This window comes from Corylus avellana, chromosome ca2, assembly GCF_901000735.1.
Source record: "Corylus avellana chromosome ca2, CavTom2PMs-1.0".
In the NCBI taxonomy this organism is placed as follows: domain Eukaryota; kingdom Viridiplantae; phylum Streptophyta; class Magnoliopsida; order Fagales; family Betulaceae; genus Corylus; species Corylus avellana.
Genome location: NC_081542.1, coordinates 5830565 through 5899329, shown reverse-complemented (window position 1 = coordinate 5899329; position 68765 = coordinate 5830565). Strand labels below are relative to the sequence as shown.

The 68765-nt window shown below is 35.4% G+C and overlaps 11 protein-coding genes and 1 long non-coding RNA gene across 20 annotated transcripts in view; 5 read left to right on the top strand and 7 right to left on the bottom strand.

The window, feature by feature from the left end:
* Positions 1-365: 365 nt before the first annotated feature.
* Positions 366-6934, bottom strand: LOC132168407 (uncharacterized). Of its 2 annotated transcripts, XM_059579390.1 has the most exons (5): positions 6865-6928; positions 6314-6685; positions 3300-3522; positions 2520-2619; positions 366-793 (listed from the first exon to the last, which is right to left on the bottom strand). In XM_059579390.1, the coding sequence occupies exons 3-5, from the start codon at positions 3477-3479 to the stop codon at positions 537-539; spliced, it is 537 nt and encodes a 178-aa protein (XP_059435373.1). In that variant the 5' UTR covers positions 3480-3522; positions 6314-6685; positions 6865-6928; the 3' UTR covers positions 366-536. The 2 variants fall into 2 exon arrangements, with proteins under 2 accessions (XP_059435373.1, XP_059435372.1); XM_059579389.1 differs by having other exon boundaries at positions 6314-6934.
* An 8056-nt stretch (positions 6935-14990) lies between these two features.
* Positions 14991-17652, top strand: LOC132172792 (heavy metal-associated isoprenylated plant protein 34-like). The gene is made up of 3 exons (XM_059584363.1): positions 14991-15237; positions 15391-15471; positions 15546-17652. The coding sequence occupies exons 1-3, from the start codon at positions 15208-15210 to the stop codon at positions 17526-17528; spliced, it is 2094 nt and encodes a 697-aa protein (XP_059440346.1). The 5' UTR covers positions 14991-15207; the 3' UTR covers positions 17529-17652.
* Positions 17653-20735: 3083 nt separating this feature from the next.
* On the top strand, positions 20736-22017 carry LOC132168953 (gamma conglutin 1-like). Its single transcript, XM_059580050.1, is given in 2 exon segments — positions 20736-21895; positions 21897-22017. Coding segments are annotated over 2 exon segments (1281 nt in total).
* A 5095-nt stretch (positions 22018-27112) lies between these two features.
* LOC132171699 (piriformospora indica-insensitive protein 2-like) lies at positions 27113-29190 on the top strand. The gene is made up of 2 exons (XM_059583086.1): positions 27113-27527; positions 27917-29190. The coding sequence occupies exons 1-2, from the start codon at positions 27306-27308 to the stop codon at positions 29138-29140; spliced, it is 1446 nt and encodes a 481-aa protein (XP_059439069.1). The 5' UTR covers positions 27113-27305; the 3' UTR covers positions 29141-29190.
* Positions 29191-29493: 303 nt separating this feature from the next.
* On the bottom strand, positions 29494-30043 carry LOC132168746 (uncharacterized). The gene is made up of 3 exons (XR_009438924.1): positions 29968-30043; positions 29756-29881; positions 29494-29645 (listed from the first exon to the last, which is right to left on the bottom strand). It is a non-coding gene; the product is annotated as an uncharacterized LOC132168746 (long non-coding RNA).
* A 1981-nt stretch (positions 30044-32024) lies between these two features.
* On the bottom strand, positions 32025-35211 carry LOC132170672 (cation/calcium exchanger 5). Its single transcript, XM_059581737.1, has 2 exons — positions 34213-35211; positions 32025-33176 (listed from the first exon to the last, which is right to left on the bottom strand). Exons 1-2 carry the CDS (start codon positions 35053-35055, stop codon positions 32412-32414), a joined length of 1608 nt encoding a protein of 535 aa, XP_059437720.1. The 5' UTR covers positions 35056-35211; the 3' UTR covers positions 32025-32411.
* Positions 35212-35433: 222 nt separating this feature from the next.
* Positions 35434-42954, bottom strand: LOC132171114 (uncharacterized). Of its 5 annotated transcripts, none has more exons than XM_059582339.1 (13): positions 42809-42954; positions 41683-42023; positions 41454-41610; positions 40407-40747; positions 40184-40334; positions 39246-39586; positions 39020-39170; positions 38293-38627; positions 38086-38218; positions 37411-37736; positions 37187-37337; positions 36474-36817; positions 35434-36071 (listed from the first exon to the last, which is right to left on the bottom strand). In XM_059582339.1, the coding sequence occupies exons 2-13, from the start codon at positions 42013-42015 to the stop codon at positions 35559-35561; spliced, it is 3276 nt and encodes a 1091-aa protein (XP_059438322.1). In that variant the 5' UTR covers positions 42016-42023; positions 42809-42954; the 3' UTR covers positions 35434-35558. The 5 variants fall into 5 exon arrangements, with proteins under 5 accessions (XP_059438322.1, XP_059438326.1, XP_059438323.1 ...); XM_059582343.1 differs by having other exon boundaries at positions 38113-38218; XM_059582340.1 differs by having other exon boundaries at positions 38293-38624.
* A 1365-nt stretch (positions 42955-44319) lies between these two features.
* LOC132171098 (signal peptidase complex subunit 3B-like) lies at positions 44320-47993 on the bottom strand. The gene is made up of 6 exons (XM_059582323.1): positions 47723-47993; positions 47571-47618; positions 45499-45561; positions 45054-45107; positions 44747-44833; positions 44320-44629 (listed from the first exon to the last, which is right to left on the bottom strand). The coding sequence occupies exons 1-6, from the start codon at positions 47846-47848 to the stop codon at positions 44504-44506; spliced, it is 504 nt and encodes a 167-aa protein (XP_059438306.1). The 5' UTR covers positions 47849-47993; the 3' UTR covers positions 44320-44503.
* Positions 47994-50996: 3003 nt separating this feature from the next.
* LOC132172078 (nuclear transcription factor Y subunit C-3-like) lies at positions 50997-55000 on the top strand. 3 transcript variants are annotated; one of them, XM_059583514.1, is made up of 4 exons: positions 50997-51063; positions 51331-51373; positions 53053-53900; positions 54685-55000. In XM_059583514.1, the coding sequence occupies exon 3, from the start codon at positions 53088-53090 to the stop codon at positions 53874-53876; it is 789 nt and encodes a 262-aa protein (XP_059439497.1). In that variant the 5' UTR covers positions 50997-51063; positions 51331-51373; positions 53053-53087; the 3' UTR covers positions 53877-53900; positions 54685-55000. The 3 variants fall into 3 exon arrangements, with proteins under 3 accessions (XP_059439497.1, XP_059439496.1, XP_059439498.1); XM_059583513.1 differs by having other exon boundaries at positions 54680-55000; XM_059583515.1 differs by having other exon boundaries at positions 51011-51063; positions 53078-53900; positions 54680-55000.
* A 3529-nt stretch (positions 55001-58529) lies between these two features.
* Positions 58530-59513, bottom strand: LOC132168951 (F-box/LRR-repeat protein At4g14103-like). The gene has a single exon (XM_059580049.1). It carries the CDS (start codon positions 59511-59513, stop codon positions 58530-58532), a length of 984 nt encoding a protein of 327 aa, XP_059436032.1.
* Positions 59514-63778: 4265 nt separating this feature from the next.
* Positions 63779-67083, bottom strand: LOC132172046 (F-box/LRR-repeat protein At4g14103-like). 2 transcript variants are annotated; one of them, XM_059583477.1, is made up of 5 exons: positions 66868-67083; positions 65964-66492; positions 65470-65852; positions 64370-64528; positions 63779-64270 (listed from the first exon to the last, which is right to left on the bottom strand). In XM_059583477.1, the coding sequence occupies exons 2-5, from the start codon at positions 66442-66444 to the stop codon at positions 63995-63997; spliced, it is 1299 nt and encodes a 432-aa protein (XP_059439460.1). In that variant the 5' UTR covers positions 66445-66492; positions 66868-67083; the 3' UTR covers positions 63779-63994. The 2 variants fall into 2 exon arrangements, with proteins under 2 accessions (XP_059439460.1, XP_059439459.1); XM_059583476.1 differs by having other exon boundaries at positions 65470-66492.
* A 138-nt stretch (positions 67084-67221) lies between these two features.
* The window catches only part of LOC132172197 (putative pentatricopeptide repeat-containing protein At3g05240), a 1805-nt gene continuing 261 nt past the window's right edge, over positions 67222-68765 (top strand). The window contains exon 1 of the mRNA XM_059583650.1: positions 67222-68765. This exon is cut by the window's right edge and continues 261 nt beyond it. Within this exon, the coding sequence (XP_059439633.1) occupies positions 67239-68765 (1527 nt within the window). The 5' untranslated portion in view covers positions 67222-67238.

Below are 68765 nucleotides of genomic sequence, written 5' to 3'. Positions count from 1 at the left end.
ATCTTACACCAAAGATCCCTTCTTTTTCTGAGACACAAAAAATTGCTCATCTGTTATGTCACACAACTCATGTGGCCGATACCTTTTGGTCAAATTAATTAGTTGCTATTCGAGTACAAACAGGTATTGTAAGTGGGGTTGGGCCAAGCCCTAATTGAAAGCAAGAGAATAAAAAAAACTCATCCTTGTTAAGACCTCTCTTTCAGATAGGTACATGTGTCATCAAGGCAGCTATCACGTGAACTGTTATCTACACTCACCTAATCCCAATAGCCTTTTCTTTTGCATTGACCATATATTGATGGAAGCCTCAAACTTGATCACAAGACAGCTGTATTATCAAAAGATATCATGCTCTTTCAATCAATTTCACAATCTTCAAAAACTTTCCATGTAATTGACAACTTACACAAACTGTTCTGGGAAAAACCCAAGTACAAATTCAATTTCTATGCTCTTCATAAAAAAAAAAAAGAAAAAAAAAAAGATTTATACTGTAATTTATTCCATTGAAGAAGTAAAGATTTGCAGTTTCATCAATCATCTGGGAAACCTAGAAACGTATTAATAAGCTTAGCGACTGGCGAGGCATCACCTGGATGATATGGAAGGAGAGACTCCAAATTCATACTTGCTATGGTCTGATTAAGTGTTTGAGGACGAGCACAGTATAAATGCTTCCTCTCTGCTAGTTCTTCTGCTAACTCACTTTGATGATTGTCCATCAAATCTTCATTCACCACCACAATTAAAGGCCTACAAAGCCGCAGTGTCTCAAATATGCTTCCGGACCCTACATGACCGTCAAAATCAGTCATGAATGTAAATGTAAATTGGCACAGAAAATATGAAGCCTCCAATAATCCAAAACTTGACTTCAAACTTAAATAACTTAATTCTGCATTGTGTGCATTAAAGTTAGCACTGGATACATTCTGGGACACCCTCTAAGCTTAGCTCTATTACAAACTGCAGGCAGATTAAAGTTCTCAGACAGCAAACTATCTTAGCTGCTTTGAAATTGGTACAAGTTGCATGGACTTGGTATTTGCCCTATTTTTAATACTCCAGCCTCTTCTATGAAAATGTTCAAGTCAATTTTGATCATAACCAGAACAAGAGCTCATCTGATGTGTGGGAGGTTATAGGACAACAAAACATATCCTGATAAGATTTTGACCTTTCTTGAATGACAGGATAACATAAATCCAATCCAAAAGAAAACACAAATCAGGGGATTGCTCAGTGACAACTATAGGAACGACAATTGAAGGAAAACCACAAACATAGAAGTTGAGAGAAATGATAAGTTGGTGTCAATCGTACACTTCTTTTAATGCAAACAAAAAGGCATAAATTATTATTATTATTATAACATACCTGTTTAACTTCTCTGTTTCTTTTCTCAGGAAATTCACACAAGGACTAACATTCTACTCTCAAATCCTCAAAATACACACACACACACACACACACACACACATATATATATATCATAATGAACTAGCCTAGTATATTTAATCTTGAAAAAAATATACTTTAACCCTTGAACTACCACCACATTTTCATTTATGCCTCCAAACTTTAAAAAAGTGACCCACATACTACCACCATGTGTCAAATTAGACACTCCGTTAGTATTTGACATCAAAATAGATGGAAAAGAGGTCACATGAGTCACACATGACCTCTTTTGTGTTTTCTTTCCAAAATGCCCTTAAAATTATTAAAAATAAATTTAAGAAATAACCATTTCAAAAAATATATAATTTTTACAAAAAAACAAACAAACAAACAAAACAAAACCTAAAAAATAACAAACCTTTTTGATTTTTTGGGGGTGGCCCACGTCAACCACCCCCAAATTTTATTTTTTTTTTTGGTTGTTTTTGGGGTGTGGGGGTGTTTCCACCACCCCTTTTAGATGTTTTACCAATTTTTTATTATTTTTTAATAATATTAAGAACATTTTGGTAATAAGAATTGTACTTTTTATTCATTTGAACACCAATTTCTAACCGAGTGTCTAATTTGACACGCGGTAGTATGGGAGCCGCAATGTCACTTTTGAAAATTTAAAGGCATAAATGAAAATATAGTGGTAGTTCAGGGGGTTAAAATGCATTTTCTCCTTTAATCTTCTAGTAAAAAATGTTCACTAGAAGGCTAAAAGTGTGCTCTAAGAAATATGCCTCAAACATTGGCAACCGCATTAGGGATTGACATTTTAAAGTATCAAGGTAAGAAAAATTATAACATATCTCTTTATAACATATCTCCACCCCATCCTGATGATATTCTAGCTGTTTTAAAAGGCCAAGGAGATGAAATTGTCCAAATGACAGGTATCTTTCTTAAGAAAAATTTGAACTGGTGATCTTCCAAATGAAACCCAATTCCTTGGATAATACATCAAGCATGGTCAAAAACGAAAGTGGTATGCCAGTCTAGCCATTTTCCAGTGAGGGATAATAAATAAACAAGAGCATAGAATAAGTATCAACCTATCAGGTGCTTACCTGCATGACTGATCACTAGAGATGCTGATCTCAGATGATCCGCAATGCTTGATGAGAAAGTGAAGAAGTCTACAGCCAGGGACCCATCTTCACCTCCAGACTGCATAAAAGAAACATTTTTAAAATGGTTATCAAATGTGTATGGAAACTCATTGTAAAAAAATCAAGACAACTTGGCAAATACTTTAATAGAACTCCAACTCTAAGCATAATTTACAGATCCAACTTCAGTAAGAACTCAAAATACAGTTTTCTCTCTCTCTCTCTCTCTCTCTCTCTCTTGCTATTCTTCTTTTTCTCCTATTTTTTTCAAGTTTAAATCCAAAATTTAATTCTTTGATGGTTGAAAGCCACCAAACAGCATGCAAGAAATACAGTGTTCACTCCTTTTTATAATTACTTGCTTCTTCATCTCCTGTGATATTCTGGTTTGTGTTAGCTGCCTTTTTCCTGTTTCTATAGAACCCAATTCCAGGAGAGAGAGGATATGAGGTTCTATATAAAAATTGCCAAGATCGGCATCTTGAAATTAGACAAAAATATTCAAAATTTTGTTTAAAAAAGAAACAGAATTATAAGATTTTTGATACATGTAAAACTCAACCTGATTCACCATTACAAACCCAAGCTTCTATCTCAAAGTAGCATAACTCATTCAATCAGAATTAAAGCAGCAAACTCCCAATGGTACATTGGACTACTACAAATTTTATCAGAAACCAAAGCAATGAACCACAGCACAGGAAATGGCCAGATACTATGGTTAGAGCCCGAAATTACCTTCGTGGGCGTGTACGATCCCCGACCCATTTGAATGATAAGGTGGGTATACTCTCTTTTCAACAACTCATCCTTAACTTCCTGAGTATCAACTGCTCTAACAAGAGCATCAAAACTCGTTGTTCCTACTGTTACGAAAACTGTTCTCTTCGGCTTTACACCATCCTCAGTATCTCCCATCTATGATTGACTTATACTTCACCACAATCCACACCAGCTAACCCTTCAGCCACCAGAAAATATATAAAAGTAAACAAACTAAGGAACTAAGCACTTTAATTATAAGAAAATAACAGTAAAAAAATTATGATAGAAATTAAAAAGAAAAGTACCAAAACAAACAATATTACAATTTACAACATCCCCATTCATGTCAAAGCTCACGCATACACACACAATGTAACAACTCAGGGAAATCGCTAGTCACATCTTCAAAATGACTAGTTCATTTGGAACTTATCAAGAATAACTTATAAAGCTCAGTTTAAGTAATGTGGAACTTAGCACCCATGAGCGTCTTTATAAACCACTCACTCTATAAAGGCTAATCATCTTCCCAATGTGGGACTGAGGTGTTACAACCCCTCCTAAACCCCTGATGTTCTCGTTAGGGCCACGTCATGTAATACTCTAGTACCACATGGCGTTACTAAGTGGCTTCAATACCATTTGTAACGACTTAGGGAAAGCGATAACCACATATCACCCCAAAAGAGCTAGTGCTTTCCCTAGGTCATCATACACAAAAAAACAAACATAATCACATTAGAGAAATTAACAAAAAAGGAAAAGAAACAAAAAATATATATATAGATGGATAACAACAATCCAAAGAACCCAACATATAGTCTACAAGATTGATTGATTCCTTTATATAATTTTTTGATAAATAATTGAAATATAATTAAAACCGCAAAAGGCGCAACCCAAGTACATAGGATACAAGAGAAAGAGAAACATTTAGCTAAAAAGACCAAAAAAGAAAAAATAAAAATAAAAATAAAGAAAATCATGAAAACTAAGCAAATTAGGATAGCCAAACGCAACTATCCTAAGGCAAACAGGTCTACTACTCACCTAAACATAACCCAAGACAGTCCAACACGACTAAAGATAGCACTCCATAAAGCACTAGCAACCTCACAATGGAGAAGAAAATGATCCATAAACTCTCCGCTCTTCTTACACATACAGCACCAATCAACCATAATGACATGGCCTGTTTTTAGATTATCCATGGTAAGGATCTTCCTGAGAGTGGCCGACCAAGCAAAGAAAGCCGCTCTCAATGGGATCTTTATCCGCCACACACTCTTCCAATGGAAGGGAGTGCCATCATGTAGAAAAATCTAACGTCAAACAACCCTTTTTTGAAGAGAGCCCAACGAAGGATATCTACATCTCCTCGTCTCAATCTAAGGGAGTACAAGAGTTTAAAAAATGAAGCAAAAACATCAACCCCCCAATCATGAGCCACTCTAATAAACTTACATTTCACTGATGGAAGTTACTAGAAAGCTCCAAATGATATGCTACGAGCCTACAAAGACAGAGTCATCCCTAGCCAGAGAAATACTATTTAAATCTGGAAAGGCTTCTTCAAGGGCCTGATCTCCATGCCACATATCATGCCAGAATCTAATTTTGGAGCCATCTCACACCTCATATCTGATATGACTAAACACCTTCCCCTCCCTCCTAAACCCCTCTTGATATTCTTCTATAACCCACCCCATACAACCCATGAACCTCATTAGAATACCACCCACCCCATGAGCTGCCATAGTTAGAATCTACCACAACTCTCCACAAAGCCTCTTTCTCATGCATATAGCGCCATGGTCATTTTCCCAAAAGAGCACCATTGAACAACAAGAAGTTCTAGACCCCTAACCCTCTCTCAGAAATTGGAGAACAAACTTTGAACTAGCTTACCAAGTGAACTCTAAACTCTTCAAACTTTGAACTCTAGCTTACCAAACTTTGAACTAACTTTGAACTCTTCACCTAGCTCACCCTATAAGAAATCTCGTTGAACTTCTCAGTGTGGTTTGCAACACTACCATGGAGAAGAGAAACAGACATTTAATACGTAGGAAATTTGGAAATGGTGCTATAGATTAAGGTAATCCTACCACCTTTAGACAACTACATCATTTTCCAACCAACTAAACAACACCCTATCTTCTCAATAACACTATCCCAAATAGATTTGGCCTTAAAAGAGGCCCCAAACAGAAGACCAAGATATTTCAAAGGCAAAAAAGAAACCCCTCAGCCCAAAATACAGGCCAAACCATCCATATTATTGACATTACCCGCCGGAACCAATTCTGACTTAAGCAGATTAATTTTCAACCAAATACAGCTTCAAACCATAAAAATAAGGCATGCAGATAGTGTAGGTGATCAAGATTAGCCCCATAAAGAATCAAGGTGTCATCCACAAACAGAAGGTAGGATAATTTAACCACACCAGAGTTCCTAGACCCCACAAAAACAAGGGAAACAAGAAATAAATGGGAAAATCTTTAGAATGTAGTTAAAAGAATAAAAAAAGGTATATCAGACTTTGAGCTAAGATCTATTATAGGAAATGAACAAGATGAATATAAATCCTAAAAGATTAATACTTTTTGCTACTTAAGTGATAGGAACCCACGTTCCTATTTGTCTGAAACCAGAAAAAGTAAAAGGAAAATTAAGAGAACAACGGAAGAGATGACTGCTTCCAGGGCTTCAGCCTCCAGGAATTGATTGAGCAATTAGGATTTGTCTTTCTTGAATCGCCACACAATATCTACACTCTTTTATAGAGAGAATTCATAATTGTAACTTATTTTAGGAAGGTAAGTATTCCAATATACTGCTAGTACAATTATTATGGAAATTATAGAAGGCAACAAAATATTTAGAATCCTCAAGGGCGCTGTGCAGTGCCGTGTGACAGTGGGAGGATTGCGGTGCCGTGTGTGGTGCCGATGTGCGGCAGTGGGCTATTGCTCAGTCGTTACCTGTAGTGCTGCGTGTGGTGGTTGGTTTTCCCTTCCCGTGTATGGATCTCCGTCTACGTCTGCGGTGGGAGAGCGGCGCCACTCCGGTGGTTGAGTGGTGCGGTGTTGCAGTGTTGATCAGGAGGAGTGCTGGTGACGGGCTGAACGGCGTGCGGTGCTGCTCAAGTGGCGTTGTGGATGCTGTATCTCCGGTTACCGGCTCCGAGGTGAGGAGCGTGGCGGTGTGTAGCCGTGGGAAACTACCGTAGCTCAGCAATTTTGGGTTGTGAATTTGTGAGTCGTGCTTTCACTGCTTGGGGAGTTTTTTTTTTTTTTTTTTCCCAAGAAGAAGAGGGCTGTTTGGTTGCAGCCCTTGGTGGAGTTCCTATTCCACTACAAAATAGGTTTATTTCCATACAGGTATTCTTTTAATTCCTTACTAGACATGGCATAATTCTTCAAATTTCACCGCACACAATCATTGGAAAAGAAATCCTACCATAGTAAGGATATACTAATTATACGTTCCACACACTCCGAACTCGATTCCAAAGAAAAATCTCTGTGCGTACCTTCGTATTCAGCTAATCCATCTTCCATTGATCAACAATGGGTTTTGCTTTCTATGACGCGAGAGTAAGAGATTGGTAAGAAACGCACCGTTTGGAGTGGTAGTCTTGAGTCTTGACACTGGATCGCATGGTGTAATCTGCCGTTTAGTTGGGTCGCCATGGAATGAAATGTTGCATTGGGCCTAGCCCACTTTAAGAAGTACTCATCGGCTTTGATTCTTTTTGCATGGTTCGGGTGGGCCTAGCCCATAATCTGTACTTGTACTTTTATTTTTGGTGCAATGCTCAGTCATTTTCTTTTCTTGTCTCAATCTCTCTCAAATTCTCAATGCTTCTCTTGTTTTGGGTAAAATCAGTCCAATTCCTGATAGCATACTTTAATAGGTTTTTCCATTTATGTTACCCACTTTAGAATTGCAGAGTAATGCATGCTCGGGTTAATTGGTTAATTTTATGGATCTAGGAAGTAATGGTTTTAAGATGTTTCGTCGAAACTCTAACTATTTCGTGAAATAAAGGTCGGGGGCAGAACTACCTTAATAGTTGGGAGGTCTTTGAGAATTTCAAATTTTCAAAATTTTGTTATAAAAATATTATTTTCTATACTATACATCGTCAATGATGACTTTTTCACCCCTAAATGGCCAAATGATTTAACTTTCTAGTTTTTACTCTACCATTCTTTGTACATTTGCATTTACTTATTTACATATGTTCAAACCTCCACCTAAAAAATCATAGATCCACCCCAGAGATACTAGTGAGTATATAAAGGGATTTATGGAGAAATTATTATAACTAGCCAAAGATCCTAGGAAGCAATGAGTATTTCCTTCCTGAGACATGTTATCCTTTCATTTCTTATCAATTTCTTTTTTAAATTCACCGTTTGTAGGTTGTGAGGAGAAAATCCTTTCAACTCATGGTGAGGAGAAAATCTATTCATTCCGATGAAATCTGAATGAAAATGTGGTATTTAGCATTACTCCTTGTATAGAACAAATTGTTAACTACCAACTAAGTGTCCCTTGAGATGAAGTCTGGAATGGTTATGTTTTTAATGCCATAAGAAGGCTGTTGGTAATGGGAGTATCTCTTTTTTTTTATTGGTGACAACTTCATTGCAAACAAAACAAGTTAGAGCAGCAGAAATACTGGAAAAAGAAAAGACAAGGTAAAATATCATAACATAGAAACCAAAGCAAGATAGATTACAAACACATCAAAGCCTCGAAGAAGATCCAAGAAGGTAAAAGTCACTTGGAAATGCAACTTTTGATAGCCGTAGCCTATTACGATGGATAAAACCATCGGGAGTACAAAGACTCATATAAACTTAGATCTAATCCAACTTTTAAAGAAGACAAACAGATTAAGGAATGACAACTTAGAACTAATTCAGCTTCCAAGGAACCGAAAAGACTAAGAAGAGCAAGAATAACGCAAAGGGGATCTCCATCACAGACAAAGAGTCTGAAGCCCAATCGATTCGGGTTAACATGTGAAGGAACATTAATTGAAGTCTGGAAAAACATTGCAGAAATTATACAATATAGGTTTTTTGGTAATAAAGACAAGGAAGGCATATTCATGATTTGAAGAAAACTAGAGGTTAAACTCTGTATTCTTACGTCTGGGTCTCCCAGTAAAAACACCTGTAAAAAAAGAGGGTAGGGAATATTTGGTAAGCAAGTAAGCAAAAAAGGGAAAAAGTAGGTCGGAATGTTGAAAAGTTGTGGTGAATATTGTGACTGTAGTGAAAAGCGGGAACAAAAGCATCCTGAAGTAGTGTCTTAAAGTTGCAGGGAATCCATGACTGACCCTCCTTATTGCTGCTGAGGATTTGAATCTTCTTTTACTGCAGATGAAAAAAGTGATAAACCTCGATTTTTTCATCCTTTCTCAGCAGCATTTTACTGCCACAGTGATTAAACAAAACAAAACAAAACAGAGTAGCATGAGATAGATAGATGCAAGTAGCATCTGGGCAATGAGTCCTAACAAAACTGGACCATTTTTGTCGCCTAATGTTGCTGGGTCTTTTTTCTTGTTTTTGTACTTGTTTGTGGATTGGTCAGATTAGTCAAGGGGAGAGACGCGTGATTGGGGCTCAATAATTCACTTCAACCATCCCATCCCATCCAACATTAAGCGAACCTGTTTTCTGAGGCTCTTGTCTGTTGTTGGGGAGTGTACCTCTGACCTTGATTTTGGGCCTGCTCTTACGACCTTGCTTGTCGAACAGTCTAACTTCATATAACAAGCCTGGCCCTATGGATGGGGACCAAAATGGCTCTATACCAGCTGTGATTCTAAATACTTTATCCAATTTGTCAGAAAAATGTTATTCACGCTCTCGTTTTTACACTAAAATTTAGTAATAATTTATTTAAAATCTAATGATGACTCGGTGAGAATAATTGAAAAAATTTGTGAATCTAATTTATCTCATAGAATCGATTTTACAAGAGAGGATTGTCTATTTTTTATAATTAAACGTGCCTAAGGTCTTGTCTACATAAAATGTAAGATTATTTCTCAACACCCACCTTCACGTGTAGGCCCGTATTTTTTTTGGTCATCGTCATGGAGTAAGTAGTGCGGGTCACATTCATCATGTGGTAGGTTCTGATACCATGAAGAAATTCGTTGGCCTAACTTATCTCATAAAACCGGTTCTACAAAAGAAAGAGAAGATTGCTCATTTTTTATAATTAAACATGCCCAAAGTCTTGTCTACAGGCAATATAAAATTATTTCTCAACAAAAAAGAGGGTGTGTGTAATATTTCTCATTTTCCAATTTAAACCCTAAACCATAAACTAGTGTTGATACATTAATAAATTCTATCAATTTTTCTAAACGATAATAACTATTTTTTCTTTTTGCGCTAATTCAAAAAGGTAATTAATTAAATTTTAAAACTTACCAAAGCTATTCGTTAAAACTTCAAACTATATGGACCCAAATGCATTTATACCTTTCGATTAGGTATGTCCCTATAGCCTGAGAAAGAATTTTTGCTTTCCACCCCTCAATTTTTTTTTGGAGGACCTCTCTTTAATGTCATTGAAAGCCAGCCTTTTAGGACTTGGATGAAGATGGGAAGTCCTAAATTGGGAGTTCTGATTAAAAGAGTGTTGGATGTTTAAAGGAAACATACCTCATTATTGGCCAACCCCCAAAAATTCTTTGCTAAAATGGACCGCCAATTTGGTAGAACAAACAAGAGATTGAGCTGCTTAAAAGCTCTTGCGTTGCGTGTTAGAAAAAAACAGTGGACGAGTACCCTAGAGTGTGTGTACTTTTTTCAAGTAATATCCATTTATAATTTTAAATAGTACTTTTTGAAATCAATGGCATAAGTGATAATGGGCTTGCACATGCATGACAAGAATGTACGTGATGAGCATTTATTTGATTTTTGGGGTTGCACATGGCTGATCGATTGACAATCAAGAGGGGCGCTGTGCAAGCTGTGTTGCAGAGTACCACCAGATCATACTTCACATTCAACACATGACAGGAATACTGGCATACAAACAAACAAAAATAAATATCTTTGAAATTAGGAAGTGGATTAGATGGTAATTTTATCTGAATCTTGAGTTATGCTGGCCAATATGGTTCTCATGAGGGGTTTATGCATAAGTTTCTACAACTAATATGATCTCTTTGAGCTTAAAGTAAGCTCCTGAGGTGTTAAGTGAGCGAAGTCCTTACAAGCGAGTTTGAGCTTGACTCATATAAGTTTGGTTTGTACTCAATTTAATTATTAAATGAAGTATTTCATAAACATAAATATTGGCTCAAATATTAAACGAAACAAGCCCGATTTGACTCGATTAGGCTCATTAACAGCTCGTATAAAGCTCGAATTGATAGTTGTTCATATTAATATTATTTTATTTTATTTTTTTCTAATAGTGTCATTTTATAATAAAATGATGCATATCATTTCTCTTCGAAACCAAGTACCTTACTATATTGACTTAGGCTCCATACTCGGCTAGTCAAACTAAGCAAATGTTCATATGTAAGCTGACTTCTTAAACTGTTTAAGAGTACTTGAAGATTAAATTTATAATAAAAAAATTAAATATAAGTGGCTTGGCTCTATTAGACTTATTATGAGTTCAAGCTCGATTTTTGGCTCGTTGTTGAGCTCGAGTAAAATTTAAACGAGCCAAGCTCAAACAAGAAAAGCTCGTTCAAGCTCGATTAATTTACACCTCTAAATGCAACAACACACACACACACATATATAAATATGCTATAGAGCAATAAAAAGAGTATTTTTGACCCAGAAGAGTCTTAAGTGGTAAAAGGCCATAGGCTTATTAGTGGGTGGGGTCACAACAACTACGGATAGAGCCTATGATCTTTACCTAAGACTTTTATAAACAAAAAATAAATTTTTATTGCATTATAGCATTTCTCAATTATATATTTACCCCGTGATTTTTTATTTTATTTTATTATTATTATTTTTTTAAGTGTATACATCTACGGATCTACTTTAACCCTCACAGAATCTACCCTTCAAAATAGTGGTGCGGTGCGGTGCGGTGGTGCGTGATAGGTGGTCGCCACTTTCCTCCATTCCTCTGTTTCCAATCAATGCACTTAAAGCTTTGAATAGAAAGAATCTTTTATGATTATTTCAAATACCCAAAATAAATAATTTTAATTTATTTATTAAATAAAAAAATCTAACAGAGCTCTTGTGTTAATTAAGGAGCTCTACTAAGCAAGGCATGATTAGAATGAGCCAAAGCCAAACTTCATTTGGTCACTAGCTATATTACCATTCAAAAAGGCATATGTTTAAATGGTAGTCTTTCTCTGACAAAGGACATGAAAGCAAATCACACCACTAGATCTCCTTTAACGATTCGAATGTTCGATAATATAAACAAGTTTGCAAGAAAATTGGATTTTAGTCCAAAAGACGAAGCCACTAAAGGGAGAAAATGATAATAATAATAATAATTCATACAAATCCAAAGATATAAAGAAGGTGATCGAGAGTCCTGGGCAACAAAAGCCGATTTGTGAGCTACCCCATGCAAGATAAAGCGCACAAAGAGGCGCAGATATTTGTAGGGTTTGTGCCCTGTAGAGGTGGCCTTTTTTGTCAGCATTCAAACATCTTTTGACAGGCAAATCATGTTTTCAAGAGGAAGAAAAATGAAAAAATAATGATTTAAAGGACAGCATTTCCTTCCTGGGTTAGGCTTTTAAGGAGGACAAATGATGATTTTGGTTGCAAAAGAAGGGTTCAAAAACTTTTCTAAGCTGTGTCTTCTTTTGACTCTTAGCGCATCTAGTTGGGCTTCTTCTGAGATGCTTTCAATTGATGCTCCTTTCTCTACAATTTTGCTTTCCTTGATATCTTGTTTAGAAAAAATGTTTACAATTTGGGTTTGGGTTCGCATTTATGTCGTGTTAAGATATGTATATAAGAGTATGTTTGATGTGGTGTTAAAGAGTTTTAAAAAGTATTTTCAGTGCATAAAAAACTGTCAAACAAAAAATGAGTCGGTTTGAGAAAAGAATATAAAAAGCACTATTTTTTTTTTTCGGCTTTAAAAAAGCATAAAACACGTTCTAGGAAGCTTAAAAATGAAAAGCTCTTTAGAGGCCTTTTTTTTTTTTTTTATAGACAAAAATTGTATGTTTAATGCAATCCTAAATAGATTTTAAGATTATATAGGTTAACCATAATACAACTTATTTAATTAAATATATCAAGTCCTTTAATTCTAACCTACTAATTTCGTGTTGAGTTTGTCAATCATGTAAAAAATTATCAATCTAATATTACGTGTCAAGTTTGAATCGTGTCAATGGATGAATATAAACTATATAGTTTAAACATAATCAGGCAAATTAATTAAGCAAATTGGACCTTTTCAATCTTGATCCACTATTATTTTTGTGTCAATTTTGTATCTAAGTTCACAAATAATGTAAAAAATTGACACCGAGTAATGGTTAGTGTCTTCTTCTTCTTATAGCTCTCTTACTAGGTTTCTAACCCAGAAAATAAGGGTGCCCACAGCAATCTCCATTCTTGAAAAGAACTAAGAAAAAAAAGTAAATAATTGGTAAAGGGTAAGGGTCAAAATGTAAAGATAATGGAATGATCAAATTGGTTTCATTTTGTAATGCAATATTTTTCATCTCATCAATGTCCTTTCCTCCAATTCATATCTCTCCAGCCTGTAATTTCCCAGAAGAGTCAAATATGTATCCTCGAGACAAAGCAGTTCCACAGGAGAAGAGGCTTTGATCTTTAATAAAAGGGTCTACCTAATATTGATCGTGCATCTCTTCTTTCTTTACTTGTCCTACATATATATATTTTTTTAAATAATATTAAATATAAATCCAATCTCATGTCAGTCTGTCACATGATCACACACATTACTCGAGTGTAGTACAATCATAGCAGCTATGATGCAACACAAGTGCCATGAATTTCTTTTAATGACCAGTTTATGAATCCGGCTTACACGTAATAAAAACATATATAATATAATTTAATTAATTATTAAGATTAAATTTTAAAGTTAATTTACTTTTATAAATATTTAATAAGAAAAATAATAAAAAAAAAAATTAAAAAAAATTTAATCTTAACTATTGATTAAACTACAGCATCATATACCGAATTTTTTTTTTATATACTTTAATAAGGTAATAATAAAAATTAGTAATTAAATTAATATTTATAAAAAATAAAACTAATACAACTTGTGCACTAGATCTGAGTGGCCAGTGTGATTAGTATAATTGTTAGGGCTTTTAGGGTTAGTGGAGAGTCAAGGCAGTCCTCAAAACTAGAGACGGTGACCGAATTTCAATCTTTTTTAAATGTTCTGTCGGTCCAATGGTGGGCTAGACACAGTAAACTCCTCTTTCTTAAAACATGATCCTCATTTTTTTGTGATTGCTTCGAGGATGATGGGGAAAGATTCATCTCAACTCTGACAGTACTCACTAATCAATCAATATAAGTAAAATTAAGATTCTTAGGACTTCACTGAGAACTGCATAATAGTGACAGAATTGTAATTTTTAATATAAAATACTATTGAATTTTTTATGTCAACTAGTTAATAGACTGTGGAGGACAATACTCAATAGTACGTACTAATATGTCTCTTAAAAAAAATTGCATATATATTTATCATGTACTACCATGCTTATTTGAATCATTCTATTCATTTTTACTAGTTTTACTCTCTCCGTTAGGATTTAATCTAATTTAGGCATTGAAGTGTCTATGGTCTCCAGACCGACGATCTTCTAACGACACTTCTCTTATTTTGTAGGCAGAGTTCTTTCCTAAAAGTGGCTTGAGGTTAACACCTCTTTTTCAGATAAGAAAATTACAAAATTATTTCATGTGGTTTGAAGTTGTTATAGATAACTCCATGAGGTATTAAAAGTGACAAATAATTATTTGAGCTAAGCTTGTGTAATAAATAATTATTTTTGTAAAACAATTGATTATTATTTTTGACGAAGTCATTATGAAATTACAAAATTACTTTAAAATTGTTATAAAAATAAAAATATAAAAGAAAAGAAAAGAAAAGAAAGAAAAAGGTACGTAACTGACCGATCCATGGCAGTCAAAGGAGATGACCGAACCATCCTCAAAATTGACCATTGGGGTGGTTAAACCACTCATTTACCCACGATGGTGGTTGACCACCCAGCTTCAGCCCCATACCTTTTTTTTTGGGTTCTTTTTATTTTTTTCATAATGTTTTAGAGAAAATTTATAATTTTATAATCACTCCATATACAAAAGAAGTTATTTATTACACAAGCATATCACGTGAACTTTTTTGTCACTTTTGAAATCACAAGGAGATATTTATATAGAGTAATTTTACAATATTCCTTTCAAGGCCAGCCTAAAATATTGGACAGGGCCCAGACAAAATGGCCTAAGAACTGACTGAATGAGAAGCCCGGCCAGTGAACCTTTTTATTTAATTAATTAATTTAATGATAATATCTAATTATGTTAGGCTCTTAATCACTCTTAACCAAAAAGACATAAAGGCATGTGCGAGGGAGCCATTTCCAGTTGTTTATAAAGATATTTCTTGTAGTTTGAGCAACCGCCTTTTCTCTCTGTTAAAATTAAGTTCAAAAACTGCACACAACCCCTGAAACAGAGGGACAAAGCTTAAAGATAAGTTTAATGCTCACCAACCACCTTTGAACTCGATCCTCTCTCTCTCTCCCTTGTACCTCCTTACTCTCCTTTATTCGCAGCTCACAGGCTCAGACCCCATTTGCTTTCTCCCTCTCTCGGAAAGGATGAGTAAACAAGATTTCTCCAAGGCACAGGTACACCATTTTAACTGTTTTCGTGCTTCATCTTCTGAGATGAAACTATTTACAACACTTCTTCATTTTCTCTGCTGTTTCTCAATCGATGGGTTTTTTTTTTTCTTGGTTTGAACTCTTATTTAAGTTGTTTGTGTTTACTTTTCCTTGCAGTTGCAGACTTGTGTCCTTAGAGTGAATATACACTGCGATGGATGTAAGCAGAAAGTAAAGAATGATTTTTCTATAGTCTCTGTCTTTATGATTTCTCTGGGTGGATTTAGTTCATTTTTTTAGGCTCATTTTGTTTTCTTTCTTTTTGGGTAGAGATATACACTGTCAACATAGATGCAGAGCAAGGGAAGGTGACTGTGACAGGAGTTTCAGGAGTTCTTGATCCAGCCAAACTCATTAAGAAGCTGGAGAAGTCAGGGAAACATGCAGAGTTATGGGGGCCTCAAAAGGGTTCAAACCACAACCAAAACTTTGTCAATAACCAGTTCAAAAACATGCAAATTCAGAATGGCAAAGGGGGAAAAGACAACAAGTCTCAAAAGGGTGGTCCACAACAAGCACATCACCAAATGAAAGGGGCTAAGGATCTCAAGGTACCCTTTAAAGACCAGAAATCTGTCAAGTTCGATTTGCCTGAGGATGAATTTGATTTAAGTGATGGTGAGTTTGATGAATTTGATGATTGTGACGATGAATTTGATGATGAATTTGATGATTGTGACGATGAATTTGATGATGGTGATGATTATGAGTTTGGTCATGGTCATGGCCATGGCCATCAATTACCTAACAAGATGATGCCTATGAATATGATGGGTAAAGGGCATGGTGGTCCACATGGGCCTAATGTTGTAATGAATGGGCTTCCCATGACTGATAAAAGGGGTGGTGGGAATGCCAAGAAAGGTGGTGTTATTGATATTCCCTTACAAATGAAGGGTGGAAATAAGGATGGTAAGAATGGTGGTAATGCAGGAAAGAAAGGCAGTGGTGGTGGAAATAAGAAGGGAGGGAAACAAAACCAGGGTGGTGGTGGAGGAGGAGAAAAAAAGGGTGGCAAAAGTGGTGGTGGATTTCTAAGTGGATTGCTGGGGTTTGGTAGAAGTAATAGCAAAAAGGAGAAAGAGAGTGGTGAGTTTGTGGGGCTTGGAAAAAGTAACAGCAAGAAAGAGGGTGGTGCTAAGAGTAGCAATAATTATGGAGGCAAGGGTGGTGGTGGAAACAATAATAGCAATGGGGGTAAGAAAGGTGGAGCCAAGGGTGATGGGGTCTATGAAATTAACAAAAACAAAAATGGGTTCCATGATATTGATGTTACAGCTCCTAATCTTGGGAAAGGAAGCAAGGGTGGTGGTGGGGGTGGGGGAAATGGTAATGGTCAGATGAACCAGAGAGGGCAAATGGTCCAAATGGGCCCTAATGGTCCAATGGGTCCAATGGGACCAATGGGACAAAGAGGACAAATGGGCCATTTGGGTAACTATCCAATGGGGCAGATGGGAAGTATGCCTATTCCAGCAGTGCAAGGTCTACCTGCGCAAGCGGCGATGAGCGGTCTACATGCGCCGGCAGCGATGAACGGTGGATATTTTCAAGGAGTTGGGCCAGGCAATTACAACCAACAACAACAGCAACAATACATGGCGATGATGATGAATCAGCAAATGAACCAGCAGAGGCCCAATGGGAACGAAATGTACCAACAAATGATGATGAATCAACAACAAAGGGGAAATGGGCATGACATGTACCAGCCAATGATGTACGCGTGGCCGCCGGCTCAACAAAGGGAAAATGGGCATGACATGTACCAGCCAATGATGTACGCGCGGCCGCCGGCTCAACAAAGGGAAAATGGGCATGACATGTACCAGCCAATGATGTACGCGCGGCCGCCGGCTCAACAAAGGGAAAATGGGCATGACATGTACCAGCCAATAATGTACGCGCGGCCGCCGGCTCAACAAAGGGGAAATGGGCATGACATGTACCAGCCAATGATGTACGCGCGGCCGCCGGCTCAACAAAGGGAAAATGGGCATGACATGTACCAGCCAATGATGTACGCGCGGCCGCCGGCTCAACAAAGGGGAAATGGGCATGACATGTACCAGCCAATGATGTACGCGCGGCCGCCAGCTCAACAAAGGGGAAATGGGCATGACATGTACCAGCCAATGATGTACACGCTGCCGCCGGCTCACTACATGTCGCCGCAGCTGATGTTTGCTCTGATGCCGGATCCTTACACTCATATTTTCAGTGACGAGAATGCTAATAGTTGCAGTATCATGTAAATTTGGTAGACAAGTAGTTTTATGTTTTGGCTTGTTTTCATGGGTTGTGTAATTGTGGTGGTGCTACAAAGTTCAGGTGCCATTGCTTATGTTACTTGGAAATGGTTAGATTTTGGTCCATCAATCGCTCTTCATCTGCTGAGATATTATTCTTTCCCCATTGCCCGAACTTTTTTTTTAAATGTAATAAGGAGGTGATTGGGCTGTGTGTGCAAATAGCTTGGGGGATTTGGTCCCGTCGAAATTCAGTGCTGCATGGGGGCCTATTTACTCACCCAGTCCAGGTTGTCCATACTGCAGAAAGGCGCTTGCAGGAATACAAAACAGCCCAGGCTAAGGAAAGAGGAACAAATATTGTTGTTGAGGAGAGACGGGAGATCAAGTGGCAGAGTCCTCCTGTGGGAATTTTTAAAGCAAATTGGGATGTGGCCCTGGATAATACGAGCAAGTGTATGGGGATAGGCGTGCTGGTTCGTGATCATTTGGGCAAGATCACTGCCGCCCTGTGCAAAACTGTGGAGGCTTACCCAGAACCGGTTATAGCAGAGGCAATGGGAGCACTTAGGGCCATTGAACTTAGCCGTGAAATGGGGATTCAAGAAGTCATTTTTGAAGGAGATTGCAAAACGGTTGTCCAAGCAATAAACTGTAAGGAATACCAGTGGAGCCGTTATGGACAAGTGGTTGAGGACTCAAAGACACTTCTGGGGGATATAAGAAGATGGGAGGTGAGGCACGTCAATAGGGAGGCAAACGCAGCGGCTCATGGATTGGCGAAATTTGCAATTAATGGGCCCATCGACCGCATCTGGAGAAACGAAGCACCCAATTGTATAACTGATATTGTATCCCAAGAGCTTTTTGCTCTTTCTATGTAGAGTCAAGTACTCTGTTTTTTTGTGATGAAATGCAAGTGAAATTGTTTCAAAAAAAAAAAATAATAATAATAATCATCAAGATATTTTATAGAGTACGTTTGAAAGATAATTGAAAATGTTTTTTTGGAAAATAATAAATGTACTTTCCAACCATTAATGCATGTTGAGAGTTGAGAGAGAATTTCTTCTCGTTGTTATGAGAGTTCTTATGATTTCATTGGCCCATTCCATGTGAAGACTCTTTTAGCAAAAGTGTGATTTAATGAGAGTATCCGAATCTTCCTTAGCAAGCCTATATATATATATATATATATATTATTTTATGCTTAAATCAAGGTGTTATAGCTATAGTAGGAGCCCTTTCCTTTTTTCTTTTTTGTTCTTTCCCTAAGATGTGTTCATATGTCGAGCTTTCTTAAATTATTTGATAAATATCGGTTGGGGCTTTCTTAAAAGACATGTTCATATTCTTTAAGATGTCGGTGTCGATTAAGAAACGTTGGGCGTCAATCCTCATATTCATTTGGTGACTTTAAGCTTTTGACTCCAACTCCTTTGTTTTCCTTTCCCCTTTTGAATATTTTCGTTCGTGATCTATGGTATTCATAATTTGTGTGTATATATATATATATATATATACACATTAAAAATACTGGTTATTCTTATGTATTTGTAGTTTTTTTTTTTTTTTTTTTTTGGAGCTACATTTATCATACGTGTAGTTTGTTGCAAGTTTGGGGAAGCTAACACGACTCCGTCAGCTCAGCTGGCCATTCATGTCCCTTTGCTAAAATCCCATTAAGTTTGTTGGTAATACAATCAATAATATTATTTAGTTTACTGTTATATAATTAGTATAATGAGACAGTGATAATCAATTTTATTTTTATTTTTTCTTTCATTTTACAAATACTGATATATGATCGATTTTCACTGCCACGTTATCAAATAGCATTACTCTTGAATAATTGAAAGTAGTCTTCTTTCTCTATAAATTTCATAACTTTAATATTTGGTGATATTCCATCTATTATAGTAGTAAGAAATTCTAGCATTCAAAGTTCAAACCAGTAATCGCCATTGGGCCACTCACTCATAAATGATCCAACCCATGAGCCCATTCGGCCCAGTATGAGCTAGCTCTTCTACACACACTGGTGCATGGCTGGTGAAGCTCTTCTGGGCGCCAGGTGGATCTCACACTCACCAACTGTTTGTTTCCATGCCAAAGCCGAAGACGGAGCTCATCTCTAATGACGCCCATCCCAAGCATAAAAACTTCCAAACTCTGTTATGAACAGTGCCAAACACTAATGTCCATTTTCCTCCCTTGCATGGTCTAGAAAGCATGTATTTTTTATTTTTATATATTTTTTTAATTTTAGTTACCTACTTTTCTAAAACACTTATATTTGACTTAGTATTTTAATTATTCGCTTTCAATTCTCCGTTAAAAATATTATTTATTTATCTATTTTTTCTAATCTCAAAAAAAAAAAAAAAAAAGAGAGAATTAGTGTAATGCTCTAGGAAAAAACACTAGTCACATTTATACCATCACCTCAAAAAAATTAGTCAATTAAGAGTTTCCCAAAATCACTTATAAAGGCTAGCTAGTTTCACTTAATAAGTGAGCAATTTGAGACTTAACACCCATAACTGTTTTTTATAAATTATTCATTCTAAATTGGCTACTCATCTTCTCAATATATGACCAAGGTGTTACAAACTCCCTCTTAAACCATTGACACCTTCGTTAGATTCACGTTATGCTGTGCTGACAGTACCACATGACATTAGTAAGTGGCTTTGATTCCATTTGTAACGATTACATTTGTGCTATCACCCCAAAATGATTAGTCAAGTTGAAGCTTCCCTTTCGGTTTATGTTTGTTTTTACTTAAAATCCTTGATTCTCTCTTTCTTTCGGATCAAGAATGGTAAGGATCATCCTCCCTTGTAACCCTTTCCCCAATCAATTAGAAAAAAGAAAAAAAAAAAAAAAAAAAAAAGTTGAAGCTTCCCTATATAACTTATAAAGCCCAGTTTCATCTAATAAACAAGCAACATGAGACTTAACATTTCTGACTATCTTTTATAAATCATCCACTCTATATAGACTATTCATCTTCCCAATATAAAACTAAAGTGTTACAATCAAATTGATTTTCTTTTTATTAATATAAATTATGCATCGTTAAGTTACAATGCTCAGCAAATCCTTAGCTAGTATTTTTGCTACAAATTTACTCAAAATAACCTCTCTTTTTTTTTTATCTTTTTTTTATGTAACTTCTTTTAACTACCCCAGCCTCAGCGCTCTTATAAAATGGACAATAGGCACTCTTCGACCCTTCAAGCACACCTCCATACCAGTTTCTCTAGCAACCTCCCAGCATTTCACCAATGGCTTCTTTCCGCCATTATATATCTTCTCATCTTTCTTTCTTTCTCTTCCCTTGCTTATGTCTCCCAATCCCAATCCCAAACCCAAATCACTTTCAAGCCGAACAAGCTCGTTCTACCGGTGCACAAAGACAGCGCCACAGCTCTTCACGTGGCAGACATCCAAAACTTCGTCTCGCCGGCTCCCTTTCTTGTAGACTTAAACGGGCAATTCATGTGGTCAAATTGCAAGCAACAACACGTCTCATCAACCTTCCACGCCCCTTTTTGCCACTCCACCCAATGCTCTAGAGCCAACACCCACCTCTGCCACAACAACAACACATGTGGGCTCATGGCGGTCAACCCGGTCACCCACCAGACCGCCATGGCCCAGCTCGCTCAAGACGTCTTCTCCATCCGCTCAACCCAAGGCTCAATTGCTACGGTGCCTCGCTTCCTCTTCGCTTGTGCTTCTCCTCTCCTACTCCAAAAAGGGCTCCCAAAAAACACTCAAGGGGTGGTCGGTCTAGCCCATGCACCAATTTCCCTACCATCTCAACTCTCTTCCCACTTCGGATTTCAACCCAAATTTGCCCTCTGCCTTTCTTCATCCCCACGTAAAAACGGAGCTATTTTCTTTGGAGATTTACCCTATGCACAAAATCTAAGCTTTACCCCATTAAGCATAACCCGAAAAGCAGAGTATTTCATACAAGTGACGTCAATAAAAGTCAACAACAAGCATGTTCCACTTACAACTACCACGTCTCTTTCATCAATTATCAGTACAACGGCTCCTTACACAGTTCTTGAGCGCTCGATCTTCAAAACCGTCGCCCAACTTTTCGCCGCCGAGCTCTCTGTCTCCGGGATATCTCAGCTGAAATCTCCGGTGGCACCCTTTGGGGTATGTTATGACTCGAGCAAAATTGCAAGCTCAATGGTTGGACATGCCATCCCTAACGTTGACCTTGTGTTGCACTCAACAAATGTTGTGTGGAGGTTTTTTGGTGCAAACTTGATGGTCAAGGCACGTGAGGGTGTGACATGTTTAGGGTTTGTGGATGGAGGGCTGAACCCGAGAGCTTCGATTGTGACGGGCGTATCAGTTGGAGGACAATCTTCTGCAGTTTGATCTGGGTAGGTCAAGGCTAGGCTTTAGCTCTTCCCTGCTGTTTCACCGGACCAATTGTGCCAACTTCAACTTTACCGGCAAACCTTAATCAGAGTAATTAAGATACATGTTTTAATTTTGTTTTGTACTTGTGATTGTTGTGTTTTGTACTTGTACAATGTTAATAAAATAAAATAAAATAAGAGTAATGTTATACCTAATTTCACTTTTTTACACTCAATTTTTCACCATTTTAGGTGACTTTTATAACCATTATTGAATTTGAGATGAATCTTTATTAGATTTTATCTCACGATGGTTTTAAAAGCTACTTAAGGGTGTGTAGAAATTGGTGTGGAAATCGGTGGGAGTTAGTATAGCGTCACTAAGGTAAAAATCGTTGTCTTTGTAATTTTTGAGCTTTGTCTAATTACTAAGTTCGATTAAGATTTTACAGTTCTTTTAATTCATGGTGATTTAAATCTATGTACATTGGTGTATGCAATTAACTGCCATTTAACTAATCATAGCTGCATTTAACTAATTTATGTGTTTAAATCTTCTTACATTTTTTTCTGTGACTTCTTACTCTCATCCCAAAAGAGAATTAAGATCCCTTGCAATACGCAATACCTAAAATCTTGACTGTTAAATTAACATAAACGGTGAAGAATCTACTATATCATTGAATTTTATGAAAACCTAAAAACAATGTTTAAAAAATATTTAAATTATGATCATGATGCCCGAGTTTTGTGCCCTCTCAATTTCCCATCTTGAAGCAGTTTTTGTACGACCTAACCGGCAATGGGTTGCCTTTGGAGACTGGGGAGACTCTGATGCTTCAATTAACACTCTTATGTGGAGTCAAAATATAGCATGAGCTAATGAACTAAGGGTTATTGAGAAGGATTTTCGTCCCCTTATACCGAATGCATTGTGTCCCTTTTATAGGATTTTCAGTAGTTGATATATACCTTGTAGAAATCTATGTCGTAGGGGAGATTGAATATTGATTGACTATTGGAGTCCCTGATGTCTTCTCTGGGGATTTGTATCCCTCATTTAAGGAGATGACTGAGTGGGATCCATGAGGAGATTTATTCCCAAACCCAAAATTGGGAGTGTGATAGAAGGGAGGAGGTTAAAGCCTTGAGGTGCTCTTAACTGGTCGGAAATGACTGTTGGGGCTATTTGGAGGGCATCAGGTTAGAAGTCATCATGAACAAGGTTACAAGAACAACCTTATTCCTAGCATGTCATGAGATGATATCAAGGGCATTGGAGGCAATTAAAAAGCTGAAAATGGTGGAAGGAGTTGGCATTGATTTTTAAGAGAGGAGGAAGGTCGGTGATATTCTTGATCCAGCCAACAATGCTCAAACCCTCAAGTTTTAGAGTGTGTAAAGGCTAAGGAGAGAGCTGCCAAGGAACCTTAATTAGAAAAAGGGCAGAGAAGAAAAATGTGCTGATCGATAAGTTTCAGCTGCAGAATTGCAAAGAGGGCAAAATAAATTCTGGGCACTTGCCAATGGGATCGATGAAGGGAGATTAGATGGGGGTAAGGATTGAAGCAGCTTGAAGGCAGAGAATGGGGAGAAGTTCCACTTTTTTCTAGAGTAGACATGTAATCAAAATGACTGCCTGTTGGGTGTGATTATGGAGATAAATGGTTTTGGATGTTCTAGGAATGGAATCCTCTTTGTTTCAAATGAAATTAATAATATATATTTTATGTTTAGAATTTAAAGTTAAGTCAGTGCATCTAACGATGTATATGATGCATGTCAATGTTGGCTTGTCTTTTAAAAAAATTTAAATGATGTGATATCATGTACAACGCTAAATGCATAAACTTTAAATCATGACCATAAAATGGATGCCATCTATTCCATTTGAAATAGAAAAAATTCTATTGTCGTGTGAAATGTGAGAGCACTTGAACCATTATGACTAGGTCAATAGAGATAGATGGCATGGATGGAGTGAATTGAAACATTTATGAAAATTTTAGGTTTTAAATAATTGAAAAGTCATAATTTAATTTGTTACCAAGCCTATACTCTAAGAAAATGATATAGTATCCTCTTTTTATTTTTTATTTCCAAATTGCATATTGTTTTACATAAACTACATTCTCCTTTATTGTTACTTAGTCCATGTAAACATCTTGCACTTTTTTCTTTTTTTCTTTTTAATTTATTTTTCTATATATAGGAAAACGATAGAGAGACATTAACTAAGAACTTATTTGGGATTCCATTTGAAAAATAGAGCTTTTAAGTCAAAAAGAGCTTTTAGGCAAAATTTTCATTTTTAAGCTTTTGCCAAAAGTGCGTTTTGACTATTTTTAGGCTTTTTAGACACTTAAAAGCGCTTTTAATTTTTTTTTACCAAATGAATAATTTTTTCTTCAAACGAACTTTTTGAGTGTTAAAAACACTTTTAAATCCCTCAAACACAATCCCAAACAGGCTTTAAAGAGTAGATGGATACTAAAGTGAGTACAAGAATCTCAAAAGAGAAATTTATTTAATTAAAGGAAAAAAAAAAGAAAAAAAAAAAGGAAAATAACACTCATGTCTTCTTTCCCTTCTCATTTCTTCCTTCTTCTTTTTTGAGGTAACTTCACAGAAGACTTCTGAACTTACATTCGATTTGACAAATTTCTAAATTTTAAAATCTCTCAATTTAGACCCCTAAACTTTTAATTGCTCTCAATTTGAACTCCTCCGTCAAATTTAACCTTTAGAAATACCAAAAAAGACTAAAATATCCATAATTTTCGTTTTTTTTTTTTAATAAAAAATCGTTTCAGAATTAACGGTAAAGTTGGAATTTTATAAAAAAGTCAAGGATATAAACGTCATCTAAGGTTTAAAATCTGATGGAGTGGTCTAAATTGATTGCAATTGAAAGTTCAGGGAACTAAATTGAGAGATTTTAAAGTTTGGAGAATTTATCAAAGGGTTAAATATTAAATTAGTCCCTGGGGTTTCATTACTTTATTTTTTCTCCCTTAGGGTTTCATTTTTATCACAGAAGGTCCCTGTGGTTTCGATAATAAACCAAGTTAGTCCTCCGTCAGTTGACCGTTAGTTGACTTAACGAAATTCCACGTGAACCAATCAAATGTCAACACGTGACACCTACTTATTTTTTTTAAAAAAATTAAAACAAAAGTATTTTCTAAAAAAAAAAAAAAATTGGGGGTGGCTCTTGGCCATTTGGGGGTGGCCGAAACCACCCCCAGTACCCACTGGGAGCCACCCCCATGGAGTCTTGGGGGTGGCCGAGCCACCCCCAGTGGGAACTAGGGGTGGTTTCGGCCACGCCCCAATTTTTTTTCTTTTTTTTTTTAGAAAATATTTTTTTTTTAATTAAAAAAATTAAGTAAGTGCTACGTGTCAACATTTTGATTGGTCTACGTGAAATTCCGTTAAGTCAACTAACGGTCAACTGACGAATAACTAATTTGGTCTATTATCAAAATCACAGGGACTTTCTGTGATAAAAATAAAAACCTAGGGAGAAAAAATAAAGTAATGAAACTTCAAGGACTAATTTAGTATTTAACCATTTATCAAATCGAATAAAAATTCAAAATTCGTTAATAAAGTTACCTGTTCTTTTTATTTTTGTTGAGTGAAATACCAATTATATCTGCTAAAACTAGACTTAAAAAAAAAAAAAAAAAACACACAACAAAACAAAAAACAAAAAAAAACAAAAATATTGACTAAAGATTTTGTCTCCCAATTGCCATTTGACCAGGGCATTAAATATGAGAGACACAACCGAGTTAAAGAAGAGGAAGGGTGAAAATGATGAGGTGGCAGCAGTAATTGGTCCCTGCAGGCAGCAGTAACTATTGAGTAGGCTGGACCGCTGTCCGTTTAGCCTTTTGCTTAGGGTGGTCCAAAACTTGTTGGGCTCAAAAAAAAAAAAAAAACCATTTTCATTATTGCCTATCATTGTCCTACACACACTCGTTAGTTTAATCACCATAAATTCATACACCATTATTGAATCCCTTTTACCGTAAAAATTATTATTGATATATCTTATATATAGTGTCGGCTCAAAATATCTAAATATGTAATCATTCATTTTCTTTTGATGCATTCAAAGATTCGGCTTATATACTCTTCTCTTCTGATGTATTATCTCTTATTAAAAATTTTTAAAAATAAATTAATTTTAAGGTTTCAATCTTAATTGTTGATTAAACTACATTATACATATTGTTATTCTGAATCCTGTATTCAAATTCACGTTTATAAAAAATGATTTTTTAATGAAAGTTAGTAATAATTAAGGTCCACAACCTTGAATTCTTCAACGTATATAAATTCTTGAAATGATCATTTGTTTACTCTTTTATTTTCACATTCATGAAAGTTCAACATGCATAACTTTCTTTAGGGTGTGAACACATTAATTTCAATTTAATTGTTAGCATAACATGACAAGTTTGTCTCCAATGTGGTCCAACTTCATGAAGTTGCCACCTAGAGTTGTGGCATCATTATCAAAATTAGATTTCTTTTTAATCTTTGTATTTTTATTTTTGTATCGGTAAGTAGTAATGGAGGAAAAGGGTGGCGGTACAGGTTATGGCCACCTCCAAATTCATAAGAATATATATATATATATATATATATATATAAAAGGTAATTTTTTATTTTTTTGGCGTATCAGTCCTAGCAACCATTAGCTCCTGTCCATATTGGCTAGTTTTTTTAAAATATTTGTTCTTATTTATATATTAAAGAAGAAAAACAAAAAAAACAAAAAAGCAACCCAATGCCACCTAGCTAGTTAAAGCCTACGTGCGAGTATGCATGTAGAGTACATATGCATGGTTTCATTTTGTCTCTGCGACTGAAAGCACCGCATGCATGCTTATGCGTGCCAAAAAAAAAAAATGAAAATGAAAAAGAAGATGGCCCCTAAGCTACCAGCCTACAAGCCCTTACCCTAATCCAATAATTCCAACCACCCCGCCGTCTTTAATTACTGATATTCATTATTTACCATCATTTCTCTTTCCTTCTCCAACTTTTATTACAAAATTATCACCTTAGTAATCCATCTTTGCTTTAAAAGCTGCAGTTTCATCCAGAGAACAAAAAAAAAAAAAAAAAAAAGTTTTCAAATATATATATGATTAGGAACTCTAGAAAACCTTACTAAGTAAGACCGCTTAGTATATTTGTCCTTGTCAAGTAGATTTTGAACTCGTACAAAGCATTCTCCAAGAGAGATTTATGGTGAAGGAAACTCACTGAAAAGCTCTCCCTTCTTCAGCTCCTTCTCTTCTTCAATTCAGTCTCGGCTTTATTGTTGCTTTCTTTCATATATTTAGTCAGTTTCTTTAATTTCAAGCTGTCGGCCATGAAGAAGAATTACTCCATTTGGACATTTGAAACGTTTCTTCGATTTGTGTTTGTGGGCTTCTTTGTTTTGTGTAAAGGGCAGCAGGAGGAAGACACTTCAGCAGCTGCAATGAAGAAAGAAGAGCAAGAAGCTCTGTATTCTGCTATTCAAGGCTTTGTGGGTGACTCCTGGAATGGCTCCGATCTCTATCCAGACCCTTGTGGGTGGACCCCAATACAGGTGCTTATTAAACTCCTAATTAACAAATTAATTACAAACATTTTTTTTTTCCCCTTCCTTTTTAGTTGTTGATTTTGTTTTCACTTATTCATGAGGAATAAATTCAACTCCCTAAAATATATCCTTCTATAATGAGCTAGTAATTAGTATATATATGCTGCTACTACTGAAAATTTTTTACTTTTATGGGATAATTGGTCCAACCACCTGAATTTTTACTCGAATTAGCAAAATTCCTGTTTCATTTTTAGTACTCGGTATATTTGAAATGATTACCACCGTTTATATATATATATATATATATATATATATATATATATATATATGTTCTATTTTTGTGGTTCGAACAATTCTATTTATGAAACTTTGTTTTTGACCAACTTGTATAGGGAGTGTCATGTGATCTTTACGATGGATTTTGGTATGTCACTGCACTAAGCATCGGACTGGTTTACGACAACTCTCTCCCGTGTACCGGAAGAGCAGAATTCACACCTCACATATTCATGCTTAAGCACCTAAGAGCACTCTCATTCTTCAATTGTTTCTTTTCACCCCACCAAAACCCAGCAAGAATCCCCACCTCAAACTGGGAAAACTTCACACACAGCTTAGAATCCTTGGAGTTTCGATCAAACCCAGGTCTCATTGGAACAATTCCAAACAGCATTGGCTACCTTAAAAACCTCCAATCTTTAGTGATGCTGGAAAATGGATTGACAGGTGATCTGCCACCAGAAATAGGCAATTTAGTAAAACTGAGGCGGCTAGTTCTTGCCGGAAACGGGTTTGCGGGTCGGATTCCAGAAACTTTGGGAGACTTGATCGAGCTCTTTATACTTGATTTAAGCAGGAATAAGCTATCTGGGTCATTGCCTCTGTTTTTTGGAAACTTGTCTTCACTTCTGAAGCTTGATTTGAGTAACAATATGTTGAAAGGAGAGCTGCCAATTGAGATAGGAAGCCTAAGGAATCTCACACTCTTGGATCTTGGGAGCAACAAATTTTCTGGTGGTCTGGCTCGGTCAATTGTAGAAATGATTTCCTTGAAAGCGATGGTGATTTCCAACAACCCAATAGGAGGTGATCTCAATGGAATCCAGTGGGAAAAACTTGAGGAGTTGGAATTTTTGGATCTTTCTAATATGGGTTTGACAGGGAAGATCCCGGAGTCCATGACTGAGTTGAAAAGGCTGAGATTTTTGGGGCTTAACAACAACAATCTATCGGGAAAGTTGTCTCCAAGGCTGGCATCTTTGCCTTGTATTACTTCTCTTTACGTTTATGGAAACAATTTGACAGGGGAACTTGAATTCTCAGAATGGTTTTATAGGAAAATGGGAAAGCGTTTTGGAGCCTGGGACAATCCGAATATGTGTCACCAGGCAAAATTAACGTCGGGAAAAGGGAATTTTCTGTATGGGGTAAAACCATGTAAGCAAGAAACTAGTATTTCTGATGGTTTTCCAAATGCCAAGATGAGTGAGGGAAATTGGAATCAGAATTCCCCTTTGGTGGCGTCTTTGGGAGGCTCAAGCTGTGGGTTTGATGGGCTCTGGTGGGGGCTTTTATTGTACACGGGATTGTTTTCTATGCTTCTCGATCTGATATAAGATTAATTGTCTACTGTCTTGAGTAAGAAAAAAGGTTCTTTAAATGTCAATTGTAGTCCCAAAGATCAAAAGATGCAACAGCTCCTTGTAAATATGGATGCCTTTATGTGTCAATAGCTCACTAATACTAAAAAACATTTATATTAGACCAGCTGAATCAGGCAGTCAGGCCACACATCAAAATTGAATATATTTCAATAATGTAAGATATCGTTACCACCACTAAAACAGAATGAAATGAAAAGAATACACTAAAACCTACAAGCCAAAACCTAGTTTACTCCCTGAATCTTTTTTGCATCCTTCTGTATCAATGGCTGAATAGCCACTTGAAGAGCCAGTGTAAACCCCACTCTGCTAATGCCAACAAATTGTCCCTGCCTTCCGTAAGGGTTGCTCTCACTGAAACCCTTTTTTCTTCCCTATGTCTGCACTTTGAGGCACAACTATGTATGTTCACGTTCACCTTTGGTGGGTTCGAAAAGCAGAAAGAACCAGCAACAGCCTATCCAAATCCAAAATACAAGCATTATATTGGATATTACATATTATACCACAACCTAATGATATCCATCAATTTGGCAAATGACTTTCGCCAAGGAAAAAGGTTTGTACCTGCAAATCAAGGCGGTGAACGTCTGAGATTCCTTTCATAGAGTGAGAGTTATATGCTAATATGTAGGATCTGTATGCTTCTTTAGCCGACCCATTCAAGAAATAGTTATTGGCTACCAACTTTTCCTGCAATTATCAAAATAGTCCAATTTAAATCCTGCAGTTTAATATAGAAAAGATATTGATCATATAATGTAGAAGCAGAAAAGTACCAGGTGAGACTGCACATTAGCCAGCTTCTTTTGATCAAATTCATACTCTTTAACAGGGACTTTTGCTGCCTGAAAGTGGATACGACATCTTAATTTGAATGTTGAACAAGCAACCACTACTTTTGCCACCACCATACCAGCCACGGGAGGTGTCTCTAGCCACCCTATTGGTATTTATTTTTTGTTTTTTAAAGTTTTTTAATTATTTTAATATTTTTAGTTTTTTTTTTATATATATATATATTTTTAATTTCTAAATAGTTTTTTTTGTTATTATTATTATTATTATTAATTTTTTTTTTAAAAAAAAAAAACTAATTTTTTCCTTTCCAAAATTGTACCGTTTTTATCCAAACGGTGTAGTTTTGGATAACCGCAGCTATGCGGTAATTTTCGCTACCACATAGAAGCCGGATTCGACATGTGATATCTAACGTGGTATGGCATTTAACATATACCAATCTAATATAAGCCAGTTTTACCCGTTTTGGTAAAATTCGCACCTTATGAGTTTTACTAAAAATGTGATTTCTCAAGTTTTAGATATCGAATTTGAGTAAGCTTGGTGGAGTTGGAAAGTTAATTCAAATATCTACAAAGTCGTGTCTTTATGAGTTTTGGCTAATTCCGATGTCTATTAGGTCAAAATAAGCAGTAAATGAAAGATTGGAAAACTGGACGGAAATAAAGGTAAGAATCCAAGAAGAAAAGACTTGATTGTTATATTGGGGACATTAATGAATATTTTATTCCAGCAAAGTAAATAACCTAGCAATAAAATATATTTTATTTAATTTAAATAATGAAATAGGCTTAGGAAAGACTTGATTGTTATATTGTTATCTTTTACTATTCTATAAATTTTTATAATAGGCTTAGGTTTACTTTTACTTTAAGTTTGCTTATTGTTATAAATACAGCATACCTAATATGTAAGAGACAGAGATTATGTATTTTGATTAATCTATTAATATGAAACACTCTATGAGTGATTTTCTATCACTTTTACCTTGATTTCTTGTTAGAATCTTGGTTTAAAAATAACTATAATTCTATTGTTGTTTACTATTGTGAACCCAATACACCACCCTTGCATCACAATGAATGTGGCAATCTCTCATAGCATGCTAATGTGGCATCCACTCATGTTTGAACGAAACCATTTTTAAATTGATCATAACTTTTGCTATAGTATCAAAATCGTGTATGTGATCCCAATAAAAAAAACTCTCCTTGGCACGAATGTCATAGACACCTAGCTACACTCAATGCAAGTTGTTTTTGGATCCAAAACCCGCCATTTTCTCCTCCAAAACTCTATTTTAAGTTATTTATGGTGGAAAAAGAGATGTGGGAATTGCAGAAAAATAAAAGTAGAACATAAACAGAAGGGTGAATCTGAATGTGACTATCTCTTAGATAAGTATTGTCTCCTACTTGTATTAAAAGTTTTGCAAAAATGAATCAAAGCAATCTTATCCTTATGATACAAAACTATCCGCTATAATGTACAGATTGAAACTCTAAACACTATCCAGAATCGAAAAATATTGTAACATCCATTAATAGAGAACAAGAGAGAGAAAATAAACATGTCAAATAATAAACTGCTGGAAAAAATTATATATTTAATTCCATATAATCACAGAAGCCGTTTATAAATACCAGTTACAAATTATTTTAAAATCTAACATTGAAACAGTAGTTATAACTTGATAAAACATAATTTCAGCCCTAGTGGTAACTGATCAAACAAGATAATAGGAGAAATTGAAGCAGCAGTGCTAACTTATCAAACAAAGATAATAGGAGAAACAGTAATTAATTTAATAAATAACTATTAAAACATGATAATAGGACAACGATTATTAATTTGAAATTCGAAATAATAATAAATTCGAAATTTTAATTTCATGAAATAATTTCAACAATTTATTTCATTATCTCCAAAATTTCTATTTTCCTTTAACTTTTATTTTTCCCTGGTATTACAAAAGAACCCATTTCCATCCATGTTCATTTGAAAATGGTGACTACTTTGAAAAGCCAACCAAGAGAAGCTCAGATAAGCATGAAATACAGGCCAGTAACTGCAATACGAGTATACTTTGTGGCAAAAAATTATACATGGACATTTTCCTATTTCCTATTACAAGTGATGATTTTAATATGAATCATCAAATTTTTTTGGCAATCAATAAAGAATATCACCTACGCGGTGGATAGACAAATCAGGAACCAAAATTAATCCAACTCTAAGCAACCTATCTTCAAATTGCAGTCTACTCAATCCTCTCATCCTTCTCCTTCGAGTGCTAACTGGCATGTGTCCCCGAGCAGAGATACACAAAAGGTAGCAGCCGCATCTCTCTCTCTCACATTGGCTGGAATTGATAAATGTACTCCACCGATCAGTTACCAGTATATCAGACAAATGTCAACAATTACCCTGAAAACTTGGCAATTAGCAAGCTTACGGCTGTAAAAAGAATATACAGACCAACAAGACAGAATCCCCAGAACCTAGGCACCCGGAATCTATACCAAGTAATCACCAATAGAGACCCCATCAGGCTCAACAGCAGGAAGACAAAAGCAATCACTATACCCACATGGAAATGGAGCACATAAGCATCTGGATAAACATTGGCTGTTTGCATTACCAAAGCAGTTCCAAGCCCAACAAGCATGTTAAACATCGGCCCTGCAAAGCAGCCGGCCATGGCCATTGCTGGCTGACCTGCTTTGGCAACTGCCACATCTGCAACAAGATCCCCAACTGAGTTTCCCCATGCAAGTACTGTGAGCCCAAGGAGAGCTGGCGGCAATTCAAGAATAGCCCCAAGTGCTGCAAGGCAGTTCAGCAGTTCCCCAGCAATGGTGGATATCCAGAACACACTCATAACAAATGCTATGAGCAGTACAGGCATTTGCTCAGTTTTTGGGGGCTCCTTTTCCACTATAAAGTGGAGGACCGCAAGAGAGGAGCTCGCAAATAGAACTATAAACCAGAGAGGGAAATGAGTGTGTGGAAGGAGGAAAACAATCGGATGATCAAATGGCATGAATGTGTTGCAAGCATATAGAAGGACTAGGGGGCAAAGTGCGACATTGGCCGATGCGTATAATCTGCTCCATTCTGAAGGTACAGTTTGTGGAATTGTGAGCTTTAAAAGAAATGAGACAGGAAGCTGCCATACTTTTGAGATCTGCATATGAAAATTAGAGAGAAAATTAGGGCAGTATCAACTGGAAAAGGCCACTTACAATTGATTTCTGTAGAGATAAAACAATCTGAACCTGAACACAGAGTTTCATGGCATCTCAAAGTGCCAGTCGATTAGAAGAGTTCCAAACTGAGCATTTTCTTTCATCACTTTTTCTATTTCTTGTTTTGTTCAGGGATTTTTTTTTTTTTTTTGTGGGGGGGATTGTTAGATAAGGGCAAGATGCATCATAATAATACAAACGATCTAGTCTTTTTTTTTTTTTTTTTTAAACATTCATCCTCCAAGAGGAAAATCTTCAGTATAAACCTCAAACTATGCTCGACTCTTCAAAAGAACTAGCTTTTAGAATTTATATCGCACCAGGCACCTCAACTGTATTTTGCCTCAAATCTTAAGTCCGCATTTTCCATGACCATCATATAGAGAGGACCCATAAATTCTACACTATGTTTCATGCTTTGGCTAAAGAGAATCACATGTGCTCTTGTTCATATTCTCCTTTATCAAAGAAGAACCTTCTAAACAGAGGAATAAGTAAACAAACAAACAACAACAGAAAACTTTCCCCTTCAGATCCAAACTATCTGATTGTGGAAACAAGAAATGACCAGAACATTAAAAATCAAGGTCCTGGGGCAGTTAGCAACTTAGCAGGGCTATTGTCTTGTCAGTCTGCAAATTTTCAAAAGTTTGCTATCATTTGTTTGTAATAATTGAACTCAGTTTACCTAGACATCATTCAACCTCCTAACTAATTATGATCTTCCAAGTACTGGGTTACCATGTAAACCTACCATTATTCAGATTTAATTACGAAAAACACATCATAGTCCGCACATGAGCATGACTAATCAATTAGGTCAACCTTCATAGTATCATATATTTAAAATAAATCAGTGAAAACATAGAACTCCAAATAGACATCAACTTTCTAGCATTTCAGCAAAACAAAAAAACAAAAAACAAAAAAAAACAAAAAAAAAGGAAAAAAAAACGATTATAGTCTCATACATACCATTCCAAGAGCTCGACAAAACCCGAAACCCGGCTTTACTTCATCCGAATTTCTTGAAACCTCTCCTATCTCGCAGTCCACCGCAACCAAACCCCTCTCCACCTCACCTTCCCCAACCAAACCCACCTCAACCCCACCTTTCCCTCTCCCTCTCCCTCCCATCAATCCCAAATCCATCCAAAACACAATCCCAACAAAAAACACATAAAACCCAACAAATCCAATAGCCTGCCACAGAAAAATCTCCGCACTAAGGTAGACATAGAACAAAAACAACGCCGCAATCAAATAAAACAAGACGTCCCTCACAAACGGCACGGGATCCACCGAAAAGGGTGCGGCGTAGATTGCCACGAAACCAACAACAAATGCAGAGACAAACGTGCCCGCGGAGAGTATTGCACCGAACCCAGTTCGAAAGTGGCCTCCACGGAGAGCGGCAACTGATGCAAACACATCTGGAGCGCCATTGCCTAAGGCTAATAGAGTAACAGCACCAATAGACGGTGATAGATTTAGTCGGTTGGCTAGTTTGGTGGTCACTACGGAGAAGTGGTCCTGGGCGGTCTTGATGAGGATGTAGAAGAAAAGGAGGATGAGGAGGGAGAGAGAAGGGATAGAGAGGAATGGGTTTTGGCTGAAGAGGCAGGAGTAGTTGAGGAGAAGGGCATTGGAGGAGGATTGGGAGCAAGGTGATGGCGTTTTGGCGAGGAGGGATCTATGGGGGATTTGACGAAAAGGGAAGGGATTGGGTGGGGATTTGAGGAGAAAGAAGAGGAGGGATGAAAGGAGGAAGACACAGAGCGCAGTGGTTTTGAGGGAGTGGGGGAGAGAGAAGGCCATGCCATGGGATTCACATCAGTGCCTCCCCTTTGTCAAGCGCCATTGTGTCTCACTGTCTGCGTGTCTGTGAGTTGACTCAGTAACGATCCGTTATCAATTGGGCTCTTCATGCCTTTTCTCTTTTAGAGTACAGCTTTCTCCAACTTCTTGACGCGTTTTTTGTGAAGCAAAAAGAACAGGGAGAAACAAACCTTAAGCTAATTGGTATTTACCATAATAATTTAATAATTAGAAAGTACTGCATGTGAAATGTCATTATATTCTATTTTGTTGTGTTATGTTTTGGGGACTACTATTTAATACTAGTAACCATTTCGACTCAATAGGATGGGTTATCAAGGATGAAGAAGTAAATCTCTTTTTAAATCATATGGGGATATTACATTAAAAAATAATAATAATAATAATAATAATAAAGCCTTTACATTAATATTTGATCTTATTTACATACACGAGACTTCAAAAGCGTACCAAAATTCTAATACTAACAAAACCCAAATCGGCTACCATCGAAGCTTTTTGAGTAACCACTTCTTCCGCGCTGTGACATCCATGGCGACGAACATCTTGGCCTTTCTCTCATCTTCTAAGAGTTCACAAGCCTCCAAAAAGAGGCCGTCATCCATGTCTGGAACAGTTTGAAGTGCTGCAACAATACATTCTATTGAGCTGTAATCCTTGTCCTCTTCACTTCCCACGAATGCTTTGACTACACATGGCTTATCCTCAACTGCTTCTTGTGTCTCCTCCTTGATGATTCTTTGAAATTTTTTTGTGCATGATGAGGTTGACAAAGTTGCAGATTTCCGCTTTTTTCTCTTATGAGACTCCCTAGCTGGAGATTGCATATCTCCAAAGATGCCATCAATCTCCATCCCACTGGTATTATTATTGACTTCCATTTTCATGTCGAAACAACTTGATCTACCATTCTTGCATTCATTACCAAAAATCAAGCACAAATCACAGTAACCATCTAAGATTCTGTCTTTGTATGAAATTGCATCTGGATGCTCCTGCAAAATATCATTTTTAAGTGAAAGCCAACTTAATTATCCAGTTCAATGTTCAACAATCAGTATGATCATGTTCAGTCAATTGGGCGGAGAGGGGGAACAAAAAGAACGAAGAAAATAAATTTTGTTTAAGTGTGAGTTTGTGTACCATACTGTGGGGTGATCTTTAGTGATAATCAGAGAAAACAGAAAGGGAACACCCTTAAGTCCGAATAATGTTAGAAGTCTCTCTTGTGAATGATGTGACTTTTAAAATCACCATATGATCAAAATTCAATAGTGATCAATCACAAACTTAATGGTGATTTTAAAAGCCACATCATTTGTGGAGTAATACAAGAGTGACTTCTAGCATTACTCTCCTTAGTCCTAGCAACATCAACAATGAATAAAGAATTGCACCTTGATATAAGCTTCCCAAACTTCATCATCAGCTGTCACCATTTGGTAACTTCCATCCCAAGCAAAGCCATTCCAATTGAGGAGATCCATGACATCCGTATACACTTTCATCAAGCTCAAATGCCGATCTTGTAATACATCTTTGTCACAAAAAAGTCCGAATTTTTTATTGAATGATGCAATCATCCAAGTCCAAGCTTGCTCATTGTATGTATGACCAATCTTATTCCCTCTGTGCAGCTGCTCTAACATAAGGTCAATAAAATACTGATCCATTTGCCTTGTCCAGTTAATCTTCAGAGGCTCACTATTAACAGGGGATTGGTCATCCTCTTCACCTACAACTTCAAAATATCTTTCATTACATGAGAGAGTTTATTCTACAGCCATATCGTACCAAAGAAAAAAGAAAATAATTAAGTTTTTTCATACTGTTTAACAAAATCAATAATTTCAAACATTACTTGGAATGCATAGATTTCACTGCTTTTATATGACACTCTCGGGAAAAAATAATGTAGTAATTAATACTTGTTACATTAACCATACTAGCAAATGGACAACTATTCCACCTTTAATCAAACATGCTAGTGCTGTTTTTGCCTGGCTTTTCTATAATTATGCATGTAACCCAAAACCTTTGAGTGAGTCCTTAATTGAATTGTGCCAATCTTGTCTACCTATAGTTAGTAGTGCAAATAGGAGAGACGCACCAATATTTACTCCCTGCTTATAGTCCTCAGCATCCATAGTGTGACTTGAGTAATTTTTCCTTTTGCCAAATTTGCCATTCCCGTATATCAAAAACAAATCATTGAAATTCGGGAGAGTTCTATTACGGTATGTTCGTGCATCAGGGTGTTCCTGCAAAACTATCTGTAAGCCAATGAGACCAAAAAGAATGTTTATGCAATGGGAATTCAAAAGAAAGGAGCACCTTGACATAAGAATCCCAGAGATCCTCTTCAGCAGTTATCATCTGCTGCATTTCATCCCAAGCAAATCCACTCAGGTCAAGTAGAGTTTTCATGTCATTGAATCGCTTCCTCAAATTCATAAAACGACTTTTCAGGACATCTTTGTCATGCTGAGACCCAAATTCTGCACTAAACTTTGCAACCATGTCACTCCAGGCTAGTTTGTCAAATTTATGATAAACCATACTTCCGTCGCGAACTTGCTCTAACATTAGATTAATAAAATATCGGTCCATCGAAGGTGTCCAATCAGTTCTCCACTGATTGCTATTGTTAAGTCTGGGGCCTTCAGAAAATACTAAAACAATGTAAATATGGGTAAAAATAATCTCTATTTACTCATTAGAAAGAAAACAAAAGGCTTATTTTGACTCCGACAATTTTTTTTTCCTTGGCCTGAAGGCAGGTAAGTTTCAAGAAAGGATTTAAACACATCTCTCTTGACAAAATCATATTGTAATCAATGCAATATAAATTATCACACATACATTCAAACACGTTGAATGCCGAAAACTAATTGCTCATTGACTACAGTCCACTATTGAGAGAGAGAGAGAGAGAGAGAGAGAGAGGGGGGGGGGGGTGCAAAAAAAAAAACAGATCCTGCAGATTGCTTGTCAAAAACAAAGTCTCACCAACACCATTACAGCCAAAATCCCGACCTGCTTGGTTACACCCTCCATAAGAAGCTGGATTTCCATAAATCAAGCTCAAATCATTGTAATTTGGCTTTGACTTGGTTCTGTATGATTTTGCATCTGGGTTTTCCTACCCATACATGGAAGTGTCAGCCAAATATAATTGAAACTGACGTATAAGACTAAGATAAGTTGACAATGCACCTTTAAATAAGCATCCCAAACATCATCAAAAGCTGTGACCATTTGCCGTGTTTCATCCCATGAAAACCCTCTATGGTCCAGAAGAATTTTCATATCGTAGTACTGCTTTTCCAAGCTTCTATAATGACTCTTCAGAAAATCTTTGTCATGTTGTAGAGCGAATCTGTCCTTGAACAACATAAGCATATCTATACATGCTTGATTGTTGGAAATGAGATCGATCTTCTTCCCCTTACGCACTTCCTCTAGCATAACATCAATGAGATAACGGTCCATTGAGGGTGTCCAGTCTGTTCTTGAACAATCACTGTCTTCACATCCTTGGATGTCCTCTCCTTTCACAAACCAGAGATTTTGTAAATTAATGCAAAAATAAACATGTATTTCAGAAATGATATGTTCAATAATCAGAAATGATAATTCTTTTTTTTTTTAAAAAAATAATAATAAATAAATGCTGGGGTTCCACTCTCCTTTTAGCCAAAGTTACACAAATCAGAAAAGACTAGCCTGGTCAACAACCCTTTTAAATAAAGTAAAATTATTTGATTTGAGAATTATATGGGTTCTGGGACATCAGAACTGGGATAGCAATCAACAGAAAAGATAATGGAACTGAACGAAAACTTATGTTATAGGTTAAGAACAAAATGGAAACAAGAAGCACAAAAGACCATTCTTAAATGAATTGGGAAGTATTAAACTGCTGAAAAAAATAAAAACATACCAATCATCAAATCACGGTCTTCACTGTCAAGGTCTGCACTGCATACCGAAATGCTGTATCTTCCATTAGAAACTTCTTCACCATATATAACACATAATTTGTGATAGCTTGGGACAGATTTATCTCTATAAGACAGAGCATTGGGATGCACCTGTATATATTATACATAAGCCACATAATAAAACAAATATCTAAAAAATACAAGAATGTGTAGATGGCAACTCACCTTGGTATACGAATCCCAGACATAATCCTCAGCAATTACCATTTCTCCTGTTTCATCCCAAGAAAACCCACTCTGTTCAAGAAGAACCTTGATGTCATTATATTGCTGCCTCAAATATCTGTATCTATTCTTCAGAAGATCTTTGTCATAGCGAGTTCCAAATTTCACATTGAACAATCTGACCATTTCAATCCAAGCCTCAGCTACAAATCCATGACCAATTTTATTCCCTCTAAGCACCTGGTCTTGTAACAATTCAATGAGGTAACGATCCATTGGTGATGTCCAGCTCATTTTCAGAGATTCATTACCAGCAGAGGAATGCTCCCTCCTTTCTTCACCTGCAGGGATGATAAAACTGATTTACAGGGATAACTTATTCATTCAACAAAATATTTATGAGTTTCAAATATATATTATGCCAGAAGCACATGCTTATCATCATTGACTTAATGTAATTCATCTAATTTCTCAACATTAGCTGATAGCATTGCTCTTGGCACATAACAATGCTTACAGCTCAATAAGTCTCGAGTGCCAGGGGAAAATTTAAAGAAACTATTAACATAACTAACAACTGGTCATGCTTACAGCATGTAATGGAAAAACTAGAACCTTAAAATTCAATTTCCACTAAAGGAAAGCACGCATTAATAGGAAAATATTATACGGTATATCTTTCACTCCAATTAAAACTATGTCTAATAAAATTCCAGATTTATGAATTTTAAATCCCTACTGGGCACCACACCATTATCCAAAGTGTTAATCCTGACAATCAATAAAACTCCTATTGCAGACATGAACCCCAGCACTCTTATTTTGATAAGTAAATAATTTTATTAAGAAATTGAAGAGAAGTATCCATAGGAATACATGTTGTACACTAAGTCATTAAAGGTCCTCCAACAAATTACACTCAAAAAAATGAACCTTACCAGTCTTAATCTGTATGATGTCATCTTCAAAGTTTTTCCCTCGCTGCAAATGACTGCAATGCCCATTGCTGACTCCATTTCCAAATATCAATTCCAAATCTCTATAGTTTAGCAAGGTCTTCTTCTTATATTGACGTGCATCTGGGTGTGCCTACAGCAGCAACTCTAAGTGTAAAGCAAGGTAAAAATCAATTCCAATAACCTAATGGATACAATAGCATACCTTGATGTAATTATCCCAGACATAACTGGCTGCTGCTATCTTTTGTTGCTTTTCATCCCAAGAAAATCCTTTTACCTCAAGCAGACTCTTCATATCAGTATAGTACCTTAATAATTTCTTATAACGGTGTTTTAAGAAACTTTTGCTGTATGTAGAACCAAATTTTCCATTGAACAAGGTGAGCATATCTTGCCATGCTTGTTTTTTGAATGTATTACGGACCTTGTTGCCTTTTCTAAGTTGGGCCAGCATAAGCTTGACAAAGCAACGGTCTTTGGCTAGCGTCCAGTCTTTATTTGAATGCTCTTTACTTGCAGGGGCAAGGCTATTCATTCCAAGACCTACAATAATTAATTAATCAGTAAAAGTAGCTTTTATTCATTAAGAACAGATGATACTTCTTGAAATTCACATTACTATAAAGCTACAGAGAATATATATAATAAAAGTCAGTTTTACTGCATTTAGTTCCTAGTTAGTTAATGAAGCAAGAAATGAAATAAAATATAGTCATTTCCAGAAAAATAAACCATCAGGAATGGTCGAATTTCACAAAGCCAAGCTCCTTGTTCTCATAGTGAGGGCAAGTTTGCAAAACAATTACAACACTTATTGATAGGTAGCACTTCTTGGGTTATAATTAGCTTAGCTTATAATCATCTATTAGTGCATTACCTAACAACCAGACTGCCCAAAGATTTGCTGAGAGCGAGATTAGGGTAAATATGATTTGAAGATGGTGCAAAAGGCCATTTTCTTCGGATTTTTTGAAATTCTAGAGTATAGTCCCTTCTACCCCACTCCCTTTTTTTCTTTTTCTTTTTTTTGGGGGGGGGAGTTGGTCGCTTGTGACTATTTCTTGTTTTATGCATACTCTATAATAACAAAAGCAAATGAATAAATAAATAAAGAATTAGATCTTTGTATAAGAAAATTAATCACCAGCCAAAATAGGCTAAATATAAGCACAATACCAATAGGATACATTTCATTGCCAATGACAAAAGCAACATTTCTGCAGATCCATGACGGGACATAAAAACACACCAATATTCACTGCTTGAATGTCATCGTCAAAGTCTACATCATGACTTGATCGGCTGTATCTTCCATCTGCTGCTGTGTGTGCATATATCAAGCACAAATCATTGAAGTTCATCAAGGCTTTATTTCTGTAGGACTGTGACTCTGGATGAGCCTGCATCTATACTACGTCAATTAACTTTCTTTCTAAGGTAGAGATCAAAAGAACACATGAACAAAAAAAGCAATGCACCTTGATGTAGGCATCCCAAACAGGATGACTGGCTACGACCATTTGTTTAGTATCATCCCAGGAGAATCCATTCTGATCAAGAAGATTCTTTATATCGTTGAATTGCGTCCACAAATTAGTGTAATGACTTTTCAAGACCTTTTCATCATATGGAGATCCAAAATACGCATTGAACATTGTCAGCATATCAGTCCAAGCTTGTTTGTTGAATGTATGGCCCATCCTATTCCCCCTATGCACTTGATCTAACAAAAGATCAATAAAATAGCGTTCCATTTCTGGCGTCCAATTTGTCCTTGTACGATCACTGCTCGTAGGCATTTGGGTGCCCATTCCTTCCCCTACAACATTGAGATTATCATTCTACCTATAGTGCCCTTTAATTGTGCTTCCTCAATCCACGGAGGATGATTCAAATCTAGTCTTCAGTAACACGGACAAATATACGCTTAAAAAGATCACCTAAAGCGCATGATCAGTGTTTGCACCCTATTTAGGCGTGTTCAACATTTCAAAAGTCATAAGACTACAATTTAGACTATACCTAGTGATCATACGAAGAAAATACACGGATATATACTAAAATGGCAATACTCACCCATTGTATGGTTGCTGAGAAAACCGAAGAGAAAAGAAAGAAAGGAAAATTAAAACTTCACTTAATATGCCATTTGGGAGGCTCTCAGAAGATGAAAACCCAGAGGAAAATTCACAAAGCTTGTGTACCGTTATGTTTATCTACTGCTAAATTAGCATTTCTACAATCACAAAATAACAACTCAAACACAAAGCAGTGACAAAATGATGCTAATTGAGAGAACACGTACAATATGAGCTCAAATTCTACATATTAACACTCTGTTTGTCGCCCGAAAGAAAAAGAAAGGAAAGGGAGAATGTTCAATTCTGTGCGGCACACTGTCTTCTGGTTTCTGTTTAGTAAAAATTCCAGCTCAAGTTTTGTTCAATTTTAGCTTCCAAGTACATCACAACGATGATAATTCAAAGTTTTAGTTCCTTTCGCCGTTTCCTACACTTTCTCGGTAACCAAACAGAACATAAGCTAATCTCATAATTCTATTATAACAACCATACATGGACAGAGAGAAAGATTAGGGTTTGGTACCTTTGATTCGTGTGAAGGAGACAGAGAAAGAGAAAACGAATAGGACTGTGCTAGCCTGCTAGGGGAAAAGCTTTCGGGGCGGAGTCTGGTTTTACGGGTCTCCGTGGAGCTTACAGGTTGAGAACGCAGTAGGGTTCTGTTTGGATCTTTTGAGTGCCACACTCTCCCCTGGGAATAGGATATCCTCCACCGGTTCAATACTATATCAGAACTTCAATTATGCAATAACTAACCGGGCGCTCTATACAATTTAGGGATAACAAAATATATATATATATATATATATATCTGCTCTCAATTTTCTTTTGAAATTTTGATGGAATTGTCACGCAGCATCAATAATAAAATAATAAGTGTCTTTTCTAATAAAAATATATAAATATAAAAACAAGTTCTAAAAACAAAAAGAAATGACCCTTTGAACGTTTAGGATATCATATTATTTATTATAAGGAACATGTGTCGCATTATTGTTAGGACTAATGTAGCACTTTTGACAATTTTCATCCAAATTTCAAACGGAAGTTCGGGGCTGAGACTTATTTATCATTTATGCTTATCACATGGAGTTATAAGCTATTTTTTAATTCTTATGAAACTTATTGCAAATCGGTGTAACCATATGGATTAATTTTACATTTTTTTCCTATATTTTAAGGCTTGAATAACAAATTTAAGTGAGATTTTTTTTTTATATTTAAATATTAACTAAATAAATTTTTTTTTATTTTTTATTTTAAAAATTATTCTTCTGATAGTATGGATATATTCAAGTATTGTCAATAAAATTCTTTAAGTGATATATATATATATATATATATTTAGAAAATGAATCTACTCTATTGTTAATGTATTTTGCATTGTGGGTTTTTTGTTTTTTTTTTTTTTTGAGAAAAATTGATGACTATCATTGATAACAGATCAGAAGGTGGAACAGAAAGCTCCAACTACAATCAAAGAGATGAAGCTAATTGCTCCATTAAAACATCACTAATACAATCTGAAGTGTAATCCCTCCATATTCTATCATTGACATTTGCAATGGTTGCCTTCGCAAGCCGATGTGCCGCCTCATTAGCTTCTTGGGTTGTAAACTCACACCTCCACCTTGAGAACGTTTGCAAAATACGTTAGTGTTTTATGTGACATAAAAGTAAATGTTTTATTTTTAGGGTTGGTTATTAATATTTTTTTGAAAAAACTTTACAAAAATTCTCCCGTTTTTTGACATTAGGATATTGAACTTTTAAATTTTTGCAATATCTCCATCCATTATTATTTTCCGTTAAATCCTATCAAAATTCCCATGCTAAAGTTTCATTCAGAAATTGCTAGTATCCATCCAAGGAAATGAAGAACATCATAAATCCAGTGGTCCAAAAAATAATTCCACCAATGAATTCCATTCTTGACTAGCAACTGTGGATTTATTTCTACAGGCTGTAGAAATAAACGTGTTAATGTGGGTTTTATATGTATGCCTTGTGAGACAGTGGGGGCAAAAACAATCCTCCAAGGAAAGAGCAAGAAACTGATTACTGGCAACAATATTTTGTGCGTCTAAAAGTCCAAGCAATATTCATTTCCTCAAATTCTAAAAACATGTAACTTTGCCTGCTTCTGCACTACTAATTCAGCTGACCTTTTATGGCCTCATACAAAAAGGCTAAAGTTACAGCAACATACACAAGACACTCATCTATATTCCTCTGGCAAGCGGTATCCGGGCATGACAATTTTGTCAGCAAACATCTTGCCAGTCTTGGGCATGACATGCCAATGCAATGTTAGGTTAAATTCTTTACCACGGAGATTGCTTCCCTGCTCAAAGAGAGAAAAAAAAAATGTATTAATTTTCTTTGAAGCCAAGAAACGGCTAAAGTAGGCTTGATGCAAGTTGATGGAAACTATTAAGAACACAACATGAAGGTGGCATACTTGATCAATGAAACGATACTTGTTTGAGGTATGAATCAAGAACTTTGCATGCTCTTTAGAAGGAATAATGCCATCCCAAAGGGAAATCTGCAAAATGACATTTCAAAAACAATTCAATTGATAGACACAATATTTGTGCAGCAAAATCCTGGAATATGAAACACTAGCAAATGTGACATGCTATACAATCTGTAATAGCACGTAAATATGTTATGGGGAAAGATAAAAGACAATTTATAACGTAGAATTTCAGTACAAGATATGGAGATGCTTCAAAATATTAAATGCACCAACTGCCTATGCTTACCTGATTTAACGAATTCTTGGGGGTTTCATACTCAGCAGCTAAGAATACAAAAACCTGCAAATATATAGTAAATCAAAAATCGAAATCAGCTTTAAACTTATTACGTTACTATAAAAGAATAATAGTCTGGAAATTCAGTAAAAAGTAATTATAATCATGCATCCCATTTATATGAATAAGTTTGCTGTGTATTACTTAGAGCTTAAAGAAACTCATGGAAAGAAATAAATATGAAAAACTCTCTGCACAATGAAATTAATCTAAATCATCTAGTTTCGATCTGCATATTTGTACTTCAGATATTAGCATCATTTTATTCAATAGCATTTCAAACGTTATTCCAAAGAATTCTCTTTCGTACACAAATACAACTAAAAACAACCTGTAAAACATGGACTAAGAATCATCTCCAAAGTGAAACACAAGAATTTGTCAAATGGTTAACCTGCTTTGTATTCCACGTAAACAATGATTGTAAGTCAGCTGATACATTCAATGTCATGCTGACCTGCACAAAAATGGAAGACTCGTTACTTCAAATAGAACAATTGATTATTGGAGTTTTATGTGGAATTATAACATGTTTAATATATATATATATAAAAAAAAAAAATAATAAAAAAAAAAAACAGGCTATTAATAAGGCACTAAAATTTTGAAATAAAACAACAAAAAAACTAATGAGCAGGAAGAGAAGAGAATGGGACAAACAGAGCAGTGGATCATTGTCTAACCCTACTAAGTACTAACCAAGTTTTTCAGTTCTGGATTATTCCACATACATATTTCTCAACCAAAGGGTCATCCACTTTAGAAGACATTTAGCTTTAAAAAATTTAGAGCTCCTGACCTCCCATCCTAATCAATCACTTCAGATAGAAGGATCTGTTTCTACCATAAATATGTCAAAAGTATCCACCAGCTTAATTAAAATCATTTACATTAATATGACATGTTGATAACCTCCCCCAACGTCAATAGTTAGTCTCAGTATGTGAGCATCAAACAGACTAACAAAGGATTGACAAGAAGCTTCAAACAACATAGGTTAAAGACAATTTCTCTCATGAAGTTAAATCAAGTAGATCTCATTAGTGAAGAAAACTGAACCTTAATGTACACCTCAGAGGTTTTGAGTAGCGGTTAAGAAGGAAAGGTGCTATCTGATCTTCTCACTTAAAAAGCCAACAGTAGTTACTTCAAGACTGACCAAAAAATCATAAGCCTAATAAGCAGCAAAAGAATATCATCCCTTCTAAAATCCTTCAAAAGGCTTACTAACCTCCTTCCTTCTTCAAGATCAAACTTTGCTCCCTAAATCTAATGGTTTTCTGCTTTCAAATCTGATTGAAAATATTTGTTCCTAGCACTTTCCAGTAAATCTGTTTAGATTATTGGGCATCAGAAGCATCTCCAAATGTGAAACCCCTAGAAAGTTACTAACACATAAGTCAACTGTGACGACTTCACATTTGCCTCTATACTAAATGATAGGAGAAACAGCAGATTCCATCACCCTCAGCTGAAAGTTGGTTTATATTATGTACTCTCTGATTTGGTCTACCTAATACCTCTATGGCATCCTCCTTCGAAGTTCTGGCAGCCTCCAAGATTTGTTGCTCTATAAGCCCTTAATAATTGATTTAGCGAGAATGATACGTGGCAGGCATTAGGTTTAAAACATAGCAAGCAGGTAAGGAAAAATATTTAGAAGCTAATTGAGGATATGCACTACGTTAAAGTCAAGCAAACCAGCATAGGTTAACTGACCAGATTTTACTAGGTCACAGGCATTTTACCTGTGCAATGCATTTTTAACATCAGAAACTAATAGACTACAAATTGACACCCTCCTTTAGAAGAAATAAGAGCACGACAAATATCTTGGTAAGACATGATCTTCATGACGTTCTTATTTGATTCACACATACTATAGAGACATATTACTCCAGGTGGTCATTATCAACTGACCAAACTACTAAGTCCAAAGCTCATAGGAATTTTGCAAACATGTACCCACGCAAAGAGGAATAATATTCATACAAACATGTAGAGTATTCTCTACGATCAAGAGAATAAGCCTCAAAGGGACTATCATTTGCATAATTTCGCAAATAAAATGAATAGTACCATACGTAAATGCTACTCTCAATTCACACACATACGACTCAAATCCCACGAGACGCGTTAACGTACATAATATCAGAACAAATCTGACACATAATGGACAAAATTATCCAAAAAAAGAAATATAACGAAAAGTAACAGTGATTAAAAAAAACCTGGAATTCACAAAACCCATCAAAATACTTTAAAATTACAAAAAACAAAACCCATCAATATCTATAGTATATCACAAGTTTGTCGATTTATTCCAAAATTAACCACAAATAAGTATAAACAAACCGAATCTGACGAAACCCGTTAATGTCTGAGGCATATTTCACACAAATTTTAATCTTAAATCATAATTACATACAGAAAACCCACCCCCACAAAATACAAAACAAAAATTACCTCGTCGTTCCCATTGGGTTGCTTCTGGAACCAATTAATGTTCAACACCTACAACCCAAAATAAATAAATCAAGTAAGTGAATCATAGATCTACCAAAAACATAATAATACACTAAAAACTTGAAAATTAAGGAAAAGAAAGGGAGAGGGACCTGAACATGCGCAGAGGGAGTGGGGTGGTTGAAGTTGTCGGAGATGGAGGCCATGGCGCACATGAGAGCTAGGATCGTCACCGCAAAGGTCAGCAAAGCGTTGGCTCTGTACCCAAATGAATGCATTTTCGTTTTCTTCTTCTCTTATTCTGGGTCTTTTGGGTTCTGGGTTTCTCTCTTTGACTTGCTTCTTCTGCTTCGTCTGGTTCTTGGTTCGGGATGAAAGAAATGGGTAATTGATCAGAAGGATATATCATTTGGAGGTTTTCTATTTTGCCTTTTATGTCAAATGAAGCGTTGGTGTGTTCAAAAGTGAGTAGAAGGGTTCCATGCTGTCATTGGACAGGACACGTACTGTCGACCCACCGTATGTGCTGATGTGGCTTTTTTAATTTTTAATTTTTATTATTAATTAGAGAAATGCTATTAATTATTTATTTTTGTCTTTGGAAGTTTGGAACTGAGGTTTATTAATATCAATACACCTTAATTATCACTAAAGATTTTTTTTAGGTGAATTTTTATATTCATTCATTGAATATAGATTAAGAGCATAAAGCCCTTACATTACACAAACAATATTCATTGTTTTCCTGTAATTTTTCCTGAAATATATTTATTAAAAAAATATTAATATTGTTCATTCTAATAAATTTCAAGAAAAAATAGATGTTGGTCGTAATAAAAGAAATTCGTTATTCTGCTACCATATTCGATATTGAAAAAAATGGTACCTCATATTGTATTAACTTTCTTTATATACAACTACAAGTATGAATAAGTGGGAAAAAAAATGTTGATACATCATAAATCATATGGTGACCACACATGTCAATTTTTCAATGTTGGAGCTACACCGGTAGTAATGGCAGAACGATCTCCCATGCTTAAATTAGTAAAAGGACGGGACAATAAGGTACCTGAATTTGGGCCAAGCTTGATTTTGGGCCAATGGGCCTTTAGTTGAGTGAGTGGACCGGATCGAACCCAAAACCCCAAAAAATTATTCTCAAAATCAACTATAATATTTTTACTTTTTATATCACATCAATCACTTTTTATTATTATTCAAATAAAAAAATCACTACAAAGTATAATTTTTTACTTTTTTATACAAAATATTTTTATTTTTTTTCTCATATCAATCAAATCTACTCTAGTTTCGGTCCACTTTTTCGAGTCCACTCCTTTGCCAAACATAGTTGCCCCCATTCTCTAGAGCAACTTGATGGGCAAGTCATTCGATGGGAATTATGTCCAGAATGAGATTAAATTTTTTTATAATTATTTGGCCTAAGAAATAGAGAGAAGGGACACGGTATGGTAGAAATTGGGATGAAACACACCACACTAAAAGGAGTGTGGCCATCACTATGCGAGTCAAGTTGATTGCACCGAGTAGTTAATCAATTAGTCACGACGCATCTGCGACCATGGATGTTGATAGATCCTGGGCTGGAAAGTTGGATCCCACAATCTAATGCATACATGGTGTAATAATATGTGAAGTGCATAGTATGAGATGAACATAAGATTTTCAAGTTTAGTTATGTAGAGTTAAATGAAAATTTTTCTATACAGAATTAAACCTTTTTTTTTTCTTTTTTCTAAAAATGATAGGTCGATGAGACAAATTGTGACTATTCTACATAAGCGTGACCATAATAGCACTTACTTGTTAGCTACACAGGAGGAGCCTAGACTGTGACAACCGCATGCGCTCTCTCAAGTCCGACTGAATCATAGTCTGACCTAGTCTTATCAGGATATCAGTGAAAATTTAAAACAACTAATACTAATCAAGCATATGTAAAGATTCTCGATTGTGGATATTCTAATCCACACCCAATTACATGTATGGATCGCTTGAGAATTTTGCTTACTAAGCTTTTCTCTTACCCATTAGATGAACTAGAAGGCCAAATGCATAGTTCGACGGGGAAGATTCACACCATTGTTATGTTTAAATTGTATTGTACTTTAGTTTCTGCAATAAAGATTTTTATTTTATGAATTTATTATATACAGTTAATCCTCTGGTTGTCTAGATAAGTACTTTTAGTCATAATATGTATTGAGTTAGTTATATTTTAAGAATATTTTTATTCTTTTATTTTTTGATAGGACAAAAATACCACTCCAATATAACTAATAAGATATTATTTAATTCATTTGAACTATAAAAAATCCTAATTCGTATGTGCCGAGGTGTTACAGGGTCCGTCATTGTATATTGTTTTGTAAAATATTTAATTTTGAATGGTGTTTATCATATTTTATTATTTTAATATTTTCATTACATTTTATTATTTTAATTATATCTCAATCCCAAAGCTCCGCGGCTAGGCATTAGCATGCAATGGAATGAAATTCATTGTTCATCAATGAAAATCAGCATACCAATAATTTTGTAGTCTAATGTCCCTTATTTGTAACAGACAAAATTGACTTCATTGATGAACAATGAAAAAAAAGAAAAAGAAAGGGAAACATTACAAAATTCCCATGAATTTTTACGCGTTTTAAAATTACTCTTTTGAAATTCAAAAACTCTCAATTTAGAGTATCACATTTTTTATTTATTTTTAATGTCGTTCACCTATTAAGATTTTTCGTTAAATATTTTCAAAATTATCAAAATATTCTAATGTGTGTTTATAAAAAATAAAATAAAAAGTTGTAAACATTCGGGTGTAATTATTTTTATAAATTTTGCTAAATCATGACAAACGCCTAATCTTTGCAATTTTTTTATTATAAAAAAATAGAATATTTTGAAAAAGTTGAAAATATTTAACGAAAAATCTTAAGGGATGAGAATATTAAAAGAAATTGAAAGTTCGATACTCTAAATTGATAATTTTTGAACTTAGATGGTAGTTTCAAAACGAATGAAAGTTTAAGAGAGTTTTTTAAGTTAAAAAAAAAAAAAAAAATTTAAAAAAGAAGGAAATATTATTAGGCTGCAAAATCATTGGCACGTGCTGTTTCTGACTTTCTTCCCTATCTAAAGTCTAAACCCCGTTCCTGTGCTCTCTTGTGTGGACATGTTAAAAAAAAAAAAAAAATCAAAATCCGTCGGAATTTAGTGTCCAAAATCACAGTTCACCCTATCGCATGCAGCCAAACAGACCCAATCAAATTTACCCACTTCAACCCCAAGTTAAAACTGTCAAGAGCTACTGAAAGGTAATAAAACTGCAACGTAAAAAGTAAATTTTACAAAGGGTAAAATTGTCAGAAAACAATTTAAGGCACCCATAAAAGTTAGGTTCTGACATCGTAAGTCAGAATCGAAAACAGGCTCAGCTTTTTCGTTTCTTTCTTCCTTCCTCTCTTAGGTCCGTACTTCCTTCCTAGAAAACAACATCGAGAACTTCGATTCTGTTTTTCCTTTTCCTTTTTGTTTTTGTTTTTGTTTTTTGTTTTTTGTTTTTTGTTTTTTTTTTTTTCCCCTCAAACCCTAAATTTGATACGAATAAAATTGGGATCTTTTGGTCTACGGGAAAGTTTTCCAAAAATAGCTTCCACCCAGAAGAACTCCCATTGCATAGAACAGATCTCTGAAAAGCTTTCTCATTTACTTTTTTTCCCCTCTCTCTTTTCAGGCCCTCAGTCTTGCGGAGCAGAGCAATACCCTTCTGTAAAAAGGTACAGAATTTCTCTCTTTCTCTAATATAAACATGCATGTATATACGTACGTATGTATGTATTCATGTATCATGTATGTGTATATGGATATTCTGTAAGATACGTTTTTTTAATTTTTTTGTATTAGAATGTCTATTTTAATCGGTTTTTCTTTTGTTGGCTTTCTGTTGTTTAATTCAACAGTCATATCATTATTATTCATCCAACAAAAAGGGTCTTATCATTATTATTGTTATCTTTAATCATTAAGTTGTCTGCTTGTAGTCTGTTGCCTTTTAACTCCATTTCTTTATTTTTAAAACTTTCTAACAGTTTAGCTTGGTAACTTTGAGGTAATTGTGCATATTACATACCTTTATGGTTACGTTTCGCTCTTTTGGCCTTTTTCATTTATTGGTTTCTTGAATGAATGGTAAAGTTTTGATTGAAAGAGCAAAATTTGGTATTTCGAGAACATGCAAAAGTCTCATACAATGTAAAGGGAATGCAATAAGATGGTTATGGAAAATCCTCACAAATTGAGATTTATTGTTTAATCCGGAGATTTGTTTGGAGGGTGATGGTATATGTCCAAGTACCTTTAGATTTCGTGGGTGTTCAGATATATGTGGCATTAAATATATTATTGTTTTATCTATGGTTACTGGTTATAGGCATGGTGATAAGGAAGGAATCATTGTGCAATTTCTCCTTGAATATGGATGAGTTTCTTTTGTTCTCCTTGGGTTTGGATGAGTCTGTATTCCTTAACATTCCCAATGGGGTTGCTTTTAGACTTTCTTAAATAGAACTTGTTCCTATCTTTTAGTTATTATCATTAGGGTGGTCTTTCAATTGACTTCAATTTTCATAATAAATTTGTGTAGAGATTTTCGTTTTTCCAGATTGTTGAACTAGAATCATGGTCTTCTCATTTGAAAAAAACTCAATAATTTAGCTTTCTCTGGTTCTTACCAGAAGAAATGTTCTGGAACCAATGGCTTAATTAGGTGCTTGAAGCATACTTCACGAGAATTAGATTAAAGACATTTTATACAGTTTCTGAAAGAAGTGTATCCTGTTTTTGAAGTGAAGGTGTAGAAAGGGACTTGTTTGTATAACACTTTTGCGTGTTGGCAATGAATTTCCAACCTTTCTAGTGCATCTCAAATTGTTTGTTATCTCCCAACCCCCAGTCCCTTACCAAAAAACAAAAAAGAAAAAAGGAAAGAGAAAGCCCATTTTTTGCTTGTTTACACCCGTTTTATTATTGCTCTATGTATGATAAAATTCAATGTTTATATCTCTAAATTTCTATTGTATACTTGGGGCTGCGCAACTTAAAAATGATATCTCGATTACTTAAAATTTTTTTAAAAAAATCTCTACACCTAATAGCTTCTTTTTAATCAACTGGTTCTGAATGATAAAGCAAGAGGTTCTGCTTTGTTTTGACAGATTATGTTGTAATTTTGATGAACCTAAATCAAAACTTCAGTTGTTCTCTCTCGTACATAATTGGGGGTCATAAAGTTAGCGTCCAGCTGCTCTCTTAATAGTGTTGATTTTGCACTTGATGATGCAATTTTAGTTTATGCATTTTATTTGAGCAACAGATACATTATTATATTGACTATGTATTGCAAAAGATGTGTCTGATTCTACTTTCTTTGTCTTGTTCTGATTTACATTAAAAGCAGAGGCATTAAGTTTTGTCTTATTTAGTTGGATCAAAATGGATCAGCATGGGCATAGCCAGGCCGCATCTATGGGAGTGGTTGGTAGTGGAGCTCAGTTGCCATATGCCACTAATCTATATCAGACTAACCAAATGACTGGGACGCCGACTCATGGATCAGCTGTTACATCAGTTGGGGCTATGCAATCTACAAGTCAGCCTACTGGAGCTCAGCTTGGACAACACCAACTTGCTTATCAGCACATCCACCAGCAACAACAACAGCAACTTCAGCAACAACTCCAATCTTTTTGGGCAAATCAGTACCAAGAAATTGAGAAGGTAACTGATTTCAAGAACCATAGCCTTCCCTTAGCAAGGATCAAGAAGATTATGAAGGCTGACGAGGATGTAAGAATGATATCAGCTGAGGCACCGGTAATATTTGCCCGGGCATGCGAAATGTTCATCTTGGAGTTGACTTTGCGATCTTGGAATCACACTGAAGAGAATAAAAGGAGGACACTTCAAAAGAATGACATTGCAGCAGCGATCACAAGGACTGATATCTTTGATTTCTTAGTTGACATTGTGCCAAGGGAGGATCTGAAAGATGAAGTACTTGCTTCGATCCCAAGAGGAACAATACCTGTCGGGGGGCATGCTGATGCTCTCCCTTACTGCTATATGCCACCTCAGCATGCACCACAGGTTGGGACTCCTGGGATGATCATGGGTAAGCCGGTGATGGACCCAGCTATTTATGCTCAACAGTCACATCCCTACATGGCCCAACAGATGTGGACACAGGCACCAGAGCAACAGCAATCACCCTCAGATAATTAGTAGCTGTAGCATGAAAGTTGAAGCGTAAGTTCTCTTCCTCTTTATCTGTTGCTGGGTGGTGGTTGAAAGCTGTAGTTGTGAAGGTAGTAATCTAAACATGCTACGGACAAGATTAGCGTAGTTGCTTGAATTTCACTTTTCCTGCTTTAGATTTTATCCTGGTGAAAAATTGGATGGTGATGTAGATAACCTAATTTTATAGTTTTCTCACTTATTGTTACATTGTATATATCCAATTTTCGTTGATTTAGCATTAGTGTCATGGGTACTGCCCATGCTACAATGTTTTTATTATGATAGATGCATCCTAGCTTATTCTATTTGGAACTGTGGTTGCTTTGTCAACCATTTTTGCATCCTTCAACAATTAAAAGTCTAGATTTTTGTCATTCTCTTTTCAGATGAAGAGAGATGTGAACATGAGAAAGTTTGCATTTTGATTGGACTCGTCAATGGAGGAGTTATGACTTCGAGTTTATATTGGTCTAGCAAAAGAAACACTTGAGTAAAATGAACAACTTGAATATCTTTGGATTCAACATGTGGGCGAAACCTTAATAACATGCTTTGTAGATTTAACTTAGACTTAGAGTTCTTGCACATGTTAGTGAAAATATTCTTTAATGAAGTGAGCATTTCAGTCGTTAAAATAAATATCAGCTTAATGTAATTTTTACTCTTATGTTTAGGTAAATTTTGTATACAAACCTAAAATGATCTTTTTATCTTTTCTATTCTTGTCCTACTAGGATTACTGTTTCATGTACCTTTGTTTTTGGCTTACTTCTTTCATTTGGTTGCAGAGTAGTATTTCATCAAGACGTGTTGAGAATGTCAACACAATGGATTGAACGTTCTAGTAATGAAAAAGTCCAATCAAGATTTGAGCTTAAGATAAGCAGTATTTCTGTAGATAATACGCTTGAAAAGATTAGCCAATCTTGATTGAGCTGGCGTTTCTTTCTTGTTCGTTTACTTTTTTATTTTTATTTTTTATGTTTACTCTGGTTTCTTTATCATATCTAGCTAAAAACTGTTACTCAAGATGTATAAATAGAAATTTTACTTGAAAGCAATGCTTCCACCTTTGATGAGGACAAATAAAACAGTATTTTTCTTGGGTATTCTTGAGATCTTGTTTCTCTTTTTCGCATTTTTCATTTTTTTCCTATGCAACATCATTTCATTTCTGGTTTATAGCAGTAGTATGAGTTGGGATTCTATGACTACTGGCATGTTGAAGTCGAGAAGCATTGGAAGTCTTCTTGGACTGCCTATGCTGGAGAGGGCCCCCATATCATTTAAGATGCAAGGGCAACGTATTGACCGCCATAATCTCTAATCAAAAGCCTGGAAGTAACACTTTGGTGATGAAAATGCTCTTAAGAGTTTTATATAAATATATATTCATTCATGCCCCAATGTATTGGTGAGAAGATTTACAATAGAATCTCATAGTGATAACACTTAGCCAAATTTCCTTCTCTGGAGATAACAATCAATGGGAGCTTAGCATAGTAATTCTAGAAGTATGACTTTTGTTTCATTTTTATCCCTCAAAAATGATGTATCACTATTAAATTTTGATTAAAAAACATATTTGTGATGTTTTAGACATAATTTGAGTATCTTGCTCCAAAACGAAACTAAAAACACCTCTTTTTTGGCTTGATGCAAGTCTTGAGAATATATGAATGAAAAGTAAGTTCATAGACCATATAAGATGTTCAAGGTGTAAAGATATACTTTGTGGAATGTGCTTCTTAATTGGATTTTCAAACTTCTTTCAATAAAGATGACATTGGTGAGTGCAGATGTTATCTATAATAGAAAGTGTTCGATGTAGAAGAAATACTAGAACAATTTATTCGTCACAAGATTAAGATTGAGTGCCTAATATGGCTAGCTATTAACAATACAACTCAATTTCAGATGAACCATAATAATATTCCTTAAAATTCTCAGATGCCCATACACAAACAAGTTGTGGTGACAAAGTAAAGTAAAGTTTGCTTCCATTATTTTGGATATCAAACTTTTTCTTACTTTCTTTTCATGGCTAAAAAGCTAATAAAATTTTTAAAAGTGCTAATGTTCAAGCACATTTGTTAGCTAAATAAACCGCTTCCAATTAGTGTTCAGAAGCGTTCCCAATTGATCTTCCTTTCTTTCTTCCATTTGGATTAAGAATGGAATACATCCCTCTTGTAGCCTTTTACTCATTTGCTTTGATAAAAAAAAAAAAAAAAAAAAACCTCCGGTGAGGGAATGGCAAGGAGTTCCCTTACTTCAAGCAAAACAATCGGATTGCCATCAAAAGTTAAAAAGGACCCAGTAGTACATGCTACATGCAAACACAATGGTCTCACTCAAACTCCAAATCAAATTCAAACACACCCTCAAAGCCTTTCTCAAGCTTATAAGAATTCGAACCGAACAATCAACCTGTTAAGGGATCGTGTTTAAGAGCTAAAGAGCACCATTAGCATTAAATGTTCAGGTTTAAAAGTAAATATGCCAAAAAAGTTAAAAAAAGATGACTCGGTAAATCAATTTTCTAGAACCCAAAAGATCAAAAATAAGAGTTACTTCAAAGTAGCATACATAACTGATAACATCCACCCCATTTGCTCTGTGTACTAAATTTCATTATCAACAAATGTGGTAGCAAATATGAATTACCAGTTGTACAATCTATTTCTTTTTTCTTTGAGCTTTTTTAAATCTAAATCTAAATCAAAATCTAAATCTAAATCTAAATCCATCAAGATAGAATCACACATAAGCCCTTCATAGATGGGTCCCATTGCCATTGTTAAAGGAACTACCAAACATGCATCCATAAAAGATATGTGGAATTAGCCAAACAATACTGATAATATTACCAATGCCAGCATCACAAATGACACAGATTCAAGACCAAATCGAAGTGAAAACAACCAGAAAAAAAAAAACAAACACTGAACACATAAAATTAGCATCAACTAGTAAGCTTAAAGGGTTCAAAACTAATTATCACAAATAACAGAAACCAATATTCTGCAACAAGAAGTTAGTAGTTACCTAGGTAGGGTAGCAGGCTAAGAAGAACAAGCCATACTTTTAATCTTACAAAGAAGAGGAATTAAGGGCCTTTTTTTTTTTTCAAAAATAAGAGCTCAATTTCAAAACAATTTTACAATTTTGTGACCCTTTAGGGATCTCTATCAACTGTTTGTAGAGATTCTCTTGCATTTCTAAGTTCCCTCTTAAGTGCTCTTGGAAAAATATAACTATTTCATTCAAAACAACAGCATTCCTGAGCAAAATCTTCACAGTAGAAAGCTCCTCCCTATGTCCATAATAATCAACTTCAATCCACTTGAGATGGGACAAAAAACATGGAGGCACTGGGTCTAGTATCCAATCATTGTTGTTCCACCGTCCGATCCCCTAAATTATCATTGTGAGTTCAAAGGTTTAGCCACGTTGATAAATCAACAATATGATGGAACAGATACATGACGGTGCATCGAATACTAATAAAGTTACCTCCCAAAATTTCAGAGTCTCGAGACAAGGAGATTTATGCAATATCAACAGTACACTGTCAAAAGCTACTGAGCAATAACCGTCATATAAAATAAAATCCGTCAGGTTATTGAACATTGGCATATGAAGTAGGTGTTCTGCTGCATCTTCCAAAACCTAAGAAGAGGATGAAGCAATACAACATAATTAAAATACTTCCAAGAAGAAAGCAAATATAAATGACAAATGCAATAAAAGCATTATGGGATCATGGTGGAGCATGATTAATAATTACAAGATGAACAACTAGAAGAATACTTAGAATTAAACAAAAATCTAATCGGTAATTTCTAATCATTCACTAATGTAGGTACAATCATATGGATTTAGTAGTAAGAGATTGGATGGATGGGATTGGGTTGAGACTTAGGTTCAAGTCTTACCAAGCAAAAGAAGAATTTTGTGTTTAACATCAATAACACAGCCTAAGAGTAGAACATAAACGATATATGGAAACTTTCATCATTCAAATAGAAACCATCAGAGTAGCAGTTATCCAATGGTTTTCCAAATGCTATAAAAATACAAACCCCATTTGGTCGCATTACTTTCTAAAACAGAAGATAGAAAAAAAGGAATGAATTAATTCATGAATAGAATACATTCTCCTTTTGATATCTTGATCAAGTATTGCATGATTATATTTCAATTTCAACTACTTGATTTGTGAGCATCATAAAAAGTTTAAAAAAACAAGAGTTCTCATTACTAAAGTAATTAATTTGACAATCGATGTAGGATTCCACCACATCTACCACAATGACTATGTTCCCCTTGAGTGGAAGCCTTTTCCAAGCCTTTTATAGAGTGCCAAGCATTACATCAAGAACCAAACGACAGGATACGATAGATATTGTTTGTCAATTATTGATCAAACGATTTCAAACTCTGTCATGACATTTCCGTTTCCTCATTTACAAGAATGCTCGTCTAACTTCTGTCACAACTCAAATAACATGAAAACATAGAATGGTAACTATCCTTTATATGCCATTAGCTTTATCATACCAAATTTATGCAAGCAGTTTAAGGAGGGCTTAATTTTTCCACCATTACGTTGATATGATACAGTAAGATTTGAACTTACAAAGAGAGAAGCAGCCATACCTCAAGCACATAACAGGAAAGTGCCAGTAATTTTATGTTGGAGAGCCCTATAAGAATTTTATACATGCGATGAGCAATTTGAGCTGATTTCTTTCCAGGGAGAGCCTCGATCTTTGCCTCTTCCAGTGAAAATGAATTGTTTAAGCAATAGTCGTTGAACAGTCCACCAGAGTATTTAAATTCTTTGAGTTGGACAGCAAAAATCATAATCTGACAACCATCCCCATAACTCGAATCTGGCCACTCATCTTCGTCTATACTCAGAGAATGAATCTTGGGGGCATAAAGACGCACAACCTTGAGAGCCCCCCAGCTGCAATCGGTTAAACACAACTTCTCAAGGATTGGCAGACCACCAGAGAAAAACTGTTGAGTTAAGTACTCATCTGAAAATGTTACATTTTCGATAGTCAAGTTCTTCAGATTTGAGAACCAAATTGTACTGGGAAGCTTGAGGATACAGAGCATACGAAGGTGTAAGCTTGTCAATGTCTTACAAGTAAACAAGCAATAAGGCAGTGAAAATTCTCCCTTGATTTCGTAAAGGGAAATATTCAATTCTTGAACATTATGCCTTACTACGGCAGAAATCCAGGTATTAACACGAGCAGCATCACGTAGCACATCACAACTGAGAGTGAATTGTTTTATAGCATAGGAGTCACGTAGACAAAGCACCCTTTCCACAAAATTCATCAAAAGCCTTCTGTTACTCTTACACCAATCAGATGGCAAGGATGGTCTAAAATCTAGATTGGGAATAGTAGCCCATAGATATTCCCACCTTTTAGATAATACGCTTGTCCTAGCAGCGTCTCTTGTTGGAAGAAGCGAGAGGATGTGTCGAAGAACTTCCTCAGGTAAGTCAGCTAAGCATTGGCTGTTTCCATTAATGTCCTCATCTTCTTCATTCAGTTTCTGCTTCTTTTGGGGTTCTTGAATCAAACAACTTGTCTCCATATGCATCCAATACTTTTAGCACTGAGATACAAAGTTACAAACATTCAGCTAAACACATGAGCATTATTTTCAGCTACAAACATGAGCAAATGCAAAGTTTTCATATTTTCAGAATATTATTGCCCAGATTGACATATCCTCATACAAAACACCCCACTATTTTACTCATTTATTTTTCAGGGTCTTTCTGATTTACATTTCTAACAACTACCAAAACAAGAAAATGAACAGAAATTCAAAAGCATGCACTTCATACCACTAAACGACGGCGTTTCTGTTTCTCGTGGGTGGATTGGTGTTCCGGTTGGAGGGAAGCAAAAAGTAATGAGACGTAGTGAACTTGTGCAGGAAGATGAGGGAAAAGACAAATGGAAGTCTCAGAGAAAAGAGAAGATAGAAAAATACACATATATGATGAGTAATTTGCAAGTTAGTGTACTGTTCAAGGTTTGAAAAATTTTCAGCAGCTACGGTCCTTGCGTTTAATGAGATGAGACACCATGCTGACAGTCGGGGGCTAAAAACAGAGCCTTGGGAACGCTTACCAAACAGAGTAGATGAGACACCATTTCAATTCGGAGCAGGGTTGATTATTAGTGTTGGCGCGTCAATTTGATATTGATTAGCTCAAATTCAACATATATATATATATATATATATATATATACCGTTTAAATAATTATTTAATTATATTTTATAATTAAATAACACTTACATATATTAAAATTTTCAATTAATTTTGATGTTATGGGTCTGTTTGTGATTTTAAAAATATAATTAAATATTTGGTAAAATTGTAGTTATTTTTTTATGTTTTCAAATAATAATTTTTTAAAAACGTGATTTCAAACACTCATTTTATATGATTTGCCGATTTGGTTTAAAATTATACCTTTTGTCTACAAAATCACAATGTCAAAATAGGCTCTACATATTGAAATCTGTAGGTCATACAACACGACTTGCTAAACCGTTTAATAAATAGACCGTCTTTGGTTCACCCAACACAACTTGCATAACCCATTCAATAAATAAATTGTGTTGGGTTGACCTAAACACAATTCACTTATATATACATGAGTTTATAAATTTTAAAAATAAAATCATATGAATTTTAGCATTTTTAGAGTTTTGTATTGATTTCATATTGAGTTTATAAGTCGTATAAAAAATTATCAACCCTAGTCGACAAGAATTCAAAACTAGTTTAAGTAAGTGTATTTTATATTAACAATTTTATTAAGATCTCAATATATTCACCTCTAGTTATCAAGTAATTTGTATTTTTTTTTTGTTTGAACTTTTTAATGTATCAATGTCCTGCTCCAAATTATCATTGAGTTGTAATGCTCTCCTTTTATGAAGAAAAAAAAATGACGATAAAAAATATAGAAAAAAAAAAAGCAAACAAAATCAGAAAAATAAAAAATGAAATTTCAAAATATTTTTATTTTAAAATTTTGGGTAAAGTTCACGTACCACTCAAACTACCATTAAATTGATTATGTTCTCCTAAATTTTTAATTGTGACAATATCTCTAAAAAAATATTAAAACATTGTTAATACCCCCAAGACTAGCAAAAAGATAAAAATGTCTTGCATGTCTCAATAAAATAAAAATATCCTTATAAATTCGAAAAAGATGAAAAAAAAAAAATAATTTTATTTTCAAAAAAACGAAAATTTTAATTAAAAAGAAATTAGTTTTTTAAAACAGTTTTATTTTTTTAAACGAAATTTTTTATTTTTTTTGAAAGAATTTTTATTTAAAAAATTATAAAATAAAAATAAAAACGAAAATTTTCAAATTTTTTTTTTAAAAAATCGAGATTTTTTATTTTTTTTCTTGTAATTTTTTTTTAAAATTTGGTCATTCCTTGAGTTTTTTTTTTTTTTTTTCAGTTTTAGTATTTTTATTTTTATTTTACAAAAAGTATTTTTTTTTTGTCGGGGGACATTAATAATGTTTTCTCAAACTATCAAGACATTGTCAATTAAAAGTTTAGGAGAGATATTATCAATCATGTAATAGTTTGAAGAGTATTTAAACCTTCTCTAAATTTTTTTATGAAAAGTAATTTTATCATTTTTTTGGAAAAATAAAGAGATATTGCGATTGCATCCACAATGATAATTTGAGAGACATTGCACCACAAATTGAAGTTTCACAAATTGTTAAGTTCCAAAAAGAAAAAAAAAAGAAAAGAAAATTAACAAATTGTTTGGTAATAAGAGGGAATAATTTTTTTTTTTTTTTCCTAATATTTTCATTCCTGAAATTTTTTTTTGTGTGTTTCCTAAAACTCGAGCACCTGTTGCACGTCTTTAAACCCCAGGAGCACCGAGCCACAGTGGCAACAAATCACTTCTACACCCAACTCCATCCATAGCAAAAAGCAAAACCCACTTGAATTTCTTACAAAACCCCCCAAAAAGCTCGACGCTGCAACAAGCAAACTCTGTTCCGCCCATCTCCATTGGCTTCCCCTCTCAGATAAGTACATATATATACATGAACAAATGTATAATTTCGTGCAAAAATGCAGATATTTACACAGACATACATAGACATGGATAAATGCATGCATATGCTTTTGAATGCCCAACTATGTAGAAGCAAAAAAGAACCACGAAGAGATAAATCATAAAAGGCTTGGTGGATGAAATGCGTGTTTTGGCGGGGAACGAGGAACAGGGTTCCCTCCAAAGCATGAGCCTTCAGATCACTGTTGCTGATGGGACAACACGAGGATTGCAGTAAAACGTCAGCATTGGGAGAAAAAAGAATCAGATATTCGGCGCTTTCAAGTTCCAACTGATTTGATCGCCGAAACTTTCCCATGTTCCAATGGGCTCGTCGGAGTAGGGAGTTTGAGAAAAGCAAAAGAATAGCAACAGGGCTTGTGAAGTCTTGTACCAAACAAACTAACTGCCCCTTCTCTGTCTTTATATGATGTTACATCTCTTTTCTCAACAAAGAAGCCCATGAAGAAACACTACACCTCCAACCTCTCTTCGTTAGAGAAATGCAGAACCATGACCGAGTTGAAACAATTACATGGGTTGATGATCACTACATCAGTTATAAGATTTGTAATCCCTCTGAGCAGGGACTTTTGTTCCATTTTTATTACAATTAAATTTAGGATGGATCAGTATTAAATTTTGATTTAATACGTATTTGTGATGTTTTGGACATAATTTGAGTATCTTGTTCCAAAACAAAAGTAAATTCATAGACCATATAAGATGTTCAAGGTGTAAAGATATACTTTGTGGAATGGGCTTCTTACTTGGATTTTCAAACTTCTTCACTAAAGATGACATGGGTGAGTGCAGATGTTATCTAATAGGAAGTGTTCGATGTAGAAGGAATACAAGAACAATTTATTCGTCACAAGATTACGATCAAGTGCCTAATATGGCTAGCTATTACCAATACAACTCAATTTCAAATGAACCACAATAATAAGTACACAATAATATTTCTCAAAATTGTCAGATGCCCATACACAAACAAGCTGTGGTGAGGAATTCAAGTAAAGCAATCGGATTGCCATCAAAAGTAAAAATGGACCCAGTAGTACATACTACATGAAAACCACAATGGTTTTCACTCACTCCAAATGAAATTCAAACACACCCTCAAACCCTTTCTCAAGCTTATAGGAATTCAAACCAAACAATCAACCTGCACTTTTAGCATTAAACGTTCGGTTTTTCAAGTAAATATGCCAAAAAAGTAAAAAGGAATAACTGGGTAAATCAATTTTCTACAACCCAAAAGATTAAAAAAAAAAAGGGTTATTTCAAAGTGGCATACATGACTGATAACTTCCACCCATTTGCCCTATGTACTAAGAAGGGGAATCAAAAGGGTTTGATAGAAATATAGTGGCCAAAAGTTCTGGAACATTCCAGCACTACCAACCATCAGATTAGCTTACTTAAATAAAAACTTCAGTAATTAATGCACTACCAACCAAATGTGGTAGCAAATATGCATTACTAGTTGTACAATCTATTTCTTTTTTCTTTGTGCTTTTTTTTTTTTTTATATAAAAAAAAATCTAAATTCGTCAAGATAGAATCATATAGTTTTCAGAATCACACATAAGCCCATCATAGATGGGTCCCATTGCCATTGTTAAAGGAACTACCAAACATGCATCCATAAAAGATATGTAGAATTAGCAATGTAAATCAAAGACAGCATTGCAATTGACACAGAATCAAGACCAAATCGGAGTGAAAAACAACCACAAATAGAAAAACAAACACTGAACACATAAAATTAGCACACTTGTAAGCTTAAAGGATTCAAAACTAATTATCACAAATAACAGAAACCAATATTCTGTAACAAGAAGTTAGTAGTTACCTAGGTAGGGTAGAAGGCTAACAAGAACAAGTCATACTTTTAATCTTCCAAGGAAGAGGAATTAAGGGATTTTTTCAAAAATAAGAGCTCAAGAAAGGCTCATTTCAAAACAATTTTACAATTCCGTGACCCTTTAGGGATCTCTATCAACTGTTTGTAGAGATTCTCTTGCTTTTCTAAGTTCCCTCTTAAGTGCACTGAGCAAAATATAACTATTTCATTCAAAACAACAGCATTCTTGAGCAAAATCTTCACAGCAGAAAACTCTTCCCTATCTCCATCATAATCACCAACTTCAATCCATTTGACATGGGACAAGAAACATGGAGGCACTGGGTCTAGTATCCAATCATCGTTCTCCCACAATCTGATCCCCTAAATTATCATTGTAAGTTAAAAGGTTTAGCCACGTTGATAAATCAACAATAAGATGGAACAGATACATGACGGTGCGTCGAATACTAGTAAAGTTACCTTCCAAAATTTCAGAGTTTCGAGACAAGGAGATTTATGCAATATCCTCAACAGTACACTGTCAAGAGCTACTGACCAATAACCGTCATATAATATCAAATCCGTCAGGTTATTGAACATTGGCATATGAAGTAGGTGTTCTGCTGCATCTATCAAAACCTAAGAAGAGGATAAAGTAATACAACATAATTAAAATACTTCCAAGAACAAAGCAAATATAAATGACAAATGCAATAAAAGCATTATGGGATCATGGTGGAGCATGATTAATAATTAAGAGATGAGCAACTAGAATAATACTTAGAATTAAACAAAAATCTAATCGGTAATTTCTAATCATTCACTAATGTAGGTACAATCATATGGATTTAGTAGTAAGAGATTGGATGGATGGGATTGGGTTGAGACTTTGGTTCAAGTCTTACAAAGCAAAAGAAGAATTTTGTGTTTAACATCAATAACACAGCCTAAGAGTAGAACATAAACGATATATGGAAACTTTCATCATTCAAATAGAAACCATCAGAGTAGCAGTTATCCAATGGTTTTCCAAATGCTATAAAAATACAAACCCCATTTGGTCGCATTACTTTCTAAAAAAGAAAATAGAAAAAAAGGAATGAATTAATTCATGAATAGCATACATTCTCCTTTGATATCTTGATTAAGTATTGCATGATTATATTTCAATTTCAACTACTTGATTTGTGAGCATCATAAAAAATTACAAAAACAAGAGTTCTCATCACTTAAGTAATTAACTTGACAATCGATGTAGGGTAAATCCACATAGACTGTTGTTTGCAAGAAAAGGTTAAAAAGTAATGAATATGATTATATTGTCTGTCAATTGTTGATCAAATGATTTCAGACTCTTTCTGTGTCATAACATTTCGGTCTCGTCATTCCACAAGAATGCTTGTCTAACTTCTGTCACAACTAAAATAACATGAAAACATAGAATGGTAACTTTCCTTTATATGCCATTAGCTTTATCATACTACATTTATGCAAGCAGTTGAAGGAGGGCTTAATTTTTCCACCATTATGCTGATATGTTACAGTAAGATTTGAACTAACAAAGAGAGAAGCAGCCATACCTCAACCACCGCACAGGAAAGTTGCAGTAATTTTACGTTGGAGAGCCCTATAAGAAGTTTATACATGCGATGAGCAACTTGAGCTGATGTATTATTAGAGAAAACAGTAATCTCTGCCTTTTCCAGTGAGAATGAATTGTTTAAGCAATAGTTGATGAACAGTTCACCACTGTATTCAAATTCTTTGAGTCGGACTGCAAAAATCAAAACCTCACAACCATCCCCATAACTCGAATCTGGCCTCTCAGATTCCCATATGCTCAGAGAATGAAGCTTGGGAGCAGAAATACACACAACCTTGAGACCTCCCCAGCTGCAATCGGTTAAACTTAACTTCTTAAGGACGGGCAGACCAGAGAATAAGTGCTGGGTTAAGTACTCATCTGAAAATGTTACATATTCGATAGTCAAGTTCTTTAGATTTGAGAACCAAATTGTAGTGGGAAGCTCGAGGATACAGGGCATATTAAGGTGTAAGCTTGTCAATGTCTTACAAGTAAACAAGCAATAAGGCAGCGAAAATTCTCCCTTGAATTTGTCAAGGTAAATATTCAATTCTTGAACATTATGCCTTACTACGGCAGAAATCCAGGTATTAACACGAGCAGCATCACCTAACACATCACAAGGGAGAGTGAATCGTTTTATAGCATAGGAGTCACGTAGACAAAGCACCCTTTCCACAAAATTCATCAAAAGCCTTCTTTTACTCTTGTACTTTTCAATTGGACCATTAAAATATGTTGGCAAGGATCTTTTAAAATCTAGATTGGGAATAGAAGCCCATAGATATTCCCACCTTTTAGAAAGCACGCTTGTCCTAACAGCGTGTTTTGTTGGAAGAAAGGAAAGGATGTGTCGAAGAATCTCCTCAGGTAAGTCACTTAAGCATTTGCTGTTCCCATCAATGTCCTCATCTTCTTCATTCAGTTTCTGCTTCTTTTGGGGTTCTTGAATTAAACAACTAGTCTCCATAATCAGATGGATCCAATACTTTCTGTAATGGAAACTTTGTAGAAACACCTTGAGATGCAAAGTTACACACGTTTAGTTAAACACCCATGAGCATTATTATCAGCTACAAACACGAGCAAATGCAAAGTTTTCACTATTTCAGAATTTTGACCAGGTTGAGAGACCCTCAAACAAAACACCCCATTATTTACTTCAATATTTTTCTGGGTATTTCTGATTTACATTTCTAACGATTACCAAAATCATGAAAGGAACAGAAATTCGAAAGCATCAACTTCTTACCATTTGATAAACGGCCACTAACTTGAGTTCATTTTCTCATTTCGTGAAATGTTTAAGCAATCAAAATAACTTGTCATGATAATCAAATCTTTAGATTTTCTAAGGAAGAATGATTAAGGATCATAAAAAAAAAAGTGTTACCGCTCATGCCAATGGCGAGAACTAAACGACAGCGTTTCTCATGGGCGGAGTGGCGTTCCCGTTGGCCGTTAGAGAGAAGCCAAAAAGAATCACGAAGGGATAAATCATAAAAGGTTTGGTGGATGAAATGTAATTTTTGGCGGGGAACAAGGAACAGGGTTCCCTCCAAAGCCTGAGCCTTTACTGTTGCTGATGGGACAACACGAGGGACGCAGTAAAACGTCAGCGTTTGGAGAAAAAAAGAATCAGATATTTGGCGCTTTCAACTGATTTGATTGCCGAAACTTTCCCTTATTCCAATGGGCTCGTCGGAGTAGGAGGACGAGAAAAGCGAAAGAATAGCAACAGGGCTTGTGAAGTCTTGTACCAAAATGCCCCTTCTCTGTCTTTATATGATGTTTACATCTCTTTTCTCAACAAAGAAGCCCATGAAGAAGCACTACACGTCCATCCTCTCTTCGTTAGAGAAATGCAGAACCATGACCGAGTTGAAACAATTACATGGGCTGATGATCACTACATCAGTTATAAGATATGTAATCCCTCTTAGCAGGGTTATTGATTTTTGCACAAATTCTGAAGCCGGAGATTTCAATTATGCAAAGTCTGTTTTTAGCCGAATTGAAGTGCCTAGCGTGTACATTTGGAACTCCATGATCAAAGCTTACTCTAACAGTAACAACCCAGATGAGGTTTTGTATATGTACAGAGAAATGCAGAGAAGGGGTTACTCGCCGGACCATTTCACGTTCCCTTTTGTGCTCAAAGCATGTTCAGCGCTTATTGATCCAAATTATGGAACATCGGTCCACAATCGCATTGTAAAAACTGGGTTTGAACTGGACGTGTATGCTTCTTGTGGTTTACTCAACATGTATGTCTCTTGTGCAGAGATGGAAGCAGGAGTAAAGGTGTTTGATTTAATTCCAAAGTGGAATGTGGTAGCTTGGACTAGTTTGATTGCTGGATATGTTAACAACGGCTGGCCTAGCAAGGCTATAGAGGTGTTCAAAGACATGGAGTTTTGGAACATAGAGCCTAATCAGATTACCTTGGTGAATGTACTAGTTGCGTGTGCTCACATGAGAGATATAGATACTGGAAAATTGGTTCATAGTCGTGTCTGCCAACTCGGATATGATCCCTTTGAATCAGATTTACCTTTCAATTTGATACTTGCAACTGCCATTATAGATATGTATGGAAAATGTGGCAGCTTCAAATACGCACGGAATCTGTTTTACAAAATGCCTGAAAGGAATTTGGTTGCTTGGAATTCCATGATCGGTGCATTTAATCAGTATGGCAGGGTTGAGGAGGCACTAGGTCTATTCTTCGATATGCTAATTGCTGGGTTTCGGCCGGACACAGCTACCTTTTTGAGTGTCATAGGCTCCTGTGCTCAACTGGGGGCTCTGGCATTGGGACAAAGTATTCATGGTTTTGTATTAAAGACCAACCTCAGCGAAGATACTGCTATTGGAACTGCCCTGGTGGACATGTATGCTAAAATTGGAGATGCAAGAAGTTCGCAGCAGATCTTTTGTAAAATGGAAAAGAAAGATGTGATGGCATGGACTAGCATGATTGTTGGTTTAGCTATGCACGGGCATGGAGAGGAAGCACTAAGTACTTTCAAGAGAATGCAAGAGGATGCTGCTCTTATCCCGGACGAGATCACATACGTCGGGGTTCTATGTGCGTGTAGCCGTGTTGGATTGGTTGAAGAAGGTCAGAGACACTTCACCTTAATGACCGATGTTTACAACATAGAGCCAACAATGGAGCACTATGGTTGTATGGTTGATCTTCTGAGTCGAGCAGGGCACTTTGAAGAGGCAGAAAGATTAGTGCAGAAAATGCCAATCGGACCCAATACTGCCATATGGGGTGCTCTT

Excerpts from the sequence above, each read along its gene's own strand:
- LOC132168407 (XM_059579389.1), bottom strand. The coding sequence starts at position 3,479 with ATGGGAGATACTGAGGATGGTGTAAAGCCGAAGAGAACAGTTTTCGTA. Across the intron at positions 2,620-3,299 it reads GATCGTACACGCCCACGAAG|TCTGGAGGTGAAGATGGGTC; the intron begins GTAATTTCGGGC and ends TCTTTTATGCAG. Across the intron at positions 794-2,519 it reads TCTAGTGATCAGTCATGCAG|GGTCCGGAAGCATATTTGAG; the intron begins GTAAGCACCTGA and ends ACGGTCATGTAG.
- LOC132172792 (XM_059584363.1), top strand. The coding sequence starts at position 15,208 with ATGAGTAAACAAGATTTCTCCAAGGCACAG. Across the intron at positions 15,238-15,390 it reads AAGATTTCTCCAAGGCACAG|TTGCAGACTTGTGTCCTTAG; the intron begins GTACACCATTTT and ends TTTTCCTTGCAG. Across the intron at positions 15,472-15,545 it reads ATGATTTTTCTATAGTCTCT|ATATACACTGTCAACATAGA; the intron begins GTCTTTATGATT and ends TTTTGGGTAGAG.
- LOC132171699 (XM_059583086.1), top strand. The coding sequence starts at position 27,306 with ATGAAGAAGAATTACTCCATTTGGACATTTGAAACGTTTCTTCGATTT. Across the intron at positions 27,528-27,916 it reads GTGGGTGGACCCCAATACAG|GGAGTGTCATGTGATCTTTA; the intron begins GTGCTTATTAAA and ends CAACTTGTATAG.
- LOC132170672 (XM_059581737.1), bottom strand. The coding sequence starts at position 35,055 with ATGGCCTTCTCTCTCCCCCACTCCCTCAAAACCACTGCGCTCTGTGTC. Across the intron at positions 33,177-34,212 it reads TTTGTCGAGCTCTTGGAATG|ATCTCAAAAGTATGGCAGCT; the intron begins GTATGTATGAGA and ends TTTCATATGCAG.
- LOC132171114 (XM_059582339.1), bottom strand. The coding sequence starts at position 42,015 with ATGGGCACCCAAATGCCTACGAGCAGTGATCGTACAAGGACAAATTGG. Across the intron at positions 38,628-39,019 it reads AGACCGTGATTTGATGATTG|GAGAGGACATCCAAGGATGT; the intron begins GTATGTTTTTAT and ends GGTTTGTGAAAG. Across the intron at positions 37,737-38,085 it reads TTTTGGCTGTAATGGTGTTG|GCCCCAGACTTAACAATAGC; the intron begins GTGAGACTTTGT and ends TATTTTCTGAAG.
- LOC132171098 (XM_059582323.1), bottom strand. The coding sequence starts at position 47,848 with ATGCATTCATTTGGGTACAGAGCCAACGCTTTGCTGACCTTTGCGGTG. Across the intron at positions 45,562-47,570 it reads AACCCAATGGGAACGACGAG|GTCAGCATGACATTGAATGT; the intron begins GTAATTTTTGTT and ends ATTTTTGTGCAG. Across the intron at positions 45,108-45,498 it reads TTACGTGGAATACAAAGCAG|GTTTTTGTATTCTTAGCTGC; the intron begins GTTAACCATTTG and ends ATATATTTGCAG.
- LOC132172078 (XM_059583514.1), top strand. The coding sequence starts at position 53,088 with ATGGATCAGCATGGGCATAGCCAGGCCGCATCTATGGGAGTGGTTGGT.
- LOC132168951 (XM_059580049.1), bottom strand. The coding sequence starts at position 59,513 with ATGGAGACAAGTTGTTTGATTCAAGAACCCCAAAAGAAGCAGAAACTG.
- LOC132172046 (XM_059583476.1), bottom strand. The coding sequence starts at position 66,444 with ATGGAGACTAGTTGTTTAATTCAAGAACCCCAAAAGAAGCAGAAACTG. Across the intron at positions 64,529-65,469 it reads TTTCCTGTGCGGTGGTTGAG|GTTTTGATAGATGCAGCAGA; the intron begins GTATGGCTGCTT and ends TCCTCTTCTTAG. Across the intron at positions 64,271-64,369 it reads AAACTCTGAAATTTTGGAAG|GGGATCAGATTGTGGGAGAA; the intron begins GTAACTTTACTA and ends ATGATAATTTAG.